Here is a 57,714-nt window from a genome sequence, read left to right on the forward strand (position 1 = left end):
CGGCCTCTTCCTCACCTACTCCTCCGCCAACCCATCCAACCTAACCACCCCCCACCTCCCCCCCATCCCCCCCTTCCCCGTAATCCGAAAGCCCTTGACAAGCCCCGTCCCACTCTCCATACCCACACCCTCACCCCACCCCCAATTCTCCTCCATCCAAGTGACCGGCCAAAGCAGCACAGTGCCCGCGACGCAGAATACCGTGGCCCACGCCTGCCAGAGCCAGATCAACATCCACGCGCCGGGCGCGACGAAACGTATCCATTGGTCGACTTGGTATAGGTCTTCTTGTTTGGAGATGTGGTATTTTGGCTTTTGAGTTTGGGATGGGGAGGAGGAGGTGGTGGTGGTGGTGGAAGGGGATTTGCGTAGGTGGAGAACGGTGGTGAGGCGGACGGGCGCGTAGTAGAAGGGTATGAACCAAATACGGAAGATTTGGAAAATAGTTGCGTAGAGGATGAGGTTTGTTTCGTCGAATGCTGTTTCTCTCAGTTAGTCATTGCACTCGCACTCCTAGTTTACTCCTCCTAGTTACTCCTCCTTGTTGCTCCTCCTTGTCTGGTCCTCCCAGCACATCATCACACCATCTCCCCCCCCCTCGCCCTCCCCTGGGTTATTACGTACCAACACTCCCCACCGTACAATCAATCCTCGGACTCATAATCTTATACCAGCGATACGTCCTTTCAACCAACCACCTAGAATTCGGTCGGCTCCATGTGCGGCAAAAGGGATGCGAAAACGCGGCGTCGGGTGTGAAGTATTTGTCGATGGTCGCGCGCTGGAGGGACGGCGGTGATTGCGTGAGGAGGTGGATGATGGCGGGTATTTCTTTGACTGTGTTGCGACGGGACGGGTTGGTTAGCGGGATGCGCGTTAAGGATGGGGGATGAGGGATGGGGGATAGAGGATGGTTGAAGAGGAGGAAGGGAGGGGGACGACAAACCTGGGTCTTCCATTGTAAATGCGCAGAGAGACAGGGAGGTTATGGGGGATGCGACGGGTGTTTGGTGGGTGAATGCTTTGAGCTGTGCAAGGCGCCGAGGTTTGACGCGGAAGGACCAGGATGAAACGCGCTTGTGTGACGTCATTTTGAGTTTCATCAAGCTCCAACAAGCTCACATCTATGCAACGAGGACATGGTCGTGGGAAGCATGTTTATTATTTGATTACTTCTTGGTCATCATAGTTCTATCCCTTTCCTCTTTCTTGGAGTATCATGAGATTTCCGATGTCCATCTACTGCGACCTATACTGCTGAATCTCCGCCTCATCAAGATGCCTCAGCTTGTTGACATTTGGTGCCTCACCAGTCGCAATACCCTTCGCTAGCTCAACAAGCCCGCCAATCTGTGTCCGCTTCGACACAGCGTACTGTGCAGTGCTGACCTTGACGCGGATGATGCCAATGCGCGGGTCCTCTGGGCCACCGTCGTGCTTGCCGTCACCAAGATCGCCAATCCATGCCTTGAGCGCTGGAGAGTAGTGCTTGCGGACGACGTCGCGGTCTGTCTCGATGGAGGCGTGGCCGGAGATGGAGGCCCACTCGCCTGAGTTGTTGATGAAGCCGACGTTGACGGACTTGTGCTCCTTGAGGTCGTCGGTCTTGCCGGACTCGGTGTTGGTGTGGAAGAGGAGGTCGAAGCCGTGGCCCTCCTGTTGTTTGTCAGCCATGTCTTTGATCATCAATTGGGTGTGCAGTACCTTTGCAGCCACAGCCATGGCTCTTGAGGCCAAAAGATCGCTGTCTGCAGCCTGTGTGGTCAAAAGGCAGAACTTGGTCTTGTCGACGAAGTTGAGCAGGTCCTCGCACTTCTCCTTAAGCGAGGGCTCCTCGAGGTTCTTCTGCGTGTAGGGGTCGGCGGTCTTAGAGCCGGTGTCGGTGTTGCTGAAGCCAGACATGGTGATGGTGATTGTAGAGAATACGCGTTGAGCGGCGTGGTTGTTTGGTAGCTGGGAAGAAGGCGTCAGCTTCTGTAGACACAATGTTCGAGGCGACCTTCGTGCTGTCCTTGCGATGCACCGAGAAAGGAAACGAGAGGAAAGCATACCTTGGAATGGGTAGTTATCGTTAAGCAGGTAGTGTGTGGGAGGGAAGCTGAGAATGTCGCGCGACTTTGTAGGACTTTGCCAATGATGTCATCAGTACCACCACCACGCGTTTGGGAACCACATCCACCCCGCTATGTATGTGGGGTAACTCCTTTTGGCTGTCACCGGCACCGGCTCCTGTTGCGGATGGTCTAGTCTGTAGTTCAGGGTCTTGCGTCATGTCATGCTTCTTTGAGCTAATGACCAAGTTCTAGATGCTTAGTCGTACATGTCACTTTGATTGACGCATTGAAGATGAGATGGTGATATTAACCTTTTAGGTCTGCTGCGCGTCTGAAAGAGACACATCGTACTCCACTCCGTGACCCCGTCCCATGCCATGCTGGTATCTCGTAACAATAGCGGACAATGTACCGATTCCAAGATCCCAAGCTAGAAATGAAGATGTGGGCTAGATCCTACACCATACCAATGTCCCGGAAATATGGCCCAAGTTTTAAGAGGCTAACACCCCTAGCGACAATGTTTGACACTGCGCACTCTATGCGTCGGCGGCAGTCTCCTTGTCCTCGATCGTGGCCTTCTTGAGGTCGTCAGCAGCGTCCGCTGCGGCGTCCTTCTCCTGTGCAAGCTCAGCCTCGGCGGATGCGTCGCCGTTGACGGCCTGGTTCTTCTGGGCGGGCTTGCGGGCGGCGTCGGTGCTGCCGTTGGCGGCGTCCTCTGCGGCTTCTTCAGCCTCAAGCTTGTCAATCTCCTTCTGCGCCTTGGCGATGTTCTGAAGACTTGTTAGCAGCATCCTCGCAGTGGTATGTAGAATGACTCACCTCCTTGGTCTTGCGGTCCTGGTCCTCTTTCCAGTGGGCAAGCTTGGCCTGGAGCTTCTCGACGGTGGCGGGGACTTCGTCCTGGCTTGATGGGGGGTCGACGCCGACCTTGGCGAGCTCCTCGATGATTCCGATGTTCAAGTTGAACTTGTTAGCAGCGGCGCCGCCCTTCTTGCCCTTCTTTCCCTTCTTGCCACCAGTACCGGCCATGTAGCTCTCCTCCTCGGTGTCCTTCTTCGATATGCGGGTACCCTTGAGGCCCGAGTCGTCGACGGTGCGCTGGGCGGAAGCGGCGAACTTGCTAGCGGCGGTGGTCTCCTTCGCAGGGAGGGCGGAGGGGTCGAAGTGGCGGATCAAGCCCTCGCAGGCAATGATCTCGTCGCCGTAGGCGGGTGCGCTGGCTTCCTCGAGACGCTTGGAGGCAGTCTCCTTACGCTTGCCGGCGACGTACTGGAGCTGCTCGAGGCGCCTCTTCTCGTTGCGGATCTTGCGCGCCTCGAACTCGTAGTTCTTGAAAGCGCGGAGCTGCTGGAAGTAGTTATCCTTGAGCTCCTTGCGGGCCTGGTACTTCTCCTGCTGCACTGCGCGCGCCTTGTCGGTCTCCTCACGGAGTGACCTCAGGTTCTTGAAGGCCTCGTCTTGCTCAGCCTTCAGTCCGTCGAGCTCGGTCTGGAGCTTGGTGTACTTCTCGGAGAGGGCCTTGTTCTCCGGGTCGTCCAGCAGCTTCTTCTGCTCGGCGATCTGGGCCTTGATGTCGTCGATCTTCTTCTGCTGGGAGTCGAAGCCGGAGAAGTTCTTCTTGGCCTTGTTGAGGGCGCTGATCTCGGCCAGGGCCTTCTTCTCGTCGACGAGCTTCATCATGCCGCCGTCAACCTGCTTCTGCAGACGGGCAATCTCCTGGTCCACATCCTCGGCCGACTTGTAGTTGGACTTGCCCTTGGCCGTCTTGAGCTCGTTGAGCTGCTGCTTAAGCTGCTCGTCGAGCTTCTTGATCTTCTCGAAGATGGAGTTGCGGCCGGACTTGTTGCCCTGCTGGGTCGAGCGGATTGCGTTGAGCTCCGTCTTGAGCTCCTGCTGGCGCTTCGCGTTGGGCGAGTCCTTGTTGTTGGGCTTGGCGAGGTCGAGCTTGGCCTTGCACGCGTTCTGGCCGTCGTTAGTAATTTTCCCGAATTGAGTGGTGGTGTGCGATGTAGCCACCCGTCAGCTCGTGGCCGTGCGACTGCGCGCACCACACAGGGACATGACATGTACTCACCAGCTTCTCCTGGGCGGCGGCGTGCTCCTTCTCCAGCTTGGCGAGCTCCTCCTTGTACTTGTCCTCGTCGGGCTTGTCGGGCTTGACAACCTGCTGCTTGGCCGGAGGGGCAGCAGCGCCGTTGGTCGAGGCCTGGGCGGCGGGTGGAGTTGCGACGTCGGCCATGTTTGCTGGGCAGTCAATTGGGTTGAGGGCTGACTGGGCGTTGCAGCGGGGGAGAGAGGTCTGCGAGAGCTGGGTAGACCGCCGAGTCGTGAATGTGCAGGCGAGGCGTGCAGGCGGTGGGAGGACAACTATTAAATTCGAGGGTCTCGAGTGAACCACGGATGCTGGCAACTTTTCCCGATGTTTAGCGGGCGGCCTAGTGTGCCGCCCGCAGTCCTGACCCTTCACTCGGGGCCTCGACCACGCACACACCAAACCACGGCTATGGCGGAACAATCGCGGGGCAGCATCCCCATTCTGCTGCTCAAGACCAAGTCAGTGCCCAAAGACACGTATGAAGAGCTGTTCCTTGAACTCGACAACGGCAGCTATGCGCCCGTCTTCGTGCCCGTTCTCGAGCACAGGTTCAAGCGAGATGCCCTGCGTGAGGTACGCCAACATGTCACCGATCGCGGCTTCGTGCCACAAGCGCAGCAGGGTCTCGCGACATATGGCGCGCTGATCTTCACCTCGCAGCGTGCAGTCGAAGCCTTCAGCGAGGTTGTCGAGGATATCCGCAGAGAAGGCGCCCTCGACATCGACGACCTGCTGCCAGAGAGTCTGCCGCTATATGTAGTAGGCCCAGCTACAGCTCGCGGACTGCGATCACTGGGTCTTAAGTGTCCAATCCTGGGAGACGAAACCGGCAACGGCGAAGCTCTCGCTGGCTTCATCTTGAAGCATTACAACGCCCTTTATCCGGGTGTTGCGAATCCACCCGTACTGTTCATGGTCGGCGACAAGAGGAGGGATATAATACCAAAGACCCTGCAATCAGAAGAGCTGGATCCAAAAGAGAGGGCGCGAGTAGATGAGCTGGTTATATACGAGACTGGAGAGATGCAGTCTTTCAAGGAGGACTTTTCGACAATCTGGCGCAGAAACGCGGATCAGGGCTCGAAAAGGCAGTGGGTTGTTGTCTTTTCTCCAAGCGGATGTCAGGCCATGCTTGAGAGCCTGGGTCTTCTGGATATGGAGACTGGGAGAGTCAAGGCTACTGCTGATCAGAGAGACATCCTGATATGCACCATCGGTCCGACCACGCGCGATTATCTTAAGCAGGAGTTTGGCTTTACTCCTGATGTTTGCGCAGAGAAGCCGAGCCCCGAGGGCATCGCGGACGGCATTCACGCCTTTCTCGAGAGGCACGAATAAGCAAACCTAGTTGTGGCTTCGTGTACGTGGACCGGGCTGCGCTCGATGAGAGGATGTACGATGCGAAGGCCTTGTATATCAGCATCGATAGGTTTGCTACATCAAGCGCGTGAATGCGCGACGCTATTCCACGCGCTCTCAAATCATCGCTCATGACCGCTCGCGGCTTCCATCTGATGGTCCAATGCTGCACGTGCCTTCCTGACGCGTCGATGTACTAATGACTGCCATTGACGTCACCATTTCACGCGACGCGCCTGCCACAAACCACCAGCGCGCGCAAACATCCGCCCCCTTCATTACTCCTTTGCTTTGTCTCCCATCCTTCTCTCATCCTTTCACTCATATCTTCAATAATCTACACCAATTCACTCAATTAACCTCACTGCAGCCACAATGGCAGGAACACGCTCCTCTGCACGCAGCACCGACGGTGGCTCCAGCCCAGCAAAGGGTAACGATGTCGCAGCCGGCACCAAACGCAAGCCCGAAGTCGAGCCGTCTCCCAAGCGCGATCGCAAGGCGTCCAAGAAGCAAGCTACTATCGAGGAGACAATGGACACCAGCAAGGAGTCTGACAGCGAGATGAAGGACGCCTCGGATGGGGGTCAAGACTCCAAAGATGTAGAGGAGGCCGAGAAGAAGGCCGCGGAAGACCTCGTCGATGCGAGCGATGCGACGGCATTGGCCAATGGCGATGATGACAAGCCTGCATCAACCGATATGGAGACTACCGACGACCAGGCGGAACAAGACACCGACGCCGCCCCCAAAGCCGAAGAGACTACACAGACAGAGAAGAGCGAAGACAAATCGGAAAACGCGTCAAAGGAGACTAGCGCAGATGGCGAAGGCGCGATCGAGGAGTCCTCCCAGCGCGCAAAGCAAATGCCGTCCAACATTCTCGAGAAGGGCGTCATCTACTTCTTCACCCGCAACCGCGTCGGCGTCGAGGAATCCGAAAGCGTTGGCGACCTTCAACGCACCTTCTTCGTCCTCCGACCAATGCCATCCGGAGCCAAGCTAGGCGACGGTGCCCTCGCCGACGACAACAACATCCGACTCTTTGCGCTACCCAAAAAGGTCTTCCCCAAGTCACACAACGATAAATTCATGGCATTTGTCGAAAAGGCGAACACTTCCATTAAAGAGCTGAAGGAGAGCTTCTTTGGTGCGGATGAGTACGAGACGAAGACACAAGGCAGCCGACGCACCGAGCCTGTCGCACCGGTAGCGGAAGGCGTGTATGCGATCACGCGCACTGAAGACCGGACCTGCCATCTCATATACTCTACCACCATACCTTCCGAGCTCGGAGAGGTCCAGGAAGACCTGGGTATCAAGGACCAGGGCAGCTTCGTCATGAGCGTCAAGAACCCTGAGCGCAGCGGACCGGCTTCCGCCCAGCTTCCTCAGAAGCCCGACTTCCCCAAGGAGTAAGTGATTGCGATGTGACTACTTGTTCATGACTGACCATTGCCAGGTTTATCGACGAGTTCCGCGGGTTAGCTTGGGTGGAAGTCAAGCCAAAGTACCTCGACTATGAGTACTGCCAGATCTTGCTCATTGGCGAGAAGATGGAGAGTGGAGTCGAGCCGACTACCAAAGACCAGAAGCATGACAAGGAGACCCCACAAGAGGAGATTGAGAAGCTTGAACATGAGGATGAGCTGCGCGTCGAGCATCTTCACGGTACGATGTTCAGCCGCTGGCCAATGTGATGTGTGCTAATCAAGCCTTAGGTGACGACTCTGTCTACGACGACCTCAAGATCAGCAAGAAGGAATACCCGCAGGTCGCGACGACCTGGTGAGATTGCTCTCAAGCTTGGCGTTATGCGATATCAACGATCTTCTCCCGAATTTACTGTACAACATCTGGGCCATCGGCGTTAAAGGGCGCGATACATATCACGGCATAGCCTCTGGCACGGAGTGTCGGTTTAAAATGATCAAAGGAACTGATCATACGGTTCGATTTCACCCACGAGCTCCATAGCACCGAGTCGCAATACAATAATCACTGTACATCACGCCTTTGAATGGACAGCTAACGTACAACCCTTCGATACTCGTTATCATGCTGAAATTACGAACAATCGCCTAATCGAGTAAGCCGGTTGGGCAAATCCTTGGGTTTCTGTTTGCGATGCTATCGCGAGAATCTCCGCTCATCGCTCACTGCTCACCGCTAACAATACCGCTAACCTCATCACCGCGAAGCTAATAGTTCGCCCTATCTCGACTTTCTTTATCGATCTTGTACCTGCCTACCTCAACGACCCTTTGATCTATACATCGCCGCGTCTCTCCCACGATCTCCAGCATTCCGCATCACCATGCCTCTCCTTCCCAGACCTCCCGCCGAAGACTATAAGTCACTTCTCTGGAAGCTTCGGTCCTTCTCCATTGGAAAGGAGCAGAAGAACACCGACCCTACATTCCTCTTTATGGACCGTGCGAACGCCGAATTCGGCTTTGTTGACAGCACATCCTTCAGCATTGCCTCTGTTCTGCGCTTTCCAGAAACCGACGAGCCTATATACTTCCAGGCCAAGACTGCGCGCGCAGCAGCCTGGCGAGACAAGAGCAAGAAAGTCTCGGTCCTGTTCCAACACCTTCAAGTCGATATTGAGTTTGCGTCGCCAGATCGTGCACGTGGCTTTTTGGATGTGCTGGAGGATATTGCGACGGCGGCTGGCAACCACTTCTTCTACAGCTATGAAGTGCCACAGTATGTAGCAGGCTGGATCTGATGCTTCGACTGGGACTGACATGGTGCTAGGAAGGTTGCATTCGTCAAGACCGACTTCGACATGGAACAGCAAGGTTTCACGAGCCGAGCTCCGCGGCCTTGGATGGCCGTTCCTGCCGACTCTTCTGAATGGCCTCGCCTACGGAAAACGGGCGAATGGTCAGACTTCACCATTGTCGCAGGTGGTAGCCAATTCCGCGTCCATCGCGTCAAGCTTTGCAAAGAGTCGCACTACTTCAAAGCAGTTTGCGGTGGTGGCTTCGCAGAGACCGCAAAGCAATCCATCGAACTCCCAGAGTCAGCGCAAGTCGTCTCCACTCTCCTAGATGAGATGTATGGTGTATATAACCCGACCACTGGTTCTATCTTCACCAACTTTGCGCCTCGTATGGAAATTGAGAAAGAGCAAATGATGAACCAACTCCTGGACCTCTTCATCGCCGCGGACAAGGTACTCACTCTCATATCCTTATCTCTGAGCCATCACACTAACTCTGCACACAGTACAACCTCGAACCTATTAAGCGCCGCGCCGCCGAAGCCATCATTGACCGCCTGCCCTTCATCACCGACCCGCTCATGATCGTCGACCTGGCTACATGCATCTACGACGACCAATGCCCGGAGGACGATCGCGGGTTGCGCAAAGCCATCATCGAGTGTGTGAGGATGAGGATGCCTGCCATACTACAGGATGAGAGTGCGTGGGAGGAGTTCTCGGAGAACAAGAACGTGTTGAGGGCCTTCCACATGTCGCAATGTGAGGCGGTTGAGGGTGGTGGTATGATTGGGTGGGGAGGCGGAGGTAATATGATGTCGCCGCCTGCTACGCCTAGGTAGAGGGTCGTTGGATAAAGGGAGGGGATGGTGGTTTGAAGGGTTTGGCTACTGGTGTGTAGGAGGATTGGTTTGCTAAGAGGTAGTCAGGGCGGATGTACTTGCGGTCGGCACTCGATCAGATGCGTTTGATGTGAAGACCTTGCTTCGCTTTCGCTGGACTGTCGCGCACCCTTCAAGTCCGCTTCGAAGGGCGATCGCGATTCTATTAACTGTACCTCCGGGCCTTTCTTCTTGAGCGAGTGTATTTGGCAGAGGCAATATTTGCCCATTAGTAGCAAGCCCATTCCGCGATAGCTGTCAGCCCTAACTGCATTTAAATTTGATGCGAGTTCACTTGCGATCGCGAAAGGCATGGCTTTGAACGGTTGTGATGTGTTGTGGGGTATTCAGCAACCGATCCGGCCTAGACCGGACACGAGCACCGTCTCACCTTCCCGAGGCCGCGAACGCGTGTCTTCATCTCCAATCTCATCAACTCACGGCTTAGACCACCCAATTCAGGCAACACCACGCCGTCATGGACACGATACGGTTTCCGACCATGCCATGAGCGTGCGCGCACAATATAGCAGCAAGAGGCTTTGATCGCCCTAACGAGGAGGCGCTCAACCAAGCGAATAGGACAACCAAGCACCAAGAAAGCATAACGAAAGAACACCTGATCGAACAACACGGTTCAAGATGGCCTCATCCTGGCGACAGAATGGTGAAGAGCGCGGTGCATACACCACTGTTGCGCAGACCGAGACTGCAAGTGCACACCTCACAGTACACGGCAAAGACGTCGCAGATGAAGACGCGGATGCCGTTCCCTTTGAGGCGCCTGTTCATATTGGCTCAATACCGACAGCAGAAGATCTGCTATTCTTGCCTCGCGTAGCAGACACGCTGCCACATGGCGCTTTTCTAGTCGCCGTTGTCGAGCTTTGTGAGCGCTTCGCCTACTACGGACTCTCCGGGCCCTTCCAGAACTACATCGCCAACGAATACAACGACCCCAATGGCCTTCCTGGAGCTCTTGGCCTGAAGCAGCGTGGCGCGACAGCGATGACGAACTTCTTCCAATTCTGGTGCTACCTCACGCCTTTATTTGGCGCCGTTGTTGCGGACCAATATCTTGGGAAGTATGCGACGATTAAGTGGTTCAGTTTGGTGTACATGGTCGGCATCGCGATTCTCTTCGTTACCAGCTTGCCGTGGGCGGTTCGAGGTGGAGCCGCATACCCTGGACTTATTGTCGCGATGCTGGTCATCGGCCTGGGTACTGGTGGCATCAAGAGCAATGTGTCGCCGTTGATCGCGGAGCAAGTGCGGTCCAACAAACCTTTCGTTAAGGACCTGCCTGGAGGAAAGCGCGTCATCGTCGATCCAGAGATTACGGTACAGAGGATCTACATGATATTCTACATGTGCATCAATGTAGGCTCGATCTCTGCGATCGCAACGACTATGTTGGAGTTGCATGTCGGATTCTGGAGTGCTTATCTTCTACCATTGGTTATGTTCTGCGTGGGCTATGTGGTGTTGGTGAGAGGAAGGAAGCAGTACATCATCAAGCCACCTCAAGGTGGCGTGATTGGAAACTGCTTTCGCGCCCTATACATCGCCGCAAGGAACGGCGGAGATCTTGACAAAGCGAAAGCATCCGCTCAAGGGCACGGAAGAAGCAGGTCAAAGGTGACTTGGGACGACAAGTTCATGGACGAGTTGAAGACCGCGCTGGTCGCATGCAAAGTCTTTCTGTTCTTCCCTATCTACTGGCTCTCGTACTCGCAGATGCTGAACAACTTCGTCTCGCAAGCCGGTCAAATGGAGTTGCATGGCCTTCCGAACGACATTCTTCCCAACATCGATCCCGTCACCATCATCATCCTAATTCCGATCATGGACCGCCTCGTCTACCCGTTCATCCGTACACGACTACACATCGCAATGATGCCAATAACGCGCATCTCTCTCGGCTTCCTCATGGCCGCGCTCGCCATGCTCTACGCAGGCGCTCTCCAATCAAAGATCTACGCGGCGCCACCTTGCTACTACAGTCCATCGAACTGCGACGCGGGAAAGATCAGCGAAGGCAAGTTCAAACCAAACGAAGTTCACGTCGCATGGCAAGCCCCAGCATACGTGCTGATCGCACTGAGCGAGATCCTTGCTAGTGTTACCGGCCTGGAGCTGGCTTATGCGAAAGCACCGGAGAATATGAAGAGCTTCATCATGAGTCTCTTCTTGCTCACAAGTGCGGGTGGAAGTGCGCTGGGTATCTTGCTTGCTCCATTGGCAAGAGATCCGCACTTGCAGTGGTTGTACTTTGGATTGGCGTTGATCGCCGGAGTCGCGGGCGTTGTGTTTTATCGCATGTTCAAAGTCGTTGATGACGGCCCTGCGGCGAAGTTGGCTGATGCTGGAGAGTATGAGCTGACCGGACGGGCGAGCGCTGACGATGATGGGTATTACAGCGACGATGCGGACCCTGCTCAAGGCTTGCAGCGCGCCTGAGGTACGACAGCCTGAGGTGCACCATCCACCTGCATCCGCCCCCAAGCCATGAGCCGGCCGCGCTTCCGCTCCACCGTTCCGCACACACCGTCTTTCTACATCCCTTAGCTTGGACGCCTAACCTGACATCCGTGCGGTATGCTGTTGGAACTTCCTGTGCGACCAGCTGTTCCGTAGAGGCGTGATTTGAGCAGCACTAGATTTCCATTGCGAAAAGAGCATTTATAGAACATCATCGTCAACACGTGAGACGGTTGACCTCGAGTGTTGGCCATGCAAAGAGTAGGAAAAAGCATAGCCGAAAATTGGGGCGCGGCAACCTGTTGATGTCATCGTTCATTATCTCCGAAAATCGCTTAAGTGCGCCAAAGTCCTTCACAATTCCACTCACGTCACGACCCTCCGACCACTCTGACCCATCAGCATTGGCTTACATGGAGACATGGAGTCATCGCAGTTCAAATTATGGGTTACAATTCAGAAACATACAATTTCAAAGTCAGAGCTGACGTTGGACCGACCTCTATGATTCGATGACGCTGTGGATTCATGCGGACGCTCGGTTGGCGCCCTCCGCGGAATGACGAGCTCCGAACCCTTACCAACCATGGCCTCGGCCGAACCCATTTCATCATCCGCGCAGAAGTGTGGCTTGAATAGTCCTATGTATAACGCACCAAGCCGTGGGGAAAGGCTTGTTTCCACCTGTGCCTTCTCCCCACACCCCATCCTCATCGTCAACCATGGAAAAGCTCGAGCGATTCTTGTCGCGGCCGACAGCGAAGCCATACAAGACCGGCGACATAGAAGCCTCCGAAGAAATACACCTTAACGACGAAGGGTTGCTTGAGTTTGGCCCTGACGATATCGAAAATCCTAAGAACTGGTCCACCGCAAGAAGATGGTACATCACCGTGGTGTCGGTCACCCTAGTTGTGAACGCCACATTCGCATCGTCTAGCCCCTCTGGTACGCTTGAGTCTCTATCCACAGACTTGCACGTCTCCACCGAGGCTGGGGGGCTTGTTATCACCTTATTTCTCCTGGGGTACTGCGCTGGTCCCTTGGTATTCGCCCCGCTCTCAGAATTCTTCGGTCGCAGATACATTTTCTACGTCACCTTTACGCTCTACCTGGCCTTCAACTTCCTTTGCGCATTCACGCCTAACTTCGGTGGGCTCCTGGTGGGAAGATTCTTGACGGGTACATTTGCAAGTGCTCCTCTCTCCAACGCACCAGGTGTACTGGCAGACATCTGGGGACCTCTCGAGCGTGGAAATGCAATGGCCGCCTTCTCCATGATGACCTTCATCGGTCCATCGCTCGGACCCGTCATATCAGGCTTTCTCCAACTGAAGAAAGACTGGCGATGGTGCTTCTACGTCCTTCTCTGGCTGGGTGCCTTTACTGAAATCCTAATGTTCACGATCCCGGAGACATTGCCCTCAATCGTGCTCCGCAACAAAGCCAAGCGCATACGCGCCTTAAAGATCCCTGGATATGAAGAGGTCAAAGCACCAGTTGAAGTGACGGACAGGACGCTCGCAGGCATGTTCCATGTCGCCCTCACTCGACCGTGGAAGATCCTCATCGACCCCATCTCCTTCGCCGTCGCCATCTATCTCGCCGTCGTATACGCCCTGCTCTACATGCTTTTCACCATCTACCCCATCGTCTTCCAACAACACCGCGGCTGGAACTCCGGCGTCGGCGAACTCCCACTCATCGGCTCTGCCCTTGGTGCCGCCATCGGCGGCGCCATCATCTTCGCGAACACAGCCAGGGACAGAAAGAGGGCAGAAGCCGGCTACAAAGCCACACCCGAAGATCGTCTTCCTGTAGCCATGCTCGGCGGCGTCATGTTCCCCATCACAATGTTCTGGTTCGCGTGGTCGGCAGAGTACAATAGCGTTCACTGGGTCGTTCCCACTCTCGGCGGTGTTTTCCTCTCGACCTCCATCCTGCTCATCTTCGTCGCTTATCTCAACTACCTCACCGACACGTATCTCATGTACGCTGCGAGCGCGCTAGCAGCGAATACCGTTGTGCGCTCCGCCGCAGGAGCTGCTGCGCCGCTGTTCACGCAGTACATGTTCGATGCTCTTGGTGTTGGTGGCGGTGGCTCGCTTATTGCTGGGATGGCTTGTGTGCTTGCGCCTATTCCTTTTGTGTTTTATAAGTATGGTGGCCCGATTCGGGAACGCTCGAAGTTTGCGCCTACGCCGGAGAAGGCGAATGAGGGGAATGGGGCGAAGTAGGAGGCGAGAAGTCATGCTAGAAAAGCGAGTTGATACATCTTATAGCTGCAAATCCAATTAGGGTTCCAATATAATCATTGCTTTCCAAGAACGAAACGGAACACACTCGGAATCTGATTCTTTCGATACTAGCTCTCGTCATCTTCCACTCGTGATACCGTAAGCGAAGTTTGCAAGCATCTCAAATAGAGATGTTGAAGAAAGCGATGTATTGTTCCCTGACTGCGTTTCTGTGAATAGCCGACGAGGACGGCTGATGTTGGCATGCTTACATCAACGGCATCTACCGGAAGCGTTCTGTCGACTACTGGGTGCTATGTCGGCTCCATTTCGCCCGATCCTCAACGGTCGTGTCGGGCCGTGGACTTGCACCAGCAGCGCATCGTGTGCTTTGTTGGTGGCATCGGAGGACGCTCACGGGAGAGCCCGTCGTGAGATCCTCCAGAAGGACGCGACTAGAGTGCGCGTGCTGGCCTGTCGTCCTCTGTTATTGTGGCGAAGCATCTTCAGTCGGGCGATCTTTCGACTGCGCTCGTTGCAGCTGACGTCTGTGTTTCTTTGCGACAATGGGCGGCGGCGTGTTGTTGGCTTTACGTGGCCTCGCGGTTGTCCATCCCCATCTTCTAGAAGCAAACCGGATGGCAACGTATTGCGATCAGACATACGGCGCGAGAGCTGCTTGCCTAAGGTTGAGGTTCTGCTAGTCTTGGTCTCTTGCGTGAGGAGATGGACTTCAGTTGAGGAGCACGTCCGTCATCTTCGCAAAGGCGACGCGCATCACGCTGACGCGACAAAAAAACAGTGCTGAGCCTCTAACACGACGCCGGTGTCGGGATAAGAAGAAACATGCTATATTGCCAAACAATCGTGGCATACCTAGCGTAGTAAGTAATTCAATGCCCGGATGGTGCCGGTAGGGAAGAGCCAGCGTTCAGTCAATGCGTGGATGTGGAACGCGGGGGATCTTTCCAGCGATCCTCCGTGATTGGTCGAGAACGCGTTCCCCTGATCTCAACTCGAACCCAAACACCGAAGTAAAACCACTACTTTGCCCGCCTTGAGCCTCGTTCTGTCAGCATGGTGCTTACCGGTCGTTCTTTCGGAAAGTGAGTCGCTTGGTTGCGCGCGATCATGATGGTGCACACAAGGCTGATGACGTGCGGAGACGCTGCAGCCTCGAGATGCTCGAGAATCTGCGCCTGCCAGATGGCAGCTTGAGGGGCCTGCGCGAACCAGTCTCGAGCTCTAGTTTGTGTTGAAGACGCAGTCTACTCTTCGTGCTGGGCGAAGGTTGCTGGAGGCATCGTCGTTGCGCGATAGAGGGCTGACGTCGGAGACGGCGGTATGTAAGATTACCTGGACATCCTGGATTAAGGCTTGGGGCTTGGGCGACAAACCAAGCAGACTAGATCTCTCGACATAAGATGATAGAATCGCCTTTCCAAGCGCTCTTTTCCCCAAGTTCTTCTTCATCCGCTCGCTTCAGGCCTTTATCAACTCTCTATTCCGCCATACACTCCCACTAACAGTCCTTACCATATCTCAGCCTCACCATCGGATTCCGACGATGAGGAACCTCTTGGTAGCGACCGTTTTGACGGCCGCGACTGCTGCCATAGCCCAGAACGCTCCATTCGTGCAATGCCTCCAAACGGCCCTCAGCAACGATACCAGCACTTGGATGCTACCGAACGATCCGATGTTCTTGCAGGGAGATGTACACCCATACAATCTCAACTACAACATTGTTCCGGCCGCGATTTCGTTCCCAAAGACCCAGGAGCAAGTGTCGGAGGTCGTGAAGTGTGCGAACGCCGCAGGAGTTGCGGTCCAGGCGCGCAGCGGCGGCCATAGCTATGCGAACTATGGTAAGCCTGAACCCAGAAGGACGACTTGCGATTAAGAACTTGCTAACACGAACTTCGTATATAGCACTGGGAGGGTTCAATGGCTCATTGGTGGTTGACATGAAGAACATGGCATCTTTCTCGTATAACGAGGGTGACCACACGGTAACTTTTGGTCCGGTAAGCGACTTCCTGACACTACACCTGTAACGAACACCCTTTGTTGCACATGCGCTGACGTGCGCATCTTTCACAGGGAAACCTTCTCGGCAACATCTCCGAGAAGCTTCTACCTCTCAAGCGGGTTATGGCATACGGTGAAGTAGCCGTCATCGGCACGGGTGGCCACTTGACCATTGGAGGTCTCGGAACGCTCAGTCGCCAGCTGGGCGTCGGAGCTGATCAAATCGTGTCAGCGCAATGTGTGCTTGCAAACGGCACAGCCATGACAGCTAGTGCAAGCACGAACCCCGACTTGTTCTTCGCCATCCGAGGCGCCGGTTTCTCTTTCGCTATTGTCACAGAGTTCACTATGAAGACTGCACCCGCGCCGACCGAGATCACCAAGTACGCCTACACCATCGCGGCCGACGACGCAAATGCCTTCGCAAGCACATTCCAAAAATGGCAGAAGTTTGGCACGCAGAAGAATCTCGACCGCCGCTTTTCCAGCACTATGACTCTCAGCCAGGGCTCGATGGTCATCAACGGCAACTTCTACGGGCCGAAGTCCGACTTCGATAAGCTGAACGCGCAGTCTATCCTTCCTGCTAATACCTCAACCGTCGTTGTGGACATCACCGTTGGCGAGCTTCCGTTCCCAGGACTCGGCGACCCAGACCTGACAGCCAGCGGCAGCTTCCCCATCCCTTTCTACGCCAAGAGTGTCAAGACGCCAAGTCACAAACTGCTGTCGGACGAAGCCATCAAATCCATGTTCTCCTACATCAATGGCACTGAGAAGGGCGCGCCCGTGTGGCTCGTCATTTGGGATCTCGAAGGCGGCGCCATCGCCGATGTGCCGCAGACCGCTACCGCATACTGGCACCGCGACGCCGCCTACTTCATGCAGAGTTATGTCGTCAATCTTGGAGGCCCCGTCACTGACGCGTCCAAGACGTTCTTGTCTGGCCTTAGCAGCTTGGTGCAGAAGGAGACGTGCGATCAGGGCGCGTACCCAGGCTACGTCGATCCTGAGCTGGAGGACCCTCAGCAGGCCTACTGGGGCGGCAATGTGCCTCGCTTGCAGCAAATTAAGGCGGCAGTCGACCCTGATAACGTCTTCCGCAATCCTCAGAGTGTGCCGACTCAACATCAGGCTCAGCAGCGTCGTCAGGTTTTCGTAGGGTCAGCGGTACAGTCATACGCAGGGCAGTTTGGTCTATTGGTTTCCTGTATTCTATTGGCGGCGATCTTGTATATTTAATCGTACATAACCTGGAAAGTTAGGTGGCAGACTTTGCATGTCGTATTAGTAATAAAATGCAGATTGGAAAATTACAGCACCCTGCAGTGACCGTTGTATTCTTGGAGGTGGTCCCCCAAAGACCCAAATATATCGATTGAAGAGCGGTTGCGAGCATGCGAGGCGAAACTAATGATGCGATTCATGCGGGTTAGATGATGATTGTAAGCCTGCTGCGTTCGCGTGAAGTTGCATGCGGCGATTCGGGCGCTTGGGAAGGCACGTGCCAACATCTCAACACTTCGCCTCACCAACAACGGACCCGTCTCAACTTTTCCTCACCACTTCAACAATGCTCTGCGTGACAACTTATACCGCCATCGCTACCAGACCGCACTCCGATTAGTGCTGCAACACGTCTTCGCTAATCGTCGCGATGACAGCTGCGACGAGTGCGACCTGCCTGATGCCGCCGCTGCTGTGTCACGAGGCTTGACGCGTCGAATTGTAGACGGGAAATGGCTTGACGCGCACAAGCTGCCTAGACTGTGTAATTTACATAAGCTTCCCTTATTGCGCCTGTCGCTATCGCAAAGAGAATAGGTGCAGCTTAGGATGTCTGCAAGAGCTGCCGACGACTCCATAGGCGGCGAGCCTGTTCACAGCGAACCAGTATACTTGCGACTGCGAATGCAGCCAAGAGTTGTGTATGCTGACGCATACGAATGAGAGCCTGTACAGACCAGCCACAACTACCCCTCCGAAGCTGAACGGGCATCACGCCAGGCTGCATCATGCACCGGAACTGGTGCCAGCTGGATCATAAAAGCGTCGCATCGCCTCATTTCCATTCCGCAGCGCAAGACAACCACCCACTGTCGCCATCATGTTCCATGTATGCGCTAGCAGCCTAGACGAAGGAGAGGAGGTGAACTTCAGCGGCGGTCTGGTCGAGATCGCGGCTCTGACTGCTGTGATCGGGGGCTCGACTGCTGAACTGATTGCTCTAGGGAATTGCGGCGCTTGCGGTTTGCCATGGGCGGCTCTGAGCTCCTTTGGGTCGATCTTCATCGTCAAAGCATGCATATCCGCCTGCACACCAGGATGGCTTCGAGATACCGTTGGTGTGAGAACCAGTGGCTCTGATAAGGCTATTGGGTGTTGCATGAGTCTGAGTAGGAAGGCAAACAGTCGCGTAGTCACTGGCAGTGCTGTTGGAGTGACGGTGAAGTGGACCAAGGTAAGTCAAGATTAAGAAGCAGATTCGAGGACATGTCTAATCGACTTCAGACCAGCGAAGGTTCTACTTTGATAACCGCTGGGAGCGAAGATTTCGAAGATGTTTACGCTTTCGATGAATGGACGGCCGGCCCGTTGCGATCTTGTGCAGTAATGCAACCTGGGGAGCATCTACAAGCTCACGTCTACATGCGAGATCATTACTGGGAGATTGTACAACGCTCACAGACCAGAAACGACTGGATAATTACGTTTGCAACCTTGCTGAAGGTCGTAGAGATGTATCTGCTCTACCACTTCGGCTCTCGACGCGTCTTCCTGGTTACTGGAGTCATCTGGGCGTACACCTTCTTCTCGGCGATCGCGTTGCAGTTGTTTCACGTCGGAAGAGCTACAACACCTGGCGAGCAGTCAAGACATTTTGATGTCGTCTCTGGGTCGCTGCCTACACCGTAAGTGATCGGGGGAGAGCGCAGGATTCTCCTCGGGGTACCTGTCAACCTTCGCAGAGGTCGCGCGTGGCAGATATTCTGGATTATAGGCGCCGCCGTTTGCATTACTTCCCTTCTCGGCACATACGCCGTTCTTTCGAATGAGCCGGCCGTTTGTTTCCGGATCTGGCTTGGTTTCCAGGTCATCTGGCTTGCGCTTCGATCGATCTTCTTTCACTTCGCACAGCAGGTAGACGACATGAAACACATCATTACACCGAAAATAACGGACGAGAACCGGCCACCCGAGTTAAGTTTGCGGCTACTCGGACTGGCGGTTGGGGTGTCGAAGCACCAGATTCTGAACCACCCCCGCGGCGTGCTCAGCTATGCGAACGACGCGCAAGATCCCGTGATTATTAGGAGGCTCTTGAGCGACGCCAATTTGGAGTACACAGACTACTTCGAGCTTCCAACGCGCGCAGATTCAGGATCGGAGCTGGGCGTCACTGTGGTCGGCGTCATTGGTGACACTTTACTCTCAAGTGTCGCATGGCTCATGGGCTCTCCTCTGGCCGGGATGGATCTTTACGATTCATGTATTTTGGCTGTCCGTGTCTCTGGCGCGATACAACTGATACCGTCGTGTCGCGTGCTCTCCGGTCGCATCGCCGACGAACAAGTCCCGGACCCCGAGACGACGTTGCCTTCCAACTTCCGACCCAAAGGCGCAGCGAACGAGGGTTACAACAGTAGCTGGTGGTACTGGATACCATGCGGCGAGAAGAAGTGGTTGTGGTACAGCACACCATGGGCGACTACCACAAAGGTCGACTTGGGTATCACGGGTACGAAGAAGATGACAGTCACGACAGGAGATGACATCACCAAAGAGCTCTTGTCCGGGACGTTGCAGATCAGTATGAGCGACGTACAAGCCGTTGAAGATGCTATCGCGCAGTCTGCGAGGGCGGGTACAATTCTGCGGAATATGTTAAGAGAAGATTTCACACGATTCGAGAAGAGCGCAGAATCGTAGCACGATAAAAGCAACGTAAATGCGGCCACAAGCATTGCTCCGAACCCGACCGAGCCCGACCGAGCATCATCCAGGCTGTACCCTATGACGGAAACTAGAAAAGGTTCCCCGTACGATAACTGCACAAAACGAGATACGAGATACGATGGTTTGTGGGGAAGTCCCCGTGCGGGGTACCCGGCTGCCCAGAGAACCCTTAGTTTCAAGAACGCTCCGACTGAACTGGCCAATGGTGAGCAAATATCTGCCGAAGCTACATCGCGTCGGTTACATTTGCACCGAGAGGCACCATTCCATCGGCTATTCCTTCTCCACCACCTTCCGACCATCAGTTGTTGTTGTAGGGACGACCGCTGGTTATAATCATGGTCCGGCCGCATTGCCAACGAAAGCCCTGTCAAGATCACCTCGCACGGAAGCAGCGATGGATCTTCTTCAGCGTTTTGCGATTATCACAATTCTTGTCAACCCATTGACGACTGCGTAAGGCTCCAGTGATACATACAGAAGACCGTCCACTCACATAATAGCTTCGTCGAATATGGCTCAATTGCACCTCAATCACACCTACAGCAATCTGCACCCTCATCATCGGGCTTGAAGCCGTGGACGAACGAAACCCTGATCCTATCGCCAGATAGCCCACTCGTTACACTCGACTACGGCACTGAAGTAGCCGGCTTCCCGTTCTTCTATGTTTCAGCAATTTATGGAACGGTGCAGATCGAAGTAAAGTACAGCGAAGAGTACCGCGGCGTCGAAGAGCCATTCTCGGATGGGCCTTGGACATTCTCGAATGGACTATCCAACTCTTTCCGAGTAGAAACGTTCAAAGTCACAGAAACGGGATACATCGAGAGCTTCTTCGTCCAAGGAGGCCAGCGATGGCAGACCGCACGGTTGATTACGAATGGCTCCGTCACTATTGATCATCTGGGATTTCGCGCAACAAGCTCAAACTTGGACGCTGAAATGCTACCAGGCCGCTTACAGACATCTGATAAGACTTTGAATCTTGTCTTGGACCTAGGAGGTCGCGTCGCTCAAGTAGCATGTGTAGATGCCGGAAATGCACCATCTACGTGGGAGATCACAAAAGAAGGAGCATATATCCGGGGCCAAACCAGTGCGCAATCTTCTCTAGGAGTTGACGCAGTCAATTACACACTGGAATTCGACGTAAAGATCGCCCGCGGCGGCGCAGGCTGGAGAGTAGCAAGTGCAATGCCGCCACTGGGGCCTTACTTCGTGCTTACATCCGAATACCCTGAGCAGAACACGCTCGCAAACACCAACCGAACCCTCTTGCCTCCAAACACACTGGCGTTCACTACTGGATGGAGTCTAGTAAACCAGAGCACACTATCCGTGCCAGAAGCCCAGTACTTTACTATCAACACAACCATCAAGGAGAACTTGTGGTATCGCGTGCGCACATCAATCGAGGAGACTGGATATCGGGTAAGCGTAAACGGAACCGAGATTGCGTTCATACCTTTACCTCCGCCTGCACCCCCTGGGAACTTTGGCACACCTTCTCGATACCAAGGCACATGGGGCTTCGGAGGCATGCAGGACCAGATCGCGTATCACAAAGACGTAACCGTCACTGCTGGAAACGGCACTACCATATATCGAAATTCTCTAACGAGCGAGGATACCTTGGCCGAGTATCAGGTCGCACCTCTAGAACATTCAGTCTGCCTGGATGGTGCCAAACGGGATCGGCTAGTCTGGACAGGAGACTTCTATCACACTGTGCGTGTCGTTGCAGCTTCGTCTGCTCGGTTCGACTACCTCCTGGGCACCATCATATACGCGCTAAGCTTCCAGCTTGATGACGGCCCATACGCCGGCTTTACCCAGATCTCTACGAACCTTGGAGCCCGACCCCAGTACAAAGAAGCAAATATCGCAAACTACGCTGGGTTGGTAGACTACCAAGATCTATTCTTGGCAGGAATCGGCCAATACTTCCGCCACACCGGAGACCGCGACGGGCTAAAACCTCACTGGGATCAGATCAAGAGACTTGCCACCGCGAGATTGGCCTTCATCGATCCCTTATCTGGTCTCATTGGAGGTTCTCCGGAGGTTCCATCGCCATTCAGCTTCCTGGGGCCAGCCAACGGTAGTGCAACGACCGGTCTCTTCGCTTACATGCTTGAGGAGATCGCGCCACTTGCGCTTGCGATGGGCGACGAAGACTCTTCGACACAATACTCCCAAATAGCCATCAAGCTGCGCGAGGCCCTCAATCGTGAACTATGGAATGATCAGCTCGGAACATACTCCCTCTCAACCACCGATCGAGGCAACTTCTCCTTGACCGGTATCGCCTGGGCAATCCTATCTGGTGCGGCCAACGACACCCAAGCAGCATCTTCCATTGCTAAGCTTGAGGAGCTTCGCTTCGCAGTAGGCTACAAGACCATCTCGAGCGACATGGAGACAGACGACTACCAGCTGGCACCCAATCCATCAGGTTTCCTGTTGGAAGCCCTATTCAAGTCAAGGCGCGACTTCGGAGTGGACAGCACACCTGCCATCAAGCATCTGCTCGACAACCTGTGGGGTAGCATGGTTAACAAGAACGAGTATTACTCTGGCGCGAGTTGGGAATACGTGAAGCCCGACGGTTCACCTGGTATCGATCTCTTCACTAGCTTAGCGCATCCGTGGGGTGCAGCTCCGACGTATGTACTGCCAGAATACCTTCTCGGCGTCGCTCCAACCTCTCCCGGGTACGAAACGGTTCTTATTACCCCCATGATAGGGTTCTTGAACCAGTCAGAAGTCAGCGGGACGGTGCCGACACCCAACGGACCGATCAAGGTGGCGTGGACGTTGAGCGGCACGAGCGTTGCTTTCACGATTGTTATACCGACTGGTACGGCAGCTACACTACAGTTGCCAGCTGGCGCGACTGCGGTCGGCAGGAGCTTGCGCAATGGACAACTTGAGCTTCCTTGTGGAACGATGGAATTGAGAATACATATGAAGAGCGACTCATAAATTGAAGAAGAGAGAGGATATCATCCATCGTTGCCATCAAGTTTGAATAATGCAATGACAGGCTTTTTCATCCGCGCGAAAGTTCCCTACTACACACCTCTAGTCCTTGGGCGCTTTGTACTGACTTCGATCTGGCTCCCCGTTGCTGAACTGCCTGCGCTGGTAGTTGATCGCTCTCTCGTCGAACTGCAAAATCGTCCACATCTGTTTCTGTACTTTGTCCGTCGACTGCGGAAAATACTCAACTCTCATCTCTTTCCCATCTTCCTCGACAACGCGCGCGACGAAGACGAGATCTTCGTCCTTGGAGAATTCGTTGAGGAAAACAAAGTACTGGTCGTTCACGGGCGTGTCAATCCTGAACTTCTTCTCATCCGTGTCTTCGGCGTGTGGCATCGCTTGCAACCACCTTGCGCAATCTTCGGGCGTCTTGCCGAGCCAGGGCGAGACAAAGGAGGATGGTACAGGCGCCTCCGTGCCACCGGGCGGAGGGGGCTTGTGGACTTCGGGGCATGCGGGTAGGTCGTCGTAGGAATCTGTCGCGACCCAGAAGTTCCAGTCCTCACCACCGTCGCCATGGTAGGCGCGCTCAAGGACGGAGTTGAGATACTGTGATTGTTACTATTGTGCACATGGTCAATAGATGCAGCGGTGCTGACCTCGTTGGTGATGCTCTTGTCGAGGACGAAGAGCGCGTAGGGAGGGTCAGACATATTGCTTGTGCAAGGTTGTGGTTATTATTTGAAAGTCAGAAAGCTACAAAGTCTGCGGAGTTATTGTTGCGACGAAGTCGCGGCCTTAATGGTCTTACTATTCACTGACGTCACATGCGTTCGCAGGTGCAGGCAGTGAGGCGGAGCGGATGCCTACGCGAGGCCCCCCGCTGCGCAGCTGCGCCGCACCTTATTCTTGACCTGCAGCTGCACCGTAAGCTCAGACGTGGATCTCGAAACTCCAGAACGTCCAACGCGGCGAATCACGACTGCATCACTAGCATGGTTGTGTGGGTATCGCAATCTTTTTCGAGGTACATGTACTCAGCCTTGTCGCACATTGTTGGCGGCAACGTAGACAGACCCACGATCACTCGTACACGCTGACTATGCCTACCATCGCCCGTCTCCTGGCCCCCCGACGACCCACCTTTCCAGACATTATGATTACCTACACATGTGGCCGTGTTGCTCGAAGTGGTCAGGCGTTCTTCCCACTCAAGACATGTCGGGGCTGTTTGACCTGTCAGACTTTGACTTTCAAGTCTACGCTGATGGACGCCTGGGTACTATGTTGAGAATGAGCACCACGAGAGTATAGTGTCTTGTGGGAACGTGTTATGCAGCCCCCAAGATACAGCCGCCAGGATCGAAGTACCATGACCATGAGGGTAGAATGCGCTGAAGTAGACCTAGTCTCGCACTGGTATAAAAGAGGTTGCAACATCCTACTGATGTTTCTTCACTACCGGCACATTTCTCCAGCTTCATAGCTCTCTCCGTTATCAGTCTTCTTCTTTCTCGCATCTTGAACGCAGTTTGCGCTTTTGACTTCCTCCAGAGCCTTCCAATACCTTACTCGTCAAACAAGTCTGTTCCGTTGCCCAACATGCATTACATCGTGGCCATCTCTCTGCTGCTCCAGGTTTCGATGGGCTTGGAGCAGGGCAACAACATGCCCGACATAGTAGCACCCGGAAGGGCAGACAGAATGTTCGTGAAGCGCGCTGGGAAGGATTACGGCAAACAGACTGTAAGCTGTGTCGGTGGAGAGGGTGCTTGCAACAATGCTTGTTACTACATCAATTGCGTGGTTAGTGTTTGCCAGCTCACTCTCTTTGAACTCGAACTGATTTGTGTCTGCGGTAGGCCCCAGCCGCCGGTATCCAGAATCCAAGCAGAATCGTGTACGTCGGGCCCACCAAGGGCAACGAGTTGGAGAAAGCACACAACCGACAGGCATCTGGGTGCTCTGCTGGAGGCAAAAGCCCTTGTGGCGAGTTCCCCTTCAGCCAGAAGTTCAGCGACAAGACAGCAGGTCCGGGTGAATACGATTGTGATGAATGGCCACCTGCAATGTCTCAGCAGTTACCATTCGGCGATCCGAACCGACTGGCGCCAAACAGTCTACGCTGCATGGTAGCTGACGAGAATCAAGACATCGGTCGCAAGCTGGGTCGCATTGTAACAAGCAACGGTATGGTCCGCGACGACTTCTTCGACGTGGACTTTGACATCACTGGTGCTGATCAGAGCAAACTCGCATTCTGTCAGCCAAACCCAAACCCAAGAGGTGTCTGCGGTTCCGACGGCCTGCAATTCGAGCTCATGGAGAAGACGTTCGCTTCCGGCAAGCTCAGCAGTTACTACAACCGCAATGGCGACGACAACAAGTACATATTGACCGACACTGCCTACGCGGAGCTGTACCAATGCGGCGTCGAATTCACTCGCGACGGCGATGCGACGATCAAGGACATCAAGCTTAGTGACTGGGAGAACAAGGAATCGACGCCAGCTCAGTGCAACTTGCCCAACAACAACGACTCGTGCGACCTACAGGGTCTTCCCAACGACCTACGAGTAAAGCGCACCGGCAACTTTGGTACCAAGCTGGAATTTGAGTACTCGCCAGTCCAAAAGGGCGTCAACTACTTCGATTGGGACTCGGATATGAAGGGCAACGGTCGTGGTCCATGGACCGGGAACGATGATACGGACCCGACTGCGCAACCTTTGCGCTTCTGCAAGGTCGTCGATGGGAGTGCGCCGAATACGCAGAGCTTTGAATGCTGGTTTCCTTGCTACAAGAATGCGGACGGTAAACCCTAGATATTTTGGCGGGACCATATGGCGAGGCGATGGATAGTTCTTGGGCGGGACTTGCATCGCAGTAGAGGCGTCTTGGAGTGTCATTTAGTATCGCATTTGGCGACAGAGTATATGTGGACAATTGTTTTGCAATGTATAGACTATATGAGGAAGCGCGCATCCAAGTTCGTGAGAGTGCCCAGGTGAATGCTGACGCGCTAACGCGTGACGTCATTAGCGGCTTCCCCGCGGCGAAACGCACTGCCTCTCAACACTCTGCCACTCCCACACCCACACGAGAACATTGCGCCTCAACACCATACTGCCATACCTTCTTCGATATTCACCATGCGCTCTGGCATGGCAGGGTTGCGCGCTGCGACGTCTGACTGAGAAGCGCATCTACCAAACCATCGAGCTCGGCACGGTCCACAGCCTCTATCGTTGAGCCTCCGCCTACTGCTATGCGCGCGCCTGGCAGTGCAAGCGCTCAGACTGCGGTACTCTTACAATGTGAAGGACCTGGAGGAGAGTATGAACAGGCGCAAGAGGCTTGACGAGCGCGTCGCACATATGGTTAACCTACGCGACGCGAATGGGACATCGAGAGCTTGCACGACAATAGCGGCGACTGGGCGCAGAGCGAGGGGCCGGGCGCATAAGTGAAGGATAGTATACAAAGCGTTAGGACGATACGGAGGAGACGAGGGCAGCGTTTGGGTATGTATGCGTCGACACGCGTCGAAGAGCTCCTAGAGCGCGGCGCATATAGGCAGAGCAGAGGCTGCCCCCGACTAGAAGGTAAGCTTAGCGTTACTAGAACATGTAGAGATCTACTCGCATAGCATCGCGACGGCCTTCTAGAACCTTAATAGCTTCTACTACCTGTGCCGCTACCTACATCTTCGCTATCTTTGCAACTCTCTTATATCTCTAACTAAAGACTTTCTACCTAAGAGAATATCTTAGAGCTACTAGGCCTAAGTAATTTTTAGTAGAAGTAATAAGTACTAATAAGAAATTAAAAGTAGCCTTAAAGTAGTAGCTTTAAAGCTTTTAAACTTTACTATCTAGAAGTCTAGATAAAATTTAGATAAACTATTATAGTATAGACTTAGAGATTAGGTTTAGAAAAAAATCTAACTTTTTTATATCTTTTCTATATTAATAAACTAACTTTATTAGAATTAATAATAATAGACTATTATTATATAAAATATAGTATATACGCAGTAATCTTATAGTATAATATTACTAGTATATAGTGTAATATTAGTAGGTATAGAGGTAATATTAGCTATAGTAAGTGTAATATTAGTAGACCTAGAAGTAATATTAGATAACTAATATTACCTATTTTAATCTAAATTTATAATTTAAATTATTTTACCTATAATATAACTACGTAGATATAACTATTTTCTAAATTATAAGTATTTTAGAAACTTTATAATTCTAGAAGTACTCTTTCTTACTATATTACTTATAGACGTTAACCTAAGTTAAGTTCTATTAAATATTAAGCTATATATAAGTATAGTTTTAGAATTATATATATTCTAAAAACCTTATAATTCTAGAAGTACCTTTTCTTAATACGTTGCTTATAGACGTTAACCTAAGTTATAACTTATTAAATATTAAGTAGTAAGTAAGTATAGTCTTAGAATTATATATATCTAAAAACTTTATAATTCTAGAAGCGCTTTTATTATAACTAACCTATAGCTATTTTATTTACTCTCTAGTAATTTTAAGAACTATAATCTTATAATTTCTAAATATAGCTTTCTAAGCTAACTTACTTACTATACTACTTTTTCTTATACTACTATCTATAATTCTTAATATACTATTAAGCAGCGCTAATAGATTAGTATCTTAGAAATAATATAGCTTCTTAAGAAAAGTATATTCTATTAGTAGATTCTAGTTATATATACACTTAACTACTAACTACTTAATTCTTATTACTAACTTAACTACTAGTTTATTATATTTAAATACTATTTCTATCTACTATATAACGCGCGCTTACGTAATCTTTCTCTTAACCTAGTTATTTAGATTTATACTATATAGTAGTAATATAAAGATACTAATTATTCTAAATTACTTTTTAAGAATATTCTAGTACTTACTCTAATCTAGGTACTTTCTAAACTTAATCTAAAGCTTTCTATTCTCTTCTTTTATAGCTATTCTTTCTAATTTCTCTTTATATATAAGAGTAAATAATATCTTCTTTATAATACTACTATATCTTTACTCTCTTTAATCTATTTCTATACTTTACTTTTTTATTTTCTTATATATCTACTTATATTTCTTATAAAAAGTATCTATCTTCTAATATTACTATATTTAACTTACTATTATATTAGCGTAAGTTTATTAGACCTTAAAGTACCTTTTTCTTAACTTATTAGTATCTAGTTCTACTTATATTTCTAGAGATACTATATTAAGAGTTTATACTAACTACTAAGTAAGCTATATATCTAGTATATAAGAAGTAAAACTAAAACTCTTATCTTTAACTAGTTCTAGCTTATTAAAGAGCTATAAACTCTTTACTTTTTATTACTTTTATAAAATAAAGATAGTAGCCTAATTCTTAAATACTTCTATTATTTTTATAGCTTTTACTATTTTAATTATATAAGTAATTATATTTAAGCCTACGTTTAGTATTTATTAAGCCTATTAATAATAATATTACTCTTTAACTAATATTACCTTTAGATTTTAAATAGTTTTCTAATTCTAGGTACTTATAATTATTTATATAAGTTAAAGATTAAAGTAATTAACTATATCTTTATTAACTTATTTAGTTATCTTTTTCTACTTATACTTTAATTCTAGCTACGTATTAGACGTATATTTATTATTTACATCTTAACTATATTACTTATTATAAATATCTTTATTCTATATACTTCTAGATAGATAGTTATAATTATAATTAAGAACTTTAAGAAGTTTAGGTTTAGAAATATTTTAATATATCTAATATAGAGTATCTATTAGATTTTGTAATATAAATACTATATATAGAACTAAGTTATCTAGAAGATAAATAAATATAGCTAGTTTTATGCTAGAAAGACTATTCTAGATAGCTTATCTAATTATCTATAGATCTAGCGTATTATCTATAATAGCGTTAGAAATAATATAGAATATAGAATAAGCTACTATATCTACTAGTAGTAGTTATATTATTACGCGTAGTATTAAGTAAATATAAAAAAGTATTTCTATGTAGTTAAACTAAAAAGATAAATCTACTAACTCTATATCTATACCTTATTTAGTTAGCGTATAGCTATAGCTCTATTTTAGATACACTACTTAGCTTAGTTTCTACTACGCCTATATAAACTATAGTGTAGTCTTTATTTTAATCTAAAATTTATATTTAAATTATCTCTTCTACTTTTACTAATATACTACCTAATATATTAATTCTAAAATAACTTATCTATAACTATAAGTATAGAGCTTTAATTTACCTTATCTATAGTATTATTATTCTCTCTTAAACTATTCTATTCTATTTTAAAGACTAATATTAAACTAACGTTACTATACCTAAACGCTACTTTATTCTTAGCGCTATTATAGCTATATAAGAAAACTTTAATTTAAAAACTAAGTATAGTAATTTTAATATTCTATTAATAGCTATTTCTATTATATATAGTCTTACTATTTATATAAAATTCTATTAATATAATTAATATAGTACTATTATAGAAGGCGCTAACGCTAGTAGTAATATATAGTTATATTTACAAAACTAATATACTTTATTTAGATCTAATTTACTATAATATATTAGTAGCGCTAACTAGTATTTCTCTTACATTAGAGAAGTTACTAGCTAATACTTCTTTATAGGCGTTCTAGCTACCTACTAAAACTCTAGTCTTATAAAATACTTTAAAGTGTATAAATCTAATATATCTAACTATAGTAATATAGAAGTAGATATTATAACCTCTTCTTCTAATACTTCTATTAACTAGAGTAGTAGTCTACTTTAACCTAAATCTCTATCTAAAATTACTAATACTATATTATACTATACGTAGGTTACTATACTACTATAAACTATATCTTCTTTTTATAAGTAGCTATAGATAGCTAAGTAATAGGCTATAAGTAAGCGTAATAAATCTCTTATATAAGTTCTAATCTAATCTAATATATTTATAAATCTATAGATTATATATATATTATTTCTTACTATACTAGAAAGTATATTATAGAAGTGTATAGTATTATATACTACGCCTTTAGTAGAAAAATTAAACTATAAGATATACTTACTTTATAACATAGTAAAGACTATAGTCTAAACCTAGTAGAATATTATAGCTTAGAGTAGCTAGTATACTTATATCTACGTAGTAAAAGAATATTCTTAAGATATTCTACTACACCTACTTACGCCTTACTAGAACTTTAACTTTTACTATACTACTATAATATAAAAGATATTTCTTTTCTTCTATTATATATTTAAGTAATATTACTCTACGCTATTAATATTATATCTAAGAGAAGACTTTTTTTTTAGTAAAGAATAAAACTTACTAGGTTTAGGTTAAGTTTACTACGCAACATAGAGAAAATTAAAGCAAAGTTTTATTTATCTATAACCTCTTTTCTCTATAAATCTCTAGATATACTTTATAAAACTACTATTAATTAAAGTAGAAAAGAATATAGAATTAAAATATTACTACGCGCAGTTTCTATCTTTAATTCTTTATTGTATATTATAACTATAAGCCTTTACGTACGCGTTTCTTACTAAAGTTTCTATCTATAGCTTTCTAACTAACTATAATTATTATTTATAGCGCTAAGACTAACTATTATTTCTATCTATAGCGTAAAAGAAGCTTAGCGTAAATAAATTATTTTAAAGAATTTAGGCTAGCCTATAATTCTCTACTATTTACTTCTTTTCTATACTTTTCTTCTTTATCTATCTATCGCGTATAATAGTCTTAACGCATTTACTATATTACTATATTTCTACTTATTATATACTATACCTACTATAAACTCTATATAGACTATCTCTTGTAACTATAATGTACTATCTATTATAGCCTATCTGCGCAACTTATTACATATAACTTATTACGCGTAATAGCCTATTACTACTATTCTATAGCTATATTACGTCTTATAATATAATATACTTTAAAGTGTAGGTATTATACAAATGTTATTAAGTGTATATATAACCTACTAATAGAGTACGCTGCTTTTAATACTCTATATTATTTATATACGCTCTACTACCTATATATAATAGAAAAGTAATATTACAAAAGTAATATAATTAGAACCTAGCTATAAATCTCTTTATATAGCTACCTAAACTAAAGATATAATAGTATTATAAACTAACGTATTTATACGTTACTATTATAACTATAGCTATAACTATAGTAACTAACCTATAATAGTAACTTAATCTTCTAAGCATAAGTTACTAGTAATTTTCTACAGCAACTAACTAGATACTCTACTATTATAACCTTACTATATATCTAATAAATCTACCTTTCTACGCACTTAACTTAATTTTAACTATGCTTAGCTATACACTATTATAATTATGCTTATTAATACTATTACTAGATTAAGATTTAGAGGTACGCTACGCTAGTAATGCTATTCTTATTTTTATATTAGATATAATATTATTATTCTCTAATATTAACACTATTACTATAATAACTAGAAATTTACGCTAAGATCTATAATAGCGCTATTATTTGCGTTTACCTTTATAATAAATACTAGATTTAGTTAAACTACAAATTATACGCCTAAACTACTCTTTATTAATAAGCACTATTCTTATAACTATAATATACTATAGACTCTATAAAAGTTACTACTAATCTTATAGTTATTTGTACGTCTATTAAGATATAAGCTAGATATATACTTATTACTTCTAGTATATAAGAGTTATAATAACAGCTCTAATAAAGAATTTTACTACTTTATTAATATTCTTTTTACATAATAAACAGCGTCTACACTTAATAAGATTATAGTAATAGTATCTTAGCGCGCTCTTAAAGGTAAGTAAACTAATATTATTACTAGTTCTTATTAATTTTATAAGCTAAACTTAACTATAATACTAGTTCTATTTCTAAATCTAAAGTAGAGTTTAACTTTAAACTTCTCTATACTATTAACCTAGAACTAAAAGATATTAAAAACTATAATAGCAGCTACGCTAACGTTTACCTACTCTTTTTAAGCTAAACTTAAAGACTTTATATCTATAAAGGTAACGCTAAGAGTAAGCCTATTAAGATATCTAATATAGAGAAGGCCTTAAGTAAATATAACAGCGTATTATAAGTAAAGACTAGCACATTTTATAATACCTACCTGCACTAAGATTCTAATATACCTAATATAAGTAGAATAAAGATTAACGTAGATTAGATAGAACTAAATGCAAGATAAAGTAGAATAATTAATATAAACACCTATCTTATTCTATTATTACAAACCTATTATATTAGCTATTTAATCTAAATTTACTAGCGTACTATATAGAGTATATGTATAACATAAAACGTAGTATAATAAGAACTAATAAGTAGAATTAACTACAACTATAACTAACTCTACTTTCTACTAAGAAACACGTATACACTATATATTTATATAAAGGTTTTCTTATAGCTATAGCTAGCACTTCTTATAAAGTATATATATACGTATATATCTTCTAAAATATTACATGCAGGTTTATATATAACTATAACTAATTTCTCTATAAGCACTTATATCTTAATATAGATTTTATAAAAATAGTTTATAGTCTAATTATATACCTATTATTATATAGCTATTTTTATGTAGGTAATAACTTCTACGTTACTACGCGTGCTGTAATAGTTAAGTAAAATTATAAATACGTAATAAGTTTAATAGAAGTAAGCTAGCATTTTATATGCTATCTACTATAACTATATCTATGTAATTTTACTATTTCTAGTAGCTATTATTATAATAGAGTAACTCTAGAAATCTTATTAGACTAGAAAGCAACTATTTACTATAAACCTATATCTCTTACTAGTGTTAGCCTTAATACTATAGTAGTTATAGTTAAATAAGCTATTAGAGTTAGTAATTAACTTCTATTCTCTAACTTTAATAAACTTAGCCTTATAGATACTATTATTAGTATAAGCTAGTGTAAGAATCTATTATAACTAGGCTTTACTATTCTATATAATATAGAGCACTATAGCTACGCTAAATAACCTCTATAATATATTAAAAGACGTATATAATATAGTAAGAATTCTACGTAGTAGATTAGTAGTGTCTATTAGCGTAAAGTTAATATTACCTAGGTTTAGATATAAGTAGATAACTAATATAAAGTATAGAAGCTTAATATTACTAGGCTATGCTGTAATAATTTTTGCAATGTTTGTTAGAGTTATACTATATTAGAGAAACTTAATATCTAGAAAAGTATAGTCTATAAAGTTATAGAGATTAATATTAGAAGAAAGACTAAAGTGCTTACTAGCTAGATAGAAACAGCCTAGCAGAATAAGGCTTATACGTTTAGCCTAGTTATATGCGTCTTACTATAACTAAGAGCGTAGCATATTTAACTAAAGCTAGAAATAGTAGCCTTAGGTAATAACTATAACTAGGTCTAACGTAATTTGCATACATTTATTAAAAGTTACTACTAGTTTAGCTATAAGGTTAACTTTAATTATAGAGATCTAATAAGCCTATTAAACTTAGCAATCTTTTATATATATACACTACTAAACTTATATTTAAAGGTTCTGTATACTAGTAAAAGTAAAGGCCTTCTACACTCTTAATTTCTTTATTTACGTATACCTCTTTCTTAAATAAAGTAAGTATAGGTGCTATTAATATTATGTATATATTAATAATTATAAAATAATATAGAAAAGTAAGAAAACAAACGTTTAAAATTAATAAATAAAAGTAATCTTACTAACTATAATAGGCGTAATATAGAGTTACGTACTATACTATTATTTAATATAACTCTATTATAAACGCGCTCTAACACTAACTATCTACTCTAGGTTTTTTAGAAACTAATTAGATAATATCTAATAACCTTTACTTTTTACTAACTTTACGTTTAGCGTAGGCTCTTATATCTTTCTAAATTCTAAGCTATAACTATATCTAGACGTCTATATAGTAAATTCTTCTTACTATTAATCTAATATCTCTTACTCTAAGTAGATATAGACTATTATAACTATAATACTTAAGATAATTCTTAGTACTAAAGTTATAATAATATCTACGTCTAGTAGCTTTATAAGTTATTTTGCTATTTTAATGTATATAAGATTACCTTTACTTATAATTAATAAGCTTAGTAATATCTTATTATTCTTACTACTACAGCTTACTATCTCTACTTACTTTTACTACGCTTTTACTATCTTTATTATTGCGTTCTTACTCTAATAGTTATATATAATTTTGTTACCTTCTATATTCTATCTACTACTAACCTTTACCTTTTGCGCTAATAATATAAATTCTATATAATTAACTATAGTAAACCTATAAGTCTAACTAAACAAAACTTTAGCTATAATATTTACTAACTATATCTAGTATTATAAAAAGCTACTAGCTCTTCTTCTAGTAACTATATATATTATTATGCATAGTATAAAAGAAAGTGTCTTTAATATTATAAAGCACCTTAAAATTATTAACATAAAAACCTTACTTCTATATATAGCTAACTAATAGCCTATACTTATTATTTATTTTAATAGTATAATGTATAGCCTTTATAAAGACGCTATTATAATAATTATTAAAAGCTTAAGCGTAGCTAACGTAATTAATAAAGCTTTTTTAAATTAAATTCTAAAGCTATTATCTACGTAACTATGTATTTCTACTATTATTATAGTAGTAAACTATACTATTACTACTATATCTACTTTATTTGCGGCTAGCGTTAGCGTAGCTAGTTACTATACCTAGCGTGTCTATTATAACTAAGCGTTGCTCTATACTTACTTTATCTAACTTCTTATTTAACTATAATAGAAGTATTATCTAATTATTAGAATATATATTAGATTTAACTAAAACCTAACTACGCTTTAGTAGTTTATTAACGCTATTACTTAGTTAAACTACGTAGTAGTAATATTTCTAATCTAGGTTAAGGTAATTGTACTATTAGGCGATATAACTACTACCTAGGCCGCCTATAGCTTACGTAGAGTTAGTATATATATAGTAGATTAAGCTTTGTAGTTACTAGAAAAGAGAAATATAGTTAAACCTTCTATGCAGAAATATATAGAAAAGTAAGAGTATATAAAGAATCTATAATAAAATTATATATCTACTAGATCTATATTTCTTAAGTTAAGATACTACTCTAATTATAAATAATAATAAAATATAAAATAGAAAGAGATTTAACACTACTATAGTAGTATAGCTATAATAGAGCTTTTAACTATAACTATAACTAGGCGTCTAATTATAAACGTATAGTGTAAATAATATATAGTACTCTATACTATAACTATACCTAGAAGTTCTATTACTAATGTACTGCGTAAATAATATATAGTACTCTGTACTATAACTATACCTAGGCGTTCTAAAAGTAAATATACTGTGTAAATAATATATATATATATATATTTAATGCCTTATATAGCAATTATAAATTAGCCTCTTTATACCTAGATTAATATTATAGATATATAATACCTATCTTAGTTAGGTAGTAGTATACGCGTAGGTATCTACTGCTATCTAGAGTATTAGTGTAAAAGCGTATTATAGATAGAAAAGATATAAATAGTAAAAAGCTTTATATTACTACTATAGTTTAAAGAGTTGCTATTATTATCTTTTACTATAATCTACTATTCTATGTAGTATAAATACTAGTATAGAGGCTCTACAAAAAGTAAAAAAGAGAACCTATTTATAATATAATTTAAACTTAGAGCTTTCTCTAAAAAAAGAGGCTAACTAGTCTACTTTAGCCTAACTAAGGCTATAACTTCTTTATAGCCTTAGTTTAGCTAGAGTCTATTTTCTACTAAACTACGCTGTTATAATAGGTCTGTTTAATATAAAAAGAAAGTAATTATTACGTATATATACGCTAAAATAATAGGTATAGATAGAGACTAGGTAATAGATTATAAGATATTAGCGTAATTACAGTAGTTAGTAGAGAGGTAACTAAACCTATAGAAGTAGGTAGGCTAGGTAAGATTATAGCGCGCGCGTGTAGTTATAATAGTAAAGAGAGTATTTAGTAAGGTTCTATAATTATAATACCTTTTACTTTTGTATATAAAAGGTAGTAGATATAAACTAACTAGAGTAGTAGCAGCTTTAAAGAAGTAAAATAAGATTACCTATTTATATTAGCTATTAGACTATAACTATAGGTAGCTTTTTTCTAGACTACTATAACCTAAGTTATATACAATTTAACTCTAGATTATAACTATACTTAGTCTTTAGTATACTTACTTCTACTTTATTCTATTTAGTCTTAGTATAAGACTTTACTCTATAGCCTATTCTACTACGCTATTTCTATAATTAGCTTTATTTAGCTATTTACTAAAAATTAGAATACGTCTAATTATAATAACGTTTATACTTTTTAAGTATTCTACTAAGTAAGACTTTCTTGCTAATACTCTATTTTGTAAACTATTCTCTTACGCTATAGTTTTTAAAGAACTAGTAACTATTACTTAGACTTTAATCTAGGTGTTAACTCTTTCTAAGAATAGCACTAGCGTTCTCTCTCTTACTTAACTCTTTATAAATTATATTATAGACTACGTTACGCAACTCTATTAGTAGAGATATAACTAAGTTTATAGCGCGCCTAATTCTTAACTTACATACTATACGTCTAAGATTATAAAACTCTTTTACTAAGGTTAACTAAGCTTTTATACGCGCCTAAATCTTATTACTACTAAATTTAGGCTCTTATAGAAGATTGCTTATAGAAGAGAATGTTACTTACTTATCTTTACTAAAGCGTTCTTTAGCTCTATATAGCTTAAGTATAGCTCTTAGGCGTAGGTCTATATTATTCTAGCTATAGTACTTTTATTAAGTATCTCTTATTATTATATTAAGAATACTATCTAAGTATACTAGGCGCTATTAGTAATAACGTTCTCTTTTAAGGCGTATCTATTTTGCTAGCTAAGTGTTATTCTAAAACGCGCTAATATTACTACGCTTATCTATACCTTTTACGCCTTTAGAAACTTTACTATTCTAGCTACTTAAACTAAGAATTTAGAGGTATTTTTCTAGTATTATATAGTTAGTTTTGTGTTTAAATTAACTATCGCTCTTAATAAGTACACTTACTACTACTAGAATAATAAAACTACTATATTCTATAGCTATTTTAGTTATAGTCTTTATTACGTTATACTTTAGCATAGTATCTACTTTTATTTAATCTTATTAACTCTACTATAAGCTACGCGTATAATGTTATATTCTTTTACGCGTTTAACTTACCTATATTTTATTATAGTACTAATATAGATTAAAGTAAGATTAAAAGCAAATAGAAACTAATATCTTATCTCTACTACACTAGTAAGATTATTATATAACTTATTTCTATTATCTTTACTAGTAATTAAGTAATAAGTAAAAGCTTTCTACTAATATTAGCTATAATACAGTATATAATTAAATTACTAAACCTTTTTAAAAGCTTTAGATTATAGCTTATAAAATAATCTATGTTATATAGTGTTTATTAGAGCTTTAGCAACAGTTATAAATTAGTTATTAGAGGTATTTAAGACTATATAGCGCTAAGCCTAATTATGCTAAGTCTAACTAAGTATTTTATAACGCTAGTAACGCTAGTAACGCTAGTAACGCTAGTAATATTAGTAAATATCTTTTTTAATTTTAAACCTAACTACCTTCTTTCTACCTACTACTACCTACTCTATATTATATACTAGCAACACCTAGTCTAACTATAACGCTCTTTTTAAACATCTACTACTACTTATTACCTAATTCTAGAATTATAAGTTATATAAATAGATTTTTAGAGTCTTTTAGCTAGTTTTAAATTTTATTTATTATTCTTATAGAACACTACTAATAGACGTGTGCGCTAATATAAGTTACGTAATTAAATTAAATTATACGCGCGCTAACTTATATATAGCTTGCGTATAATATTAGAAGTATTCTACTTATATTCTCTAGACTATAAGATTTTAGACTAGACATCTAGAATCTATTTAGTATTCTCTATTAGAGGGTTAATTATAACTATAATATACTCTCTCTTAGCCTTTATTGCATTAGTGCTATTATAACTTTCTTCTAGTGTTTACTTTCTGCACTAGATACCTAATGTTACTATTTAATACTGCTTATATTTTCTACGTTAAGACTATTAGAATAATTAATTATAACTATAACCTCTCTCTTCTACTAGCTTATATCTAGTGTCTATACAGCACTTCTCTATTAGGCTACCTATTATAACTATAACTAACTCTTTTATAACTAACTTCTATTACTATTCTTATACGCTACTATAGATAGAGAGTTACTATTCTAGTAGCTATCTTAACTACTATAGAAGCTACGTCTACTTATTAAACCTAATTCTTATACTTATAAACGCCTGCTTAAGAATAAGAATAGATACAAATCTATATTATTAACTTTATCTCTTAATACTATCTACGCTAATATTACTAAAGTACACTCTAACGCGTTTAATCTATCTATAAGTGTAATAATTTATAATAAGTAGAACTTTAGTTAATTTAATAACGTTCTCTTTATAATAATTATTAATAATAAGTATAAACAGAGTTACATACTATACGCTAGTAGTATATTAAAAACTACTACTAAATAGTCTAAAAATAAAGATGCTATAGCTAATTTTATATACTACGTTCTTAGCGTTAATAAAGTAGAGTTTTTTAAATACCTTTGTAAAGGTAATATCTATAATAGATTTAAGTTCTTTATTAGTAAACTTACTAAACTAAAGCATAATAAGTTCTAGTAGAAGAGTAAAGGTTTAGCCTAGAGCTGTAGCTATAGCTACATTAATATCTAGTAGGCTTATAATATAAGTATACCTATTATTTTATACTCTACTAATACTAAGACTAATAAGTAGATAGAACTAACATAGTACGTATATATAATAATCTAAATCTTTAGCTCTAGTATACTTAACTAATACTACTTATCTAAAGAGAATATAGCCTTTATCTTATACTATGTTATAAAGTATTTTTAATACGTACGTAAGCGCCTAGCTACGTTTAAGAAAGCTATTAAGGCTGCTATAAATCTCTCTAATATTATAGTTAACAACTTTAATAATGTTATAATACCTATAGTATATATAGCTTATCTAACGCAAGATTTTATTACTATACTTACTAAACCTAAGGTTAAGAAGTATAAAAAGAAACTAAAGAAGAGTAAGCCTATAGTACTAGAGTTATCTAAAGATAACTATAAGTCTATAGAAAAAGAGTTGCGTAAGTTTACGTTAATAAACTAATAGCGTAGAGAGAAGAACCTTAAAAGCCTTTTTTAGTAGCACTTCTACGCTATTAGTATAAGTAAACTAAAAGATTAGAATACGCGTACTAATATTAAGCATAGGTAAAAGAATATAATAAGTACTATAGATATATTTAAGGTATTACTTATAATACTTTAAAGCCTGCGTTAGAAGTAGTACGCCTCTATTAGCTTTATTATTATAGATATCTTTACTAAGATTTTAAAAGAGTTTTTCTATTATAAGAAGTACTTACTATAGATAATATAAAAGTAGTATATAGCTATTAAATATAAGATTATAAAAGTATACTAAGACAGCTTTAATATAGGCATTAGAATAGATCTTAATATTAATAACTATAGCAAACTATAATCTATAGATAGAGATATCTACGTATTACTATCTACTAAGAAATAAGACTATGTTATCTAGACTAATTCTGTTACGTACTCTAAAGCTACTTATTCTACTAATATTAACTAGGTAAAACAAATAGAAGACAGTAACTTCTCTCTAGAATATCTACTAGAAGCGTTATAAGAGTTAGGTCTACTTAAAACAACTAGAAACTGCTATATTAAGAGAATAACTATAGATCTATTTTAGTAGTAGATTATATATACTATATTTAGTACTAAGCGCTTTAGAAATAGAAGCTATACGTATTATTATAATAAGAAAGGTAATAAACTAATAAACGCGATACAGAAATTAAAGTTAAAGAAACTACTAGTACACTCTATTACTTTTGCGTTAGTAGAATTCTTAATTAGAGATAGTATAGAACTTAGTAAAACTATTAAAGTAGTAGCTATATTCTAGAAGGTTAGTATACTTTATATTAACTATGTTTTGCAGTTACAGCTAATACTCTATATACCTAGCCTATTAACTATAGTTATAATAAGTACCTCTATATCTTATTTATATATTTACTAACTTCTACTAGGTAAATCTTATATATAAGAGCTGTTGCAAGTATAATATTACTAACTCTCTAAACTCTAACTCTAATTTCTACTCTTCTAGTAATAAAGGCTGTCTCTTACTATACTTTACACTACCTAAACTTATTAGCTAGACTACTATAGAGTTTAAGGCGTACTAGCTAGATGTAAACGTTATTACTTTTGTTATAAGTCTATTAACTATTTTTATAGTAAGAGAAAAATATAGCACGTAGAAGTACTTACCTAATTTTAATAATAGTATATAAAACGCCTCTAACTCTAATTTGTAAGCTATACGCACTATCTATATCTATAGCTATAATTACTTTATTACTATATATAGCCTAAGCGCTTTTACTTAAACCTACTAGAACTTAGAGAATACGTACGTAAAAGAAGTTAGGCGCAAAATAGAGTTACTTTTTAAGAAGCACTCTAGTAATAGTAGCACTAAGTTTAAGAATAATATTTCTACCTTTAAGCTGCCTAATATAGCTTCTACGTTCTAGAAGAAGAACTACTATAGCTGCTTTACATTTGTCTTTATAGATAAATACTAAGATAGCTTAAGAAATAAAAACCTAATCTAGATTAGCCTAAAATAGTTACTACTATAATAGTATATTTTTATATTTAGATTCTTTACTCTTTATAGTATAAAAGACTTCTATTTATATATAGAACTTCTTAAGCAACTAGAGTTTAATAAATAGTTATCTAGTAGTATTCTACTTTTATAACTAAATCTTATAACTAATAGCACTAGTAATATATATATAGAAGATATTAATAAAGTAGTTAATAAGAAGGTTTTCTCTCTATAGGTAGTAGGTAAGATAGACCTATACTGTCTCTAAGATAATAATCTAAAGTACGTACTACTAGCCTCTAGAGTTTAGATTATAACTATAGCTCTTCTTTTATACCTAACTAATAGTAGAACGCTAACTAGCATAGTTCTTTTATGTAACTATACTTAGCTTTATTTAAAAAGTATATTCTTTATAAAGATAATAATAATAAGTAGTAGAAAGATAATAACGCTTATATACATAAAGGCTTTATAGTATAACTAACCTTAGCCTATTTTATAATCTAGCATAGGTTCTAGATATCTATCTCTTTTAATAACACTAAGAATTATATTAGAGCTAGTCTTCTACCTACTGTCTACTACATAGTTAAGTAACTCTTCTACTTATCTACCTAACGCTATTTTAATAATACGTCTACGCACTAGAAGAAGTAGCTTATAACTATATATAAGACCTACCTATAGGCTAAGCCTATACTATCTAAGAATTTATAAGCTATCTACGCGCTTAAACTTATTAAGTTTTTCTCTTTATATAGTGTTTTCTACTAAACCTACGTAAATATACTATAGCGTAGTAATAATAAGAAAAAGATTAAACGTAATCTTAGTGTTAATCTATAGTATTATAACGTAGATATATACTTATAGTTCTTTAATAAATCTAATATTAGAGTTTAATACTATAACCTTAGTAAGAACTCTTATCTAAAAGAACTAACGTAGATTTAATAGCTTTTTTAATATTACTATAATAGAAGCGTAAATAAAATTATAGATAAGAACTAAAATACTACTAATATATGTAAGATTCTAAAGAAGTTTACTAAGTTCTTACTAAAAATAAATACACTACTATTAATTATACGTAAGCGCGTGCATCTTCGCGTAGAGAAACTAATTATCTAGTGTCTTACGCTTTATATCTAAGATCTAGTTATTAAGATTATAAGCTACTTTAGTATATATCTTTTAATAGTATATATCTCTGCGTTGTAGAAGAAGCGTAATAAAATCTAGACTAAGTAGAATAACTACTATAATAAGACAAAGATACTTATTACGTCTACCTATATCTTTAGAGTAGAGTTTAATTTATAGTTATTTAGTAAAGCTACTATCTTAGTTAACTCTACCTAAGATAAGAATAAAGAGTAATAGATTATTAAACGCTAATACTACACTAGCTAGATTCTTACTATCTATTTCTACTACCTTACTATAATAGAAGTATTTAGCCTCTACTATGTATAGTACGTACTCTACCTCTATTAGGTATAAGCTTGTAGTTATAACTAGCCTCTTCTATCTATCTACCTATTATACTCTTAAACTAATATTATCTTTAGTATAAACTTAATAAATTTACTTAGAATAGATGTAGCCTTCTTTAACTTTACTACTATATCTACTGTAATAGTTAATAATAACTCTAAGCCTTTTACTAAAAATAAACCTCTAGGTAATAAAGTTTCTAATAACTTTACCTTCTCTATCTATCTTACTATATAACACTATAATCTAACTATAGAACTATATCTTATTAACATTCTTACTAGTTTCTTCTACTTAATATCTAAAGATAGAGAAAGTATAATAGAATCTAATATAGACGAGTGCATCTACTATACACTAGGCGTTTATATTCTATCTAACCTTAGCTAGAAGTTATTAAAGTAGAGTTATATAGCTAAGACTAATAATAAGTAGCTACCTAACTTTATTCTATTTATAAAAGCGCTAAAGACCTTTATAACTTTTAATAATACGTATATTAATAACTTTTTCTATAATCTTAATAAAAGAGATCTTAATATCTTTATAGAAGCTAAGTAACTAGAGTTAGACTTCTATAAAGCTAATTGTATAAAGGTTAGAGATAAGGTTCTTACTATTAACTCTAATAAAGAGACGTAGCCTAATTCTAAGCTAGATCTACTAAAGAATTTATCTAAGAATAATAGTATTAATAATATTAAGTCTATTAAAGATAGTCTAGTTCTCTTAACTAAGATAATAGAACTACTACTACTAGATAATAAAGCCTTTAATAGTAAAATTAATAGTTCTCTACTACTAATAGGTTTAGGCGCTTTACTTTTTGCTATCTCTAAAAGAGCTATAAAAAACTTTACATTTAATATATCTATCTATAGTAACTATCTAAACTTACGTTATAGTACTCTCTATTTATTAGGTTGTTAGACTAGTAGAACTTCTACTTTATGTTCTAGTTCTATTACATCTATAATAGTGTAACTATAGTTTACGTCTCTTTCTACGTCTAGTTAGAGTTTAACTTTATTTTTAATAGAGAGTAAGTAAGATAATAATATAGTTAAGCTACCTCTAAAACCTGCTACTACTAATAATAAGAAGAAGACTAGTAATATAGCTATTACTAACCTAAAATCTACTACTACTAATAATAAGAAGAAGACTAGTAATATAGCTAACGCTAACTTAAAACCTGCTACAGCTAATAATAAGAAGAAGACTAGTACTATAGCTAACGCTAACCTAAAATCTACTATTACTAATAATAATAAGAAGACTTCTAATATAGCTACTATTAGTGTAAACTCTATTTATATAGATAGCTCTAGGCTTATTGCTTTACTAACCTGCGTTTAGCCTACCTTCTTAAACATCTTATAAGGCTAAAAACTTAAAGAGGCTATAATAGAAGAGTTCTTAAAGACATCTAACTATTTCTGTACTAAGACTAAAGCTAAATAGTGTAGTAATTCTCTCTTAGTTAGACTCTACAACTATTTTAAAGCAAAGCATTCTAGGCTTACTAGTAAACCTAAACCTACAAACCTCTTTTACTAGAAATAAGCTTATTCTAACTAAACTATTATAAATATAGATACCTACTTATAACTATAACACACTCTCTCTTAACTAAAACTATACTTTAACTACTATATACTTTATTAACTAGACTTTAGGCTATAGTTATAGTCTATACTCTATACTACTATCTATCTTTCTAAAAGCTTTTCTTTTATTAAACTATATATAATTATATATAGAGTTCTATTCTCTTTATATATTATCTATAGCAAAGCTAATCTCTTTAGCTTTATATATTTCTGCTACTCTTTTTTTACTTTAATACTTTTCTTTAGCTCTATAAAGTCTTCTATTATATTTTTATTTTCTTTTATTATTAGCTGCTAGTAGCTTCTATTAGCATATATACTATTTAGTAAGTACACTAAAGTACTAGGTTTAATATTAGAGCTATTGCGCGCTACTTATTATAATTTAATAAACTCTTATTACTTTTATAGCTTAGAATCTATTAGTGTTACATCTACTATAGTGTAATATAATATAAAGCCTAAATTAAAGTAATACGCTATACTATTCTATTTATATTATAATAAATTATATACTATAAACTATATAGACTAGCGTAGTATTATACTACTAAACTATATTAGATCTACTTATAAATATTACTTTTCTTGCGCGTTCTACTTCTACTATAATATAAGTTTAATAGTATATTATTGTAACTAAATATATATTTTACCTAAATTACTCTTATAGTTAAATAATAAGTTTTATATAGTTTAACTACGCTATATAATAAGCGTATGCTAGTAGTAATCTATATCTTTGCTATATTATTAGTTTATTAGCGTTAGCCTCTAAAAGTTAGTCTATATATAGAAGTAATACACTATATTATAACTATAAGGCTATTATAGTATATATGCGCAGTGTCTACTACTTAGTATAAGATTATTATAGGTTACTTACCTCTTTATGTAGATAAAGCTAGCTACGTAGCTACATAATAAAGATAGAAAAAAGAATTAAACTACTACGCTAGTTGTAGAAAGCTACCTTACTATAACTATACGTTTCTTAATAGTAACGTATAGAATAGAGTATACGCGCGTATTATTATAGTTTATAAAGCATACTCTATAGAACGCGCTACTTATTTCTAACGTATATAGATAGCGTATAAGCTAGTTCTATAATCTAATAACTAAACTCTAACTCTATAGACGCGTATATAGATCTAGTTCTCTTATCTCTTTCTATACTATTAACTCTAGATAGCTTTAGCACTAGACGTTATAGTATAATTAAACTTAATGCTAGCTACTATGTACCTCTTCTCTACTACAAAACCTAATAAGTAAATCTAACGCCTTAAACCTAACTTAATAACTATACTACACTAATATATAATAGTAATACCTATAATATAAGTAGAATACGCAAGAAAATAGAGTAGATACTACTATACTCTACTATAAACGTATACTATAGTATATAGACTTCTTTATATAGTATATTATTGCGTAAATAACGTTTCTTAGAGTACCTAGTTATAGTTATAACTACTCTCTCTTTAGTTATTTCTATTCTTTATTATACCTATGCCTACTCTTCTCTAGCTATCTTTTTTATTTATATTCTTCTTCTACTACTTTATATATTACTACTATACGCGTTTACCTAGAGTTACTTTTACTAATATATTCTAGACTTAATTTCTTTTATTTCTTTCTAGCTACACTTTACGCTATTATATTCTAACGTTATGTCTCTTAAATAAGACTATCTTAATCTACTACTAGACTATTCTTAATTACCTACTATATTGCCTTTTAGTTTTTCTAGTGTATTACTAGATTCTAGAAGCCTGCCTTAGCTATTTCTATCTCTAGAACTGTTTACCTATACTATACCTTTATTGCTCTACGCACTAGTTAATATATTCTCTCTATTATACTCTACGTCTTATTATATACCTATAGCTAAGATATTATCTTTAGCGTTAGTTATCTAATTACTAACTTCTTTACACTTTAACTAGAGCACTTTACCTACTATTAGTAATAATATATACTTTATTACTACCTATACTATTACAAACGTATTATTCTATTAGTGTACTTATAAATATATTTTTTAGACTAGAGGTAAAACACTCTTTTATATTGCAAAGAACCTTATAGCTTTGCTTTCTCTCTTTAATTAAGTAGACCTAACTTTATATTAGCTACTATTACTACTATAGATTATAAAATAGTTTCTAGTAACTACTCTATTTTATTAGTAGGCTTTACTACTTAGTAGAATTAGGCTTATAAGCTTCTATAAGTTTATAAAGTCTTTTCTAATACTAAATTTTTAGAAGATAGAAGAATAGTTCTAAATGCTTAAACTCTTAGTAATAGATAAATATATTTACACTTAGAATATAGATAGCTACGTCTTTTAACTAAGTAGTCTAGCAGTGTTTAAGTAAGATATTAATTTTAGTTTTCTGCTACTATTTACTTATAGAGTTTAATATTAACTTTATATTAATACTAACTTTAGTGTTACTAAGATAAAAAGTATATTAGTGTGTTTAGTAGCACGTAACGCATGTTATTATTTTTTTCTAAGTATACTCTTATTATACACTAATCTCTAAGGCAATAATATTAAATTAGAAACTTAACACCTTAACAACTATGTTCTTAGTATTTAGATAGACTATATTATACTTTAGGCTTTTAATTCTATTATATAGTTATAGAATTAAGCTATGTATTCTTATAAGTTTAAGAATATATAATATAAAAGTAATATCTAATAAGAGAAGAGTAGCTATGCAAAAGAGAGTTATATAGACTACTAACTAACTATTAAGGTAAGCATACTAGTACTCTTATAGAGCAAGATTATTAAACTATCTTATATAGTAATAGAAACTTACTTACCTAATAATGCCTTTTATAACCTCTAATTACTAGTTTAACTATATAATACTAAGTATAGGTTACTAGAACAGTATTCTAATTTTAAGAGTATACATTTCTTACTTCTTTCTAAAGTGCGTAAAGACTAGAATAACTAGTATATAGAAGAAGATAAATTCTAGCTTAATATAGATATAAATTACGTATTACGTTATATTAGTATAATAGCTCTATATAAGAAGGCCTATAATAAATTTCTTAGGTAGAGATTTAAATTACTCTCTTCTAGTAGCTACGTTAAAACTACTAAGTATACTTAGGCTAGAATAGAAGCTAGTACTATTATAGTTAAACTATCTTTAATAAATAAACTATGTTTATTTATTATATTTGTAAAATAATATAACTTTATTAAAGAATAATTCTATACATACGTCTAGCGTTACTTACTCTTTCTTAATCTATACTTTAAGTTACTTAGTTATAGAAAGCTTTTATTTAAGTAACTTTTAGTTAGAAAGAAAGAAGAGAGCTTATTATAAAAGTTTAACTATAATAACTTTATAAGTTAATAGAAGGCTAATAAAAGAAGTGTATATAATATACTCTATAATAAACCTAAAGATCTAATATAAGAAGCTAATACTATGTTTCTAGCACGTTAAGAGTTTTATATAACACTAAAACTTATATATCTATTATCTCTAGATCTATTTAGTTATTAAAGTCTAGAGAGTAACTAAGGCAACTCTTCTTATTTTACTTTCTAGATACTTTCTACTATAGACGTAAACCTATTTTAAATTATAAAGTATAACTAATAGATTACCTATATAAAGTAAGCTATTATAGTAACTATATTCTAAAGAGACATATAGAGTTACCTGCTAGTTGCCTAATAGAAACTTAACGTAGTTATAACTACTACGCTTACCTAGACGTTATAACTATTTCTAGAAGAGTTAAATCTAGAGCCTTTACTATTCTTATAGTTAGAGAAATATTAGAGTAGAGAGCGCGCGTTCTATAATAACTATACTAGTTTAACTAAATAACGTTTAAGATCTTAGTAGAAGTAATATAGCCTTAATTATAAAAAGACTATTAAGAAATATAGTATAATATAAATACTCTATTACCTATATAAATAGATATATGCTATTTCTTAGTTTAAGATTTATAAGTTTTTCTACTTAGATATCTACTTTAACTGTCTTTAAGTAAGTATACGCTAGGTAGACGTAATAGACTATACTACTTAAAAGAGATAATTCCGCAAATATATATATAATCTTACCTCTACTATAGTACGTACTACGTTATTTTCTTATTAGTAGCACGTTATCTAGGCTAAAGTTAATATAACTAATTTTATATATAACTTATACTCTATTTTTACTATAGCGTATCTATATATATAGATAATTTTTAGTACTTTAGCGTAACTTATTATATAAGAGTATAACTTATATATATAGAGTTAAGTTTAGAAACACTAGTAGCAAGACTAAGGTCTTTTAAAGTAGTAGATATTAGCGCTAATACTTAATTTTATTAAAGCTCTCTAACTATTAGATAGAGCGTAATAGAGAATAGAACTGCTTTGTTATAATTAAGTGCAATAATATCTATAATATACTAGTATATCTAAGCTATTAGACGCGTAGAGCTATACTACTATAAAAAAGTTAAATATAACTACATTTCTATTATAGTAGAATAACACTTAGTATAAACGTATACGCCTCTTATTTAATCTATTAGATAATAGTCTATTATAGCTAAAAAAGACTTTTTTTATTTAGAAAGTATATAAAATAGAAACTTTAATTACTCTAACGTTTCTATTATAGCATAGAGTATAGGCGTATTATAAGTTTTAGGCTACTCTTCTATATACTGCCCTCTTTAGTGTCTATGCTATACTACACTATATAAGAGAAGCGCTTATGTAACTTACGTAAGTAATATTAGTAAATTTCTAAAAAACCTAGAATTAGTAGGCTAGCCTTACTAATACGTAGAAGATTAAATAGATATTTCTCTATATCTGCACTAGCAACGCTTATATATAGAAATATTTTATAGATAATAAAGATAATATAATAATGTTAAGTAAAGAGTTTTACTTTATTATATATAGGTAGCGTATTTACGTTATGTTAGATATAGAACTACTAGATTTCTTAGAGGCGCTTATGCGTAACTCTATAGAGGTAAAATACAAATTAGTAACTAAATACGCTATCTATATAGAGATAACTATTAAAAATTTTAATAGGTGTGCTATAATAGAATAACTAGTAGATAAATAGAAAGATAAAGATAATAAACTATAGCTACTATAACTAGATAATAGCTCTATTATTAGTAATATAGAAGAAGAAGTAGAATTTATAAATAAGTCTAAATAAATATAGAACGTAACTAAAACCTATATAGAGTGTTACTTAGAGTTATAATCTAAGCCTTTATTAAAGTTACTCTATACGTCTTACTAACTAATGTTATCTTTATTTCTACGCCTTATTACTATTAGTAGATTAAGTTAGTTATACTGCTAAACCTATTTAACCTATAGTCTCTTCTAGATGTATTTTTATTACTCTAACTTTAGTTTTAGGTACTATATATACTATATACTTACGCTAGAGTATAGGCTATATAGAGTCTACCTATTATTATTATACTCTTTTATCTATATTATGTATTATAAGATATACTCTAGGTCTATAGTCTAGTTATAGCGTGTAGGTTCTCTATTAACTATTTACCTACTTATAGTCTTAGTAACGTCTAGTGTTATTAGTGTACTAGTAAACTTTATATAACATAATAAGCTGCTTAGGCAGCTTCTTACTACTACGTCTTTATTACTATAGAATATAGTAAGCGTATCTAAAGCTAATAGCTCTACTCTATATTATTAGCGTATTCTATAATTAAATTAATCTTTCTTTAACTAGTAGCTAACTACTAAGCGTATTAAGTTTAGTAATAGCTTTAACAAGAATAATATACTTTATATAACTACACTAGGTACCTATATAGCTAAATCTACCTCTATATTACTTTAATCTAAATAAGCACTAGAAATAGTAGCGCTATTAGTATATAATTATACTAAATAGCGTGTAGTAAACGCTAATAAGTTATCTTTAGTAAAAGTAAGCACTAAAGCACTTTATATTTATACTTATTAATCTACGTAATAGTATTTTAATCTACTTTGCAAAGCTCTCTAATATAGTTCTAGTCTAGAACTAGATAAAATACCTACTACTTATAATACTAATAAGAACTCTAATAGTACTATTTATAATAATAACATATTCTAACATAATAACTCTAACTATAATATATCTAATACTAGTTAGAGTAATAGCTAGCGTAACTATAGGCATAGTAATAATTAGGCTTGTGCAGCTATTACTTCTCTTAGACTTCTCTACTAACGTAAACCTTTTACTAAGACTAAACTATATATTACTCTACTTAGTTCTAAATTATACTTTTCTTCTAATATAAGGTAATACTAAGAGGTAATAGATATTATAATCTTATATAGTAATCTAGAGCGCAGTTACTTATTCTAGAATCTAGAAGAGAAAGAAGAGCTTATTTAACTAGTTATAATGTATAGCACTAGCTAGTAAAAGAAGCTACTATATCTAGACGCTAGTATATATAGCTAGAAACTTCTATAGCGTTAAACTTATATAAACCTTAAAGATAAGGCACGTAACCTTACTATTAAGATAATTAGATATACTTATTTAAACTAAAAGTTATATAGCTACTTATATATATAGATTAAACTATTATTTAATATATCTATAGTTCTATTATATTATTAAGAAGACGTCTATTCTAGAAGAAAAACTAAAAGTAGAAGGTTACTATTAGTAAGAGTAGTAATATAATAATAGTTTAGTAGAAGAATAAAAAAAATGCAACTATTCTAACATTATTTAGATACCTCTACTTTATATAACTAATAATAGCTACTATAAGTACTTTTACTATTTAGGTTAGAGTTATAGCTATATTTACTATGCTACTAACTATAAAAGTAGACTAGAGAGTTTAACCCTTCTATTACTTATACGTTCTATAGTTCTACTAAAATAAACTAACCTAAGCACTATAAGTGTTAGACTACTTACTACTAACTTTTAAAATAAGTAACGTAGTAATAGATGTACTGCTGTTTTTTAAACTACTACGTATATAAAAAAGCGTTCTTAATCTAATACCTTATATATATAAGTATATTATAGTTATATACATTTTAAATTTAGTAAGTGCGTTAGCTATATAGTCTATAGTGTATAAGAGAGAGGTGTTTATAGCTGCACTAACCCTCTCTAGTATAAAATAACTTCTTAATACGCTTATAGTCTTCTTCTTTATATCTTTATAATTTTCTTTAAAATCTCTAAGATACCTACTAATAGCGCGCGCCTTTAAAACTAACTAACTACTACTTATATAAAGAACTATTATTATTACTTTACTCTTATGTATAGTTACAAAACGTACTAATTAAGTATATATATAGTTATATATTTCTATATTTTAATCTTATATAATACTATTAGCATAATATAGCTGCTATAGGCTAGTTCTTTAGAGTTATAACTAACCTACCTATTCTATTATTAAAGTAACAGTAGCACTAATATATACTAAGCTTAATTATCTTTGTAGAAAAACGTTTATCTTTACTACTATACTATATCTTAGCTATATTAACTTGTTTTAGAAACTGTCTATATTATATAGTAATATAAGAAGATAAGAGTATAAAAGAGAAAAGAAAATATTTTATTAATATTAATAAGCGCGTAGCCTTAGCCTAACTTATAGATTAGAACGTATTATCTTTTAGATTTATAGAGCTAGGCTTTATAAGAGAGTAAGAAGAATAAAGATAAGAATAAGATTATATAGCTATTAGAAGAACCTCTACGCGTTTTTTATTCTTATCTTCTAAAAAGAATATAAAAAGGTTTTATATAGTATATCTAGTAGAACTAGAAGTCTAAAGGTAATAGCTCTATAGGCTCTAGCAAAAAACAAACTAAATTAAAAAAACTAGAAAGTAAAACATAATTAAGTTATGTATTAAAAGACGTAGATGCGCTAAAGCACTATTATTATTATAACTAAGAGCAACTCTAGTAAAGTAAAAGCTTACTAGTATAAATTTACCTCTAGCGCTCTACCTAGTTTCTATATCTCTTTTCTTTATTTCTTTAAAAAGATTAGTAAAAAGTAAAATATATTAGGTAGATAGTACTAGAATTATATCTATAACTAGTGTATAGCCTAGCATAGCTAGAAGTATCTAGATAATAAGAGTATAATTAAGCAGAACTAGCTGTCTTAATTATCTCTTTGTTATTATTAATGCTAATACTCTTCTATTAAAATAGATATCTTTTTAACATATAACTAGTAAGCGTAATAGAGAAAATAAATACTGTAGTAACTATAGAATATACTACTTCTAGCAGCTAAAATAATAATATACGTACTTATATAATATCTGCGCTATTATATCTATAACTAGTATACTTATTATATATATACTATAGTATTATATTATCTTTAGAGTAATCTATATAACTTCTCTTTATAAGTTTTAAGTCTAGCGCGTACTATAGGTAGTAAAGAAGACAGAATATAGAAGATAAAGAACTAGATTATATAGCTAGTAGCCTCTAGCGCTGCCTCTTTTCTATAAGTTTTAAGATGTTACTTTTTAGTAGAATAAAGCTATAAGACTTTCTTATTTTAATGTATACTAGACCTAGATAACGCTTACACTTTCTCTAGTATGCTCTTTTATATAGTGCGCTCTATTATATTAACCTGTGTCTTTTCTTACTATTTCTCTTTATACCTCTTTTTTCTAAGAATTAAATTATTATTACTTTTGCCTATAGTATAGCTTTTCTAAAATTCTAATCTTAGCTATATAATAGTTTTTCTAAATATAGTATCTACGTCTTCTATAGGTTAGCTATTCTTTCTTCTCTCTTTATAAATAAGATACTTAAATATAACCTATTCTAAAATTATAGCTAGAAAAAAATAATATATCTAGTAGACGTTATTATTAATATTAGTATAACTAGCGTATAATTTAAAACATAGTTTAAGAAGCTACGTTTCTCTTACGCTCTCTAGACTTATAAAGTTATTATAGTAATCTTTCTAGGTTAGACTTACGTAGTCTTTACTACTTATCTCTTAGAAAGTGTTATATTTTAGACCTGCGTAGTTAGGCTTTATAAGAGAGTAAGAAGAATAAAGATAAGAATAAGACTATATAGCTATTAGAAGGCTAGCGTTCTTTTGCACTTATACCTCTTTACACATATTATTTTATTTAACTAGAGAAATACGTTATAATAGCCTTCTAGAAATTAGCACGTAATGCGTAGTTTTTTTATAATAGAAACTTAATAAGTTTTAGATCTACGCTAAGAGTATATATTTTAAGGGTTGTTATTATTTTTATAGCTCTAAGTTTTAGACCTACTACGCGTAGCTAGCTTTTATAAAAGAGCAAGAATTATAGAAATAAGAATAAGTTTATATAGCTATTAGAAAGCTAGTGTTCTTCTATACTTATAGCCTTTTACGCAAATTATTTTATTTATATTTTAATCTAACTTATTATTTTTATTGCTTTGTATTTTAGAATCTACTACGCGTAGCTAGCTTTTATAAGAGAGTAATAATAGTAAAAATAAAAATAAGATTATGTAGCTACTAGAAAGCTAGTGTTCTTCTACACTTATAACTTTTTGTACAAATTATATAGTCTAAACCTATAAATATATTATAGTAGCCTTTTAGAAACTAGTATGCGTAGTGTAGTTTAATAAGAAGATAAAATATATCTATCTTAGGCTTAAGCATTAAAAGAGGCTAGAAAGCGTTACTATAACGTACATATACGTATAATCTTAGAATCTTTTTAAACAAACTTATTAAATTGTAAGATAGTAGTTTTTAGACTAGCGCATACTATATAGGTTAAGAAAGTAAGAACTATATAGTTAAAAGACTAAATTTTATAGCTACTAGAACGTTAGCGCTATAACATATATAGGTTTAGATAGTTCTATAGTTTTAGTGTTAATATTTTAGTATTTACTATAGCACGTAGATAGACTATGCATTCTACTACTTAAATATGTATTCTAGTACTTTACTTTCTTTATTTCTCTACTAATATCTACTATAGATTTTTCTAAAATTATATATAGTTTCTTATATAAGAGTAGTCTTTCTAAAGTAATACGTTAAGTTATTAATATTATAATATTAATTTAACTAAACCTTTATTTAAAACTATAGTATAGCTTTCTTAGGTTATAGCTATAAAGATTATAATTTAAAGAAACATGTTATAGTATACTAACCTATCTAATATCTATAATCTATACCTAGTATAATATAAATACTATAGGCCTAGTCTTTAGAGTTATAGCTAATCTACCTATTTTACTATAAAATAGATAAGTAGCCTTAACTTATGTGTGCGCTATATATACTAATAGACTATATAATAAATATATTACGTTGCAAGAAACGTTTGTTTATATAGTAACTTTTAGATATATTATTTCTAAAATTACTATACTCTCTAACTATATCTTTTAAAGCAATTAGTAGGCTGTAGTTATATCTTTCTATAGCTTGTCTTCTCTAACACCTTTTATAAACACTTTATATATACTATTTAGCTAGTTCTAAGACATAATAATAGTATATATATAATAGTGTAACTCTTCTTTTAGTAGAAGTGTAAGTTTGTACTACTAAATAACATAGTAGAGAGATAAAAAAATTTTAGAATATGCGCATTTTATTAAATATAATAAGAATATAAGTATGTAAAAAGTAAATAAATAGCTTTTATAGTTATTAAGAAGTAAACGTTAGTATAGATATATAAAAATATACGTAAGTATATTTAGATAGTTCTATTAGTATTAGTATAAGTTTTTATTTCTAAAGTAGCACTATATATAAAACTATAGAATTTTAAGAAAGCTAGTGCTACTATATATATATATTATAGTAGTAGTAATCTTTAAGTCTAGCTATATTAGAGTCTAATCTAGCATCTTTTAGAAATAGCGTATATTACGTAATGTAAGTAAGAGAAATAAATAGTTAAGCTAAAAGATAGGCATATATAGCTTTTAGAAAGCTAGCGCTACTATACGCATAGAACTAGAATTATATAAGTCTAACGCAAAGCTATTAAGGTAGTAACTTTCTATTTTTAGAATTAAGAGATATAAAGTATGCTATAAAAGTAGCATATATACTAACTACTATTTAATGTAACTATTAACTTAGTAGTCTATAAGCAAAGCTATATAATATAACTATAGCTACTCTATAGTTATCTTTAGAGAGATCTTTAGAGCTATAATAAACGCCTCTACTATATTATTCTACTAAGAGATAGAACTTTCTTACGCGTAGGTAATATATAAAGATTATTCTAATAATATCTTTTAACGCTATTTAGACTGTATAACATAATATAGCCTAAAGATAACTAGTTTTTAAAATAGTATATATTGCATAGTGTAATATAAAGATAAGAACGTAGATAGCGTAGAAGAAGCCTTTATACCTAATAGCGCGCTACTATATACGTATATAATATTATTTATGTATTATTTAATATAGTTTTCTATATAGATATAACTTTCTTTTAGAAATAAGATGTATTATAAAACGTAGACATAAAGTAGAAAGAGTACTACTAACGTACTAGATGTTATACTTATACAAAAGCTAGCGCTACTACGTACATATATCTTTTACCTAGAAGAATTTAGTCTAAACTTATTAAAGAGTAGAGAATACGTTTTAGAACTACTATACGTTATATAGTTTAAAAGAAATAAAAAAATAATGCTAGTAGAGAATAAGGTTATATATATATTATAACGTAGGTAGTATAGCTTATATATATTATCTAGGTTATAAGCTTTTAAAGTAAGGTTATAGTTAAGAAAACTTTAAACTTTAGTACGTAGTATATATTAGATAAATATAGAAGAAGACAGAAATAGTACTATAATATAGTAAGGTTATATAGTAACTAGAAGTTAACGCTACTATGTATACGCATATATATTTAAGTTTATAAGCTTTTTATATAACTCTATTAAGCTTATTAATAGCATATATATAAACTTTAGTTCTTATACTTTACTTCTTCTATTTTTCTACTAATATTTATAGTAGGCTTTTCTAAAAGTATTTCTCTTTAATATTATATTTGCGTTCTTTTTAAAAAAGCGTATCTACTACTTTATAATAGAAGTAGTCTAAATATATTCTAAAAATTCTTTATATACTTCTACCTTCTACCTCTTTCTACTCTTCTTATACTATAATATCTACTTAGCTTTTAGTATTAGCTAGTACTAAATATAGACTACGTATACTCTATATATTAACTTTTGTAAAGAATCTTAATAAGGTTTTCTAAAGAAGTAGTAAAGAATATTATATATTTACGTAGCGTTACCTAAACGTTATATATTTCTATTATTTCTTCTTATAGCGTTTCTTAATATACTACAACTCTTATAATACTCTAAAAGTAAATATTTATTAGCACATGTCTACTCTAAAAGTAGATATTTATTACTATATGCTTACTCTAAAAGCTAATATTCTCTATTATATAACTACTATTACTTAACTAATGTCTTATATCTAAACGTCTTCTATTTAATATAGATAAATGCTTATATTACTTACGCTAGAAGAGTTACTAGATTATAGAATATAAAGGTTATTAGACTGTCTAAGAAGCATGTTAAAGACTTAGAAGTGCGTAGTAAAAGAGGTAGAAGGTGTAGTGTATATAATATAGTAAGAGTAGATAGTATATAGAGATATAATATAGTTTGTTTATAGGCGTGTAATATAAGTAGGCCTAATTAAAAGTAACTTAAAGTCTAAGAATAAGTTAAATAAGTAGTAGTAAATATAGGTAGTAAGAACTTATAATAAGCTTATAGTATAGGTACATATATAGCTAATAGTAAGATATATAGTATAGTATATTAGTTAAGAGTTATATCTATAGAGGTACTTATATATATAGTAGAGTTATTACGTAAGAGAGTAGAGGTTATAGCACTATAACGTTATTAGTAATAGCGTTTCTAGAAAGATAGAGAAATGCGTAACTATATTTATTATATTAGTATATATACGTAATATATAAAGATACGTGTAAGAGTAACTATAGTGCGCGTAGGTAGAATAGGTAGTGTATTATATTATAGGCAAGATAGAAAGCTATATACAGCCTACGTGTAATATTTACGTATAATAATAGATAGACGTATATAGGTAGACTATTCTAACGCTAACTAGTAGACCTAATTTAATAGCTAGTATAGCGTAGTAGTAGAGCGCGTATATATAATTGCGTATGTATAATTGCGCGTATATAATTGCGCGTATAAGAGAGGTATACTAAAACTATAAAAGACCTCTCTATAGGCTACCTAAGATAACGTAGCTATAATCTTTACGCTATTTAAGATAATATTATAGCGTGTATTATAACTCTAAGCAGTTTTTCTTTCTTTCTCTATTCTTACGTCTTTATATGCATAGGCGTATAACGCTAGAATGTCTACCTATTATTCTTAGAGTATTACTAAATTTAGCTTATATTATTATTTCTATTTAGTAAATTAGCCTATTTGTTAGCCTACAACTCTATCTAATTTCTATACTATTTTATACTCTTTCTCTTTAGTCGCTAAGATTACCTAAGTGCATAGTATAAGAAACGTTAGGGTTAGGGTTAGGGTTAGGGTTAGGGTTTAGGGTTAGGGTTAGGGTTAGGGTTAGGGTTAGGGTTAGGG

General features: G+C 38.3%; 12 protein-coding genes across 12 annotated transcripts; 9 read left to right on the plus strand and 3 right to left on the minus strand.

Annotated features, from left to right (window-relative positions):
* Positions 1-1,239: 1,239 nt before the first annotated feature.
* J4E78_011006 (uncharacterized protein) lies at positions 1,240-1,902 on the minus strand (the record flags this gene model as incomplete). Its single annotated transcript, XM_049371580.1, has 2 exons — positions 1,240-1,656; positions 1,705-1,902. 2 exons carry the CDS (start codon positions 1,900-1,902, stop codon positions 1,240-1,242), a joined length of 615 nt encoding a protein of 204 aa, XP_049216693.1.
* A 691-nt stretch (positions 1,903-2,593) lies between these two features.
* Positions 2,594-4,296, minus strand: J4E78_011007 (uncharacterized protein; the record flags this gene model as incomplete). The annotated part of the gene is made up of 3 exons (XM_049371581.1): positions 2,594-2,827; positions 2,877-4,019; positions 4,132-4,296. The coding sequence occupies 3 exons, from the start codon at positions 4,294-4,296 to the stop codon at positions 2,594-2,596; spliced, it is 1,542 nt and encodes a 513-aa protein (XP_049216694.1).
* A 264-nt stretch (positions 4,297-4,560) lies between these two features.
* J4E78_011008 (uncharacterized protein) lies at positions 4,561-5,490 on the plus strand (the record flags this gene model as incomplete). Its single annotated transcript, XM_049371582.1, has 1 exon — positions 4,561-5,490. The coding sequence occupies one exon, from the start codon at positions 4,561-4,563 to the stop codon at positions 5,488-5,490; it is 930 nt and encodes a 309-aa protein (XP_049216695.1).
* Positions 5,491-5,886: 396 nt separating this feature from the next.
* On the plus strand, positions 5,887-7,303 carry J4E78_011009 (uncharacterized protein; the record flags this gene model as incomplete). Its single annotated transcript, XM_049371583.1, has 3 exons — positions 5,887-6,926; positions 6,974-7,182; positions 7,233-7,303. 3 exons carry the CDS (start codon positions 5,887-5,889, stop codon positions 7,301-7,303), a joined length of 1,320 nt encoding a protein of 439 aa, XP_049216696.1.
* Positions 7,304-7,828: 525 nt separating this feature from the next.
* On the plus strand, positions 7,829-9,084 carry J4E78_011010 (uncharacterized protein; the record flags this gene model as incomplete). Its single annotated transcript, XM_049371584.1, has 3 exons — positions 7,829-8,223; positions 8,275-8,695; positions 8,749-9,084. The coding sequence occupies 3 exons, from the start codon at positions 7,829-7,831 to the stop codon at positions 9,082-9,084; spliced, it is 1,152 nt and encodes a 383-aa protein (XP_049216697.1).
* Positions 9,085-9,765: 681 nt separating this feature from the next.
* On the plus strand, positions 9,766-11,583 carry J4E78_011011 (uncharacterized protein; the record flags this gene model as incomplete). Its single annotated transcript, XM_049371585.1, has 1 exon — positions 9,766-11,583. The coding sequence occupies one exon, from the start codon at positions 9,766-9,768 to the stop codon at positions 11,581-11,583; it is 1,818 nt and encodes a 605-aa protein (XP_049216698.1).
* A 743-nt stretch (positions 11,584-12,326) lies between these two features.
* J4E78_011012 (uncharacterized protein) lies at positions 12,327-13,841 on the plus strand (the record flags this gene model as incomplete). The annotated part of the gene is made up of 1 exon (XM_049371586.1): positions 12,327-13,841. One exon carries the CDS (start codon positions 12,327-12,329, stop codon positions 13,839-13,841), a length of 1,515 nt encoding a protein of 504 aa, XP_049216699.1.
* A 1,567-nt stretch (positions 13,842-15,408) lies between these two features.
* J4E78_011013 (uncharacterized protein) lies at positions 15,409-17,114 on the plus strand (the record flags this gene model as incomplete). The annotated part of the gene is made up of 3 exons (XM_049371587.1): positions 15,409-15,709; positions 15,774-15,868; positions 15,945-17,114. The coding sequence occupies 3 exons, from the start codon at positions 15,409-15,411 to the stop codon at positions 17,112-17,114; spliced, it is 1,566 nt and encodes a 521-aa protein (XP_049216700.1).
* Positions 17,115-17,979: 865 nt separating this feature from the next.
* Positions 17,980-19,802, plus strand: J4E78_011014 (uncharacterized protein; the record flags this gene model as incomplete). The annotated part of the gene is made up of 4 exons (XM_049371588.1): positions 17,980-17,988; positions 18,022-18,333; positions 18,384-18,784; positions 18,842-19,802. The coding sequence occupies 4 exons, from the start codon at positions 17,980-17,982 to the stop codon at positions 19,800-19,802; spliced, it is 1,683 nt and encodes a 560-aa protein (XP_049216701.1).
* A 424-nt stretch (positions 19,803-20,226) lies between these two features.
* Positions 20,227-22,817, plus strand: J4E78_011015 (uncharacterized protein; the record flags this gene model as incomplete). Its single annotated transcript, XM_049371589.1, has 2 exons — positions 20,227-20,285; positions 20,333-22,817. The coding sequence occupies 2 exons, from the start codon at positions 20,227-20,229 to the stop codon at positions 22,815-22,817; spliced, it is 2,544 nt and encodes an 847-aa protein (XP_049216702.1).
* A 99-nt stretch (positions 22,818-22,916) lies between these two features.
* On the minus strand, positions 22,917-23,530 carry J4E78_011016 (uncharacterized protein; the record flags this gene model as incomplete). The annotated part of the gene is made up of 2 exons (XM_049371590.1): positions 22,917-23,426; positions 23,477-23,530. 2 exons carry the CDS (start codon positions 23,528-23,530, stop codon positions 22,917-22,919), a joined length of 564 nt encoding a protein of 187 aa, XP_049216703.1.
* An 889-nt stretch (positions 23,531-24,419) lies between these two features.
* On the plus strand, positions 24,420-25,642 carry J4E78_011017 (uncharacterized protein; the record flags this gene model as incomplete). Its single annotated transcript, XM_049371591.1, has 2 exons — positions 24,420-24,563; positions 24,680-25,642. The coding sequence occupies 2 exons, from the start codon at positions 24,420-24,422 to the stop codon at positions 25,640-25,642; spliced, it is 1,107 nt and encodes a 368-aa protein (XP_049216704.1).
* Between the last annotated feature and the right edge of the window lie 32,072 nt (positions 25,643-57,714).

Source organism: Alternaria triticimaculans (assembly GCF_023758025.1).
Source record: "Alternaria triticimaculans strain BMP 0046 chromosome Unknown scaffold_50, whole genome shotgun sequence".
In the NCBI taxonomy this organism is placed as follows: domain Eukaryota; kingdom Fungi; phylum Ascomycota; class Dothideomycetes; order Pleosporales; family Pleosporaceae; genus Alternaria; species Alternaria triticimaculans.